A 71,421-nucleotide genomic window follows, 5' to 3' on the forward strand; every position below is an offset into this window, starting at 1 on the left:
TGACAGAATGTCACAGAGGATTGCTACGTGCAGAAGCACTGCTCTCTACTCCTTACACAGCAACCAGCCCCCCCCGCCCCGTCCCACACTGAGAAGGACATGAATACCCTCCCGGTGTACCAGGCTGGAGGCACAGGCACAGACGGCTCCTCCCTTGTGGGACAGAGGCATCTAGTGGCTGAGCGCTGAAAGATCGGGTAAAGCCACCACACGCCAATCAAGGAGGCTTGTGTTTGTAGTTTAAGTGGGATGCTGCTGCTGCCATGAAGACAGGTTGCTACAAAGCTTTTCGGCTGTTAACTGCTCTGCCCAGGTTCACATGCCATAAAGCAAAATACAAACACATGGCACCAGGCATAGCAGCCCAGAGAAAACCCTCCCAGAGCCCAGGCTGTGCCAGATGCTCAGGCAGTGTGCTAGAGAACACATACACCAGCAGCCCCCAGCACAGCCACCAAACTCCCAGAAGTGGGCGGCTCAGCACCTCCCGTGCACAGGCCTAGCTGTGTCTTTTGTACTTGACAACCTGACCACAGCTTAACTCCATGAAATCTCCTTCACCTCTGAAAGCTGCTGCAGTTGATGTCCACTAGCTTTGAAAGCCAGTGGGTCACCCTCCCCTGGTCATACTCGTAACACTGTTCAAGACTTTACAGATATCCACTACAGCCCTTTTCAGATACCTCTTTTCCAGCCTGAATAGCCATGGCCTAGTTAATTAGTCCTTGCACGTAAGTCATTCCATACAGCTGATGATCTCTTTTTTGGCCTTATTAGTCCTATGACTTGTACCTCCTGCTTCTAGTTCTGCTATCCTGTTTGAAATAATATCAGGACTTAACACAGAATGTGAGATGCAGGTGAGCCAGACACATATAACAGCATTCTTACTTTTGTGCTCTTTCCCCTTCCCACTTTAATTTTTTTTTCTTTTACCTTGTGAGCAGTGTTTCCACAGAAATACCTACTGCACCTCTGAGATCTGAGTGGGAACCACTAGCTCAAAGCCCTCTACTGTGTTTGTGCATGGAGTCAGAATTCTCTGTACTGAATGCTTGGCTTAATACCTAGCCGCAATAAATACAGGCAGGATACAGGTGAGATCTGCTCCCCAGAAACACCATCAATACAATCAACTAGACCAGGTCAAAATCTGTGACCAATACTTAGCCTTTGATCTCTTCATACAAGCTGCTAAAAGAAAAACAATCAATGCCATCTGTAAATTGGAAAAAAAATACAGTAACATAAGAGGCTTTTCCCTTCTCCTGGATATCTTTCTAAAATGAAAAAAATTCCACTCATAATGCTGAGATATAACACTTGCCTCACCTTCCAAAGCCAAGCTACTCAGCTTCAGAATAGCATTAAGATCTTCAATTTCTTGATGTAGGTTTGTGTTTTTACTGAGATCAAATATGGGGAGCTGTGGCTCTAATATTAAAGAATGCCAAAGTTTCTAGAATTATCTTTAGTTTAGAAAGAGCACCATGGCAGAAACAACATCTGATATTCAAAACTGCAATTTAAAATGAAGAAAAGGGCATCTTTGATTTTGATCTTTTATGTGTCCTAGGACACTTTGGACATCAATCTTAAATATCTAGTATCTTTAGCTATAATAAAGCTGCTGAATAAATAATGTGTAAGAGAGGCTAATGAATACAGCTGGGAAGCTTCTTGCTTTTACTCCGTGCTGTCTGAAACTGGAACACAAAGAAGCCAACACCAAAAAGAAACAAACCAAAGCAGAGATGGGGAGATAAATGCTGCAACTTGAATTACATCTCTTAAATGTCCACAAAAATCTTGTATTGCAGTAGTTTTGTGATGTAGTAGTTCTGACAAGACATCCCTTGGGCAATTCTTCAGCAGATGAAACCCCTCCCACTGCCCAAGTGCATTGCCAGTACATTTTTCCAGGACATTCTCACACACCTTGAGGATAACCATGCTCTGTGGAGCACTTCCACACAGCCTCTCAAATTCCTTTTTCTAGCTGACAAGGTTATGAAAGACACTTTACCTTTGCTCACTGCACTCCCTCACATATAGCACACAACTGCAAAGGAGAACAAGCAACCCTCACATCTACTATTATGGGGTTACCATGCCAAGTCCATCTGCTCCACAGCATGGAGCCTGCTGTGTGAGGTTGCTCCAACCCTGAGAGGAGGCTGTGGAGGGGGAGCAGATGCTAAACTACCATTTTGGAAAGGCCGCTTCCAAGTCCACATCTACACTGCCCACACTGGGTACCTGCAGCATGGAGATTCGTTGCAGGTGAGAGTACAGAACTGATGGATGCCTACAGCCAATGAAGGATGGTCTCCAGCAGGAGACAGCTCTTCTCAGGAAGGAGATGTTTCAGTATGCCCTCAGGCAGGATGCCAAGTAGCATGCAAGCAGCTGTAACATTTGTCAGAGATTTTGGTCTCACATCCTCACTGGAATGAGGAGGGAGCAGACACCTGGGCATCCTGAGGTTTTCTTCAGGGAGGACTGTGAAACATCCATTTAATTCATGTAATCCACAGAAATGCTACCAGTCCAGTTGGGACCACCAACAGCCAGGATTCTTATGTTGCTAAAATTTAGTAAGGATTTGTCTTTTAGACAATGCTGTGGAGCAAAAAATATTACACCCTTTTACCTGTTTTCTCACAGGTAGGAAGATTTGGGGACATCTATTCAACCACTGATTGCGAGTCCCTTCAGATACAGATTTTTGTGGGGCTAACTGTGACCAGACTGCCAGGAAGGCTACTGGAGATTGCTTTTTCATCATTTTCTCTGTGTGCTCTCACAGGTGCATCCACACAAAATTTCTCTCTAGATGTGCTCTGAACAGACCTGCTTTAATAGCTCTTAAAATTTTTTTTCAGAGAATGCAGCATGACCCTTTTCAGACCAAGTAAACAAACAGGCCCACCATCCCCAAACAGCCCAAACTGACTGGGATTGCAAGGAGAACACATGAGCAGCTTTCCTCTCAAGCTCACTTCCTTCTTTCATTCCCCATTCTGCATGGGCAGGTTACTAAGGATGAATCATGAGTCACTTACTTGGGCTCTGAGTGACAGCTGCAGCCTGGATTTCAGGGTTCATCCTGGGCAGCAGGAGGTGTATCAAAGCCAAAGTGACCACAACCAATTAGAAAATAATGTACTGAAACATAACTCCTTGGCAGGGTGGTGAAGAGAACAGGCAGGATAATTTGGGAGAACCATCTTGTCTTTAAGTGATGAGGAAAAAAAAAAACTAATGTAAGGAATCAAAGAAAGACGCTGAAGCTGAAATGGTGTGCTTTATGCTGGAAGTTAATACTGAACTGTGTCTGAGGGAAGGAGGGCAGTGAATACTGCTTTGACCTGCAGATGGAAGGGAAGACCATAATATAGGGCTGTGAATCTGGTGTTAAGCAGAAGACATTATTTTTGCTGATGCTAGAGCTGCTTCCCTGAATACTAAAACTGCAGTCCATCTCCCTGCCTTGAATGTAAGGCAATGTTGACATGATTGAAATTTACTAAACAAGGAATAGCTGAGCTAAAAAAGAACTGAAAGCAAACATAACTGCAATTCCCTCTTTTTTGCTTGTTTCTCACCATATCATGAAATAATTTACTTTTATTTCTTTGAGATCTGATTTTATTGATTGTAATAAAGAATGGGCATATGGACAGAAAACCAGAATCCCTTATATAATACAACTGTCACAGGCATAAATGCAGCAGCCTAATATATTCTCAGGGTGTTCACAATCACCAATACGTAAACTCTTAGAGCAGCTGTTTCCCCTAAACTCACCCAGAGGGATTCAGCTCCTACAAGGGGCAGTGCCACTGCCCTTAGACCTTTACAAGCCACCAAGAGCTTCAAGCTCAGCCACACTCCTTTGCGCTTCCCCGACACATACATGCAAGCCTGCAGTGCTAGAAGTGCTGGAGAGCCCCAAAGCTGCACCTGTGAAACACTTCAGCAAGCCAGACCCCAAGCAGGGACATTTCAAGTCATCTCAGGTTCATAGGGTCAGGAGAGAGGGAGCTGGGCAGTGTGTTACACCAAGCAGCAAGGCCTGGATTGAGGAATACAGCACACAAGGACATGTTAGCCCAATGAATGCTAGCTGGCAGCGCAAAGTACATTGTACATGGGTGGCTGCGAGGGTGCACACTGCCCCAGGACATCAGCAAAGAGACCCCCAGCAGCAGGGCGGCATGGTTATGTTGCACTTGGGAGGAAAAGCACTGCTCAGGCCCATGAGTCATGGGGACCTAACCTCTTCACGAGGAAGATGTGGCTCAGCCAGCACAGGTGAGATGCAGCAGCTCAGCAAAGTACAGCAAGGAAGAGGCCCTGCCCCCATCCAGGTTGGGTCCCACCCCAAGTGAGGAAATACTGCTGGGGGGGGAGCAGGACTCAGCATGTTCCCCTTGGGCTGAACCTCTGTCAGTACCTGCACCAGCTAACGCCAAATCCACATAGTGCCCGCCCCTCAAGGCTGGTGCAAGGGGCCCCATATCTTACAGGGCCTCCAAGTTTCATGCAGCCAACTGAACCAAACCCCACGGTGACCCCTACATGGGACTCCTAAACACCACAAGGCCACCTGTAAGGGGCCCAAAATCTCACAGGGCTCCCTAAGCCAGACAGAGACAGTTACTCGTAGCCCCAGTGTCCCTAAGCCCCACAAGACCAGCTGCGAGGGACCTTAATTCCACAGGGCTCTCTAAAGCAGACAGAACCTGCTGCACCACGCCCTGACCCCATAGGGCCGGCTGGACACAGCCCCACGCCCCTCAGCGCCGGCTGCAGTAACCGCGGGCCCCGCGCCCGCCCCTGGCGCGGGAAGAGGCGAGCGGCGGCACCGGCACCTTCCGGGGCGGAGCCGGGGCGGGCCGCGGCCGAGCGGAGCCGAGCGGGACTATGATGGCGCAGCGGGCGCTCCCCAACCCGTACGCGGACTACGACAAGTCCTTGGCCACCGGCTACTTCGACGCGGCCGGGCGGGTGAGCGGGGCTGGGGTGAGGCGGCTGTGGGGAGCTGCCCCGGGCGTGTAGAGCAGAGACCGGTCTGGTTACAAACGCTGTGCCCCTGCCGGGTGTGCCCGGTGTGCCCGGTGTACCGATGCCCACCCACCTGCTGGCGTTGCCTTCACGTTTGGTGGGTTTTCTCTCCACAGCTGACCCCCGAATTCACGCAGCGGCTGAATAACAAAATCAGGGAGCTGCTGCAGCAGATGGAGAGGGGCCTCAAGTCCGCTGACCCGCATGACTGCACCGCGTACACGGGCTGGACAGGTAGGGTCGGATCCCAGGAAGCAGGAGCTCCCTGGAGCAGACTTCGAGATCAGGCCGTGGCAGACCATGGGGGGTTGGCCATTGGAATTGTCACAGTAGATCCACGTCAAGAATGACACTTCTTCTGCATGTTTTAGTTCATTAGAACAAGGGGATGTCTTTTTCAGGACTCTCCATTTTTGAAGCAGGTTTCAAGCTGCAGAGGGAAGACCACAGTGTTCTAGGGCAGGATTGTGTCTACTCTTGGTTAATAGTGCTGAACTTATGCAACGGAGAAAGCCATCACTTGCTTGAGAGTAGACATGGGAGCCTTCAAAGGGTCAGGCTCCAAATCCAGCCACGGTGGGGATGATGACAACAAAACCAGTGCTCCATCCAGTGCTCCATGAAGTAGGAAGGTGTACGTGGTAGGTCATTTACCTGCAAGGAGTCCTTGTATCTGGCAGCAGTGACCTAATGGCCTGAGATGATGTCCATCTTTTCTGTTTGGGCTGAATTTTATCTGATGACCTTGTCTGATTGGCAGATTGCTCCATTCCTGTTCCCCAAGTAGTGCCACTCCACTTAGTGAGCACTAGTTCTGCTCCAGTGCCTGTCGAAAGGAGCAGAAATGCTAATGTGAGTATAACAAAGTGTGGAAGCCTTCCTCACACTAACTTGAGTGCAAAGCTTGCAGGAGCTTGTCTTTCTCCTATTCTGCATTTTCAGCCTGGTTTTCCTTCCTTGGGAATGTGCCCTACCTTTGCCTCCCTGTTTCTACACACTGGTGCCAGGGAGGACACACCTTTCTCTGTGCCCCATCTTTAGCTGCTGCTGTGTGCTTTGTCAGCTCTCCTGCCTTCTGCGCTGTGCCAGGCCCTATGGAGAGACCCTAGGATAGTTGAAATTAACTTCATGCTTGCAAGATTTTTTTGTTGCTGCTTCTTTTCTCTTGGCAGTACACTGCAAGCTTAAATGGCAGCTTTCTACAGTACAGTCTGGGTGTGGCTGGCTTGTGTGTGGGTGCTGTGGAACTTAATGCCAACAGTTTGCTTGAGAGAGTGGTGTTCACTAACGTTGCAGCTTGATGACAGCACTGCTAGGAAGGTCTGCTTCAAAATGTTAGTAAGGCAGACAGGCACTGAGAGCACTCAAGAGCAGTTCATAAGAAATGCTAGGATGCCAGTATTAAATTCCAGCGTGGGAGATCACTGATTTCATCAGCTGTTGTCTTGGCAGCACTTTGCTCCTGCTGCCGGTGAATTTATACATTTCTGCTGAGTGCTGGCTGATTTCACCTTGGGAGACATGTTCTGTTTTCCAGTCTGTGTGACCCTGTGTTGAGGTCCCCTCTGATGAAAAGCACTGCATGGATAAAGGTGGTCTTCAGTCACAATTGCAGAGTCTGCCCCTGGCCAGAAAATTCAGGAGACAAAGCAGGAGGATAGTTGATGTTAGGAGTACTCTCAAAGTCTTTGGGGAGAAGGAAGACACCTTTCACCAGAGGCCATGCTCCCCTTCTTAAGCTGGTCCTGAGGTACTTCACATTGGAAGAACACTGATAGGATTTCAGCTTGTTTTCATTTGGAAGGGAGTTTCTCTAGAGGGATTCTTCTATTTTCCTTCCAGATTCTTCTCTTTTCCTCAGTGGGCACACAGCCTTCTTGCCTTGGCTAACAGGAAAAAATCCATGGACAGATTTCCTGGAGGTCACAACCAGCATGGTGAAGTTTGCAGATGTTAGACTATAACTTTGTCACCCTACCTTCTTTTCCAATCCTAGCTATATTAATTTATTCAGAGCTGGTTTCCAGAGACAAAATTAATGGGGCCAAAACAGCAGCTTTTTCCTGTGATTGCTTGTGTAGGAAAGGCTTGTTGAGGATCTCCTCATGTAAATCATTGCCCAGCAGTCTGAAACCAACCCTCACTATCGTGGCCGCTAACAAGAGAGATTTGAAATATGGCTCTCTTGGCACAAACTCTGCATGAAATGTAACATACTTGAGTGTACTACATTACACTCAGTAATATGCAGCATATGCTGGTGTTTTACTTTGGGGCTCGTTTCTTTCCCAACACACTTGAGAGAGCCCTGTTCCCCCAGTGTGTGTTTGTGCCAAGGAAGCCACGGCTTTTTGGCACATGAAGTTGGAGCAGAGGGAGGGAAGGAGTTAGATTTTCAGCTCAGAGGCAGTGAAAACACACTTTGGATCAAGATTATCCAGCATATGGCTGAGTGCCCTCAAAACATATTTGCATCAGCTTGTTACGTTCTCATTTAGTTCCCCACAGAGATCAGGGCCCCATAGGCAGTACCTGGTACGTGCCTGGGTACCAACCAGCCTCAGCTGTTGTGTTCCTCTGGCTTTTCATCAGTTTAGCAAGACGGCTGGAAGAGGTTTTTTCCTAATCTGTTTCACTGGTTTCACACTGTTGACTGAGGGAAGCTAAACTGCTCTAAGCTAATTCTGAGTCAGAAGCAGTTCAGATCCTGGTAGAAGCTCAGCGACCTCATCCATTTTCAAACAGATTAGCATGAGGATGCTGAGGAGTACGTACAGTACGTGCCTGTTGGTGTTTGTGGTAATGCAAAAGGCCTTGCTCTGAAGACTGTCCTGTCTGGGAGCGTAGATGATGGAAAGGGAATAATGGAAGGAAATTTACTCCTGTCACCAGCTGACTGCAGAAGCTAGGATGCTCCTGAGTCCAGTGCCTACTGGACTGTTGCATCATTCCAAGGTGATGAGGTGTATAAGAGAGATTCACTTTCCTCCACACTGTGGTAGTGCATTTGGAATTTGTTTTCCGTGCAAGCATTCCCTTCTCTGGCAATGTCTTAGTCGTGGCTTTCAGCACTGGAGGGCCTCTGAAACAGCCCAGTGAGTCCAGCTGGCCTGCCCCATCCACAGCTTTTGCCTGGCCCATTAGCAAGTAGGGACAAGGAGCGGGGCTCAGTTTTCCTTTGAAAGGAAAGCCATGTAAGAATGGAATTATGACTGAACCAGTTCAGGAAAACCTCTGGAAAAGCACTTTCCATTCACTTCAGTGCAATATGTTCGTTTTAACCTCAGAACCCAGAGAACTTGCATCCCTTTTAGTCTTGTTCAGAGAAATTGAAATCCTCAGCTAATCCCTACAGAACAAGAGAGAGTGAGGCTGCATTTGCTGAGAGATAATAGAGTACCTTGTGTCACTCACATAAACCCCATTCCTGCCAAATGCTTGGCGGGTAGTTTTTGTGAAATTTCTGTTCTTGGTAATTGTGTTTGACTGGATGAGGCCCAGAGCAATGGCATGTAAATTTGAGGTTAACCTTCCTTTCAGAAGTTGGAGCAGATCACCACTGATCCCTGCTAACGTAACCTGTTGTTGGATTTAGTGATGGGGTAAAAAGTTTTACAGAAGAAGCTTTGTTACCCAGGTTTTAAGGCAGGATAAATGCTTAGGCACCATGAATAACGTCCAGTGTCCCACAATGCACTAGGAAGATAAGCTGCAAACTGGCTCCCCAACCAGTTCTGAACATGGACTTCCAGAGATGTCTCAGTTGCATGCAGTATGGCTTTGGCATGCATTTAGGAGTGCAAGGTAACATCCCGTGTGTCTGCACCAGGAAAGATGCTAATTGTCCTTTGAGCTGGGCAATAAAGCTGGGCCATCCGTGCTCTTTTACCCCATTCCTGACTTAATAAAATTACATCAGCTGTCTCACTAGAAACCATCAGGCTTCATCACTGCAGAGATAGGTTTCTGCTTCTTCCCTCTGTGTTTGACATCCTGCTTTGAGGCTGCTGGCTGACTTACTGCTGTGGGTCAATGCAAGATCTCTGGGATCTTTATGACCCTAGATGGTCAGTTTGGAACAAAATACCCTCTTGCAGCAACCTCCTGCCCTTGATAGAAGAAGCACAGCTCAGCTCCTGAGGCAAGGAGGCATGTTCAGAACAGTCTAATGGCGTAACTTGCTTGCAAAGAGAACTGCTGGGAATCCAACGAAGGAGTAAGTCTAAACTTGCAGAGAAGTTGAGGCACAGCTTCTCTTCGATCAACACAATGGTTATATGGATGAGATACTCTTTCTGCCTACTGCAGAGCTTTAGGTCACAAGCAAGACCTTTCCTGGTATTTCCGTGGTGCCTGCTCTGTTGAAAGCAATGGTTGCTGAAGTCAGGGTGTCAGCACAAGCCAATTGGTGCAAACAATTCCATTTCTACTATGTACAGCACGTACTCCTCTGCCCCACTCAAAAGAAATCTCTAATGCAAAGTAGCCCTCTGCACCTACCGTACAGGAAGGTGAGAGGAGAGAGGTGCTGTTTACTGTCTTTCTGAAGGTGTTGACTAAGCAGGCTTTGTGAGACATGGCAGAATTGACTTTTGCCTCCTGATTCCCTGCAGTGAGCAAGCATCTTGGGCATTGACACTCAACCCCAGTGTATTGACTTCCTGCATGCTGGAGGTAGCCATTTCAGTCATCAGAGCCCTGTTGGTCTGTCAATAGCACATATTCAATGCAGCCCTGCACCATCAAGGACTCTCTGAGGCATTCCCCATCTCATTTGGCTCTGCAGCAGGGGCAAGAAGCAAAAAATGTGGACATCTAAGAAACTACAGAGAAGAAGGTCCAGTAGTAAACAAATCAACAAAACAAAGCCCAGACATCTTTGGGAGTAGCGGGCCACAGGCAGCCACTGTATGGCAGTTCTGCTGGAAACAGAGGTCACAAAAATAGGTCACATTTCCAACTGGGACACTGAACACAGATATCCAGGGCACACAGAAATGGAGCAGATCCACAGCCTACCTAGCTCCATGTGTCTGGAGATGCTGTGTTTGTATACTGCTTAAAGCATGCCAAACAAACAGCCAGCCAGTCAGCAAATCCTACCTGGTCAGTTGGGGTGAGGAGGATATTGGAGAGGGAGAGCTGTGGAAGAGCTTCTGCAGAGCAACACTACCTTAACTGAACCAAGGTCGCCACGTGGATACTCTTGTCTCTAACCTGCACTGCCTCCGAAATACTCTGCCTGTATCTTGGCACACAGGTTAATGCAGGATATCCCCACCCAGGTGACTGTGTTTTGTATCCCTCTACATACACCTGTCAACATTGCCTCTTCATGCTTGTGCCTGCCCTCCTCGGTTGCCTTCCCTGCTCTGGGGCTCACAGGTGGCAACAGAGTGAGCAGCAAACTGAAGGCAGCACTGCTTGCACCCTTCTGATCAGTTTGGGAGTAGGAATTCCTTGAGGAATAAATTAAGAAAACTGGCCTTTAGATGCAGTTTATAAGACCTTTGGGTTTTAAATAAAAAGGAAAAATTAATTGTTTGGGAAAGCAACTTCATCCTTTAGTACAGGTCAGTGGTGTTTTGGGGTCTTTCCAAAGATACTTGGGCCTGGGAGGAACGGGGGTGAGAAATGTTTTAAAAGAGGAGAGGCAAAGAAATCAGAGGAAAACAATGCTGATATTTACTTTCTAAGAATTCAATCCTAGCAGTGGTCTTGGCAGCATAGTTATGTGCATAATTAGGGTGGTGTGATGGCAGTGGGAATAGAAACTACTTACAGAGCTAAAAGTTGTATATTAAAGCAGATACGAGTGCAAGTTGTGCTCAGACAGCTATCAGGCTAATAAGTCTAGAAGATGTGCTAGGTGCTAAATAAATCAAGGAGAGTCACTTGACATTTTCTAGCTGGAAAAGGAAGGTTCCCCTTTAAAGAAGGGCTTCATTTCCAGATCCATATAGACCTGAGTGATGGCATTGTACAGCTGAGCTGTCTCTAGAACTGCTAGCACTGAATTGCTTAGAGAGAGGGCAAGGTTATTAGCTGCAGCAGGAAATGGGAATTTTATACATAATATACATGTGGAATTGAATTGTCTGTAGCATGAAGCTTTGGCAATTACCCATGCAAAAAGAGAAAATTGTCTAAGTTTGAAATTATCCTCAGTACCTTGGAAGGTAATTTTGCAGCACGCTTTTCCCCTTGACCTTAACACATCAGAATCTGCAGAGGCTGGCTCTATTAATTTAGGCTTAATGCAGGACCTGAGTCTTCTTAGAAATGATTATTGGTAAGGGGAGAAATAAGCTCTTCTCAAAGTGATGTAGGCCAGTAGCTTTCTTAGTGCAGGTTTGAGGATGGCTCCCAGATCAGAAGGATGGTTCAAGTGTGGCAGACCTCTCAGGCACAGACTTATTGAGGACTCCTCAGTTACCTACTAAAAGCTTCAAGATCTGAGTGAAGACAAGGCAGACAGAGGCAAAGGACAGCAATTGATGTGACTGCTTAGTAGCAGAATTGTTCTTGTAGCTGTCCAGTCCATTGGAAACCTCTAGTGAGGAGCATGCAGCCTTTTCTAGTATTCCAGGCAGCTGTTTGTGTTTCAGACAAGGGCTGATCTCATGAGTTATGTGCTGCAGAGGAGAATTGGGCAGTCCCTTTTTTCGTTTTTCTAGGATGCACCAGTCCTTGCTATAGGGCTTGGGACTTGCTCAACAGCAGGAGATGATGTCCAGGGAACTGTAACAACCTTGCCAGTGCTTCCCAGTGGAAAGGAATTTAAAAAAAATAATAGGAGGAAACAAAAAAGAGTCAAGTAGGATGTCTGGATGTCTTAAGGGTGCTATTTCTCAGTGCTGATGGTGCGTGACTTTTTTTTTAACAATCCAATCCAAGCTAAGTGACCCAACCCCTTTCCCCCTAAGCGTGGGGAAAAAATAGAGATGGTGACAACTCAGTTCTGCTCTGTCACAAGTACCATCTGCCCAAAGATGATTTTTTTTTCCCCTTCACTGTTGAGCAAAAGTCACAGGTGCAGCGTATGGATTTAGGTGGATTTGTCTAGGTCTCATCTTTTGCTCCTTGCTACTAAAATTGTATGTAATTGTATATAAAATTTTATGCAATTCTGTGCTGTTCTCCAGGCCTTCGTGGGTCAGACCCTGCTGTTGTCTTGACGTGCCATCCACTCACAAGCAGCATCAAGTACAAGGAGATGACAAAGCAGGAAAGGACGCTGTGGATGTGTCCTGGATGTGCCTGAGAAGTCTGTCTGTAAGGCTTATGCCCTGGATGAGGGCCAGGCCAGACTTCTAGGTTCATTGAAGTAACAGAGCAAATCTTTCTAGTGCAACCCTTATGTTCCTTCTGTAGGCATTGCTTTGCTGTATTTGCACCTGTATGATGTGTATGGAGACCCGGCCTACCTTCAGGTGGCTCATGAATACGTGAAGAAGAGCCTGAGATGCATGACCAGGCGATCCATCACTTTCCTGTGTGGTGATGCTGGGCCCCTGGCAGTGGCTGCTGTCATCTACCACAAGCTGCAGAACCAGAAGCAGGCAGAAGACTACATCATCCGGTAAAATACTTGGTTATGTCTTTGACCTGGCCTTCCTCTTGCTCATAGAGCTGGTCTGGGCTTGTATGAGGCACTCTCTGACAGAAGTGAATACATTTTATTGCAGTCTTGTGTGAGAAGTAATCCAGTAACTTAGCAAGACAGCAAAAACTTTTCCTGCCCTGGTAAAAGAGGTGGTTTAAGGACAATCACATTTGCATGGCAGCCTGCAGGCTGGGGAGCAAGGATATTGTTCAGCTGGTATTGCAATCTTAAAAATAATTCTGATAAACACAGGAAGAAAAGAGTGCCAAAATTAAAAACAAAACAAAAGAACCCAGAAGGTGGGGTTTGGTGTTTTTTGAGAACATTTTAATTTAGCTTTATAGTCATTTTGATGAAAAAGAAAAATGTGGTGAGATTATTAGATTTAATTTTGGCACTTGCTTCCACTTGCTCTTTATTAGTTGTCTTTGACTTAAACCTAAGATTGACAGCATCCCTTTCAACTGCAGAATGCAGCTGGTTATGATTCATTTATTTCTATTTCCTGCCTTTCCTCGACTGTTTTCACATGCATTTTTGTTGGGTACTTAAGACAAGAAAAAGACAAACAAGCAGTCCTACATCAGCATGTGGCAGAGGAAGGAAAACAGTTAAGGAGATGCAGTTGCAAGCTTTTCTCAATTAAGTGAGATGGGTTTTAAGAAGGTGAGAAAGAGCCCTGTAGAGAGTTTCCATTCATACGTGATCAGCACAAAGAAAGACAAAACCCCTGGTGCTTCAAAACACTGACTGCCCATAAACAGCCATGGACAAGTGATACATAATAGCAATTAGAAAAAGCCACAGGTGGGAATCAGAGGTGTCTGTATGGTTTGGACACCAACTTCCCACTCCCTTAACTAAACGTAGCTTCTGGTTTATGTGGATACAATCAGTCTAAGGACAGAACTCTCTTCTTTATTCTGGTAATAATCTGTGGGTTAGGTTTTGCTTTGATCAAGTGGCAAATCTCACTATGATTAAAATATTCGCTAACAAGAAGGGAACTAATCTGTCAAACGGTACTGGCAAACAGACTTATGCACTGAGTTGTGCTCAATGCATAAGCCCCAGGTTGTAAAAACAATCCCTAATTCATGTTTTCTTGCTGAGGTCTCCCCTCCCCATATCCCTCTTGTTCTGCCTATGGTTTGGTGGCAGAATGGAATCTTGTGATTAATTTTGCACTGCCATCTAATGGTATAATAAAGGCAGAACGTTGGAACTTGGTTTCTTCATACATCTGCGAGGAGGAAAACAGAAAAATGTGGCTTTCTCAAATGAACAGTTACACTGTCCTTACTCTGCCACCAATTCCCAGAGCAGTTAGCCTCACTGTGCTCCTTTAAAATAGAGTATTTCTTTGAGAAGTAGTTCCCTTAATCAAAACTCTTAAATGGTTTCTGAGTATGCTGTTTAGTTACAGAACAGTTGCTAAGCTGTGCAGTGCAAGTGCATAGAAAGAGGGCTTCTGTCAGTGCTGTGGAGAAGAAGGACCTCTGCATTTTGTCCTGTGTCTTTTAAAGCACCTCATCTTTACAGAGCCAGTGGAGAGAACCCATCAGACAGGTTTTACCTGCAGTGGTAGAGACAGAAGCTTGCTTTTTCCTAAGTGAGTTCATGACCAAAAAATGTGCTTTTATGCTCTAGAGAGACTAATATTTCAGGGCAGCCTATTTTCCAAGAGCCTGTGAAAATCTGAGCCATGTTCTAGGAGCCCTCTTTTTCCTGTCACCTCCCACCAATTCAGAAGGTCAAAGCTTTGCTTTCAGAGCCAATGACGTACAAAAATCCCATTTTTCTCTACAGCTGCCTTGATTTCCCCCTGTCCAGAAACTGCCAGTTGTTGACAGTTGAGGTAGTAGGCTGAATAGGAGTGGCTCGTCCTTTCAGAGACCTTGATTTACCCCACACACCTGAGAAATGCATTCTGTATGCAATCAGTCTAGCAGCATCCCAGGCATCTCTTTTTGAATGCATGACCACATTTCAAAAACAGCAAAAACTACTGGCAGGCTTCCTCCCCTGATGATTCTGCTTGAAAAGCAGTTAGAGGTAAAGCAGTAATGCACAAAGAACAAGAACAGTAGCTCCAGTTGTTCCAGATTTCCCCACGAAAAGAAGATATCACATCCAGAGCTGAGAAAATCCCTACCACTGGTATTACAATTCATGCATTCATCCATTCCTTCTATTTCACCTGACATTCTCAGAGCTGAACAACATCACTAGCCAGCTTCTCTTCTGGCCAGCCTGCTGCTGGACAGAGTCTATGTGTCCAGGCACCTCCTTGGAAACCCTCTTCATCTGCCTTTCTTGGCCTTGGAGGCAGGCACCATGAGGAGGCAGCAGGCCTTTCCTTTCAGCTCCCTCAGATGAGAGAAGAACCCATGCCTTGGGTGTAAAGTCTGTCTCTTGGGTTTAGTCTGTGAAAAAGAAACCTCTCCCATGGAGCAGTCCACTTGTCAAGTGGTACAAGAGCCAATCCACCCTGAGTCACTGCTCCCTCCTTTCTCCTTCAATATCCCTACTCACTTTGAGTCCAGTTCCAAGGCAAAGTTTCCTGCCATGAGAAGTCACAGCCCAGCATCCTCTCTACTTGAGACATTGGGTTGCTTCTTTACTTTGCAACGCATTGTTACAAAGTCCCAGGAGTCCAGGGAGCAAAGGCTGCCAAGGCACCTTTTCTGTTCTTCATGCTGCTGTTAGAAGGAAGCCCAGCACACACACAGCTTTTCCTGGCTGGTTTCACAGCAGGAAGCAGTCAGGGAACAGTCTTAAAGCCACTTATGCTGGTATTTTAAAAGTGATGGCACTTTTCAGATTGCTGTTTTAGAGGTGAACAGAAAAATAAAGCCAAATCCAGTCACACTGCTACCTGCTGCCCTGATAGGGAAGGACATCCAGTCTTTTTGGAAGTGTGATGAGAGGTAAAACAAAGGAAAAATTGCATCAAGAGTGAATTGGGCTACAAAGCACCAGTGTGAAGCGCTGACAGTCTCTGTTAGCATTACAGGAATATCACCAGCTTTACAATATCACGATAGAAAACTGGCAAAGAAAATACTTGACTGCAGCAGACCTCACTCTGCACCTGGCATGGTGCCAGCCAAGTTGTCCTCAGGCAGCCACAGCACTCCCACTTTGCTAAGCTGTCCTCACTGCTGCTCAGTTCTCCCTAGAGAGCATTCCTTCCATGTGCCATGGCAGCTTGCTGTTAAACAACATGTGTAGCTCCACCTCTTACTTAGATTTTTAGCTCATGGAGACACCTCTTTCTCACCTGACAGCATAACCCAGGCTATTTGCAGGCATGGAGAGGAAGGGGCTTTTTTATCAGGACTTATGAGCATAAGGGGTGAGATTGTTCCACATACCATTAGTACTAGTTTGACTTTCTACTATTCCTTAAGCAGCTAAATTAGAAGGCTAGCCATTTAAATTGAAAGTAGTGATTTTTGGCAGAGTATCTGCCTTGCCAGCTACATCACAAGGAGATGATGGTGGGCAGCCTTTCCTGAGCAGTCAACAGCTTTATGCTGACCATTTCTTTCAGTCCAGGTTTCCCCTCAAGTAGCTTTCCAAGCTGGTGCTCTAAAACCCAAGCACGTAGTATGAGTGCACTGTGAACAGCTGAGCAGACTGAAGCAATCAGCCAAACAAAAGGCAGAGAGGAAGGGGCAATTCTGCACCCTGTGTAGCTGGAAGGCTGAGAGCCAGAGCCCAGCCTGACAACTCCCAGGGCACAGACAGCATGAAGGAATGAACCATGGTTTTGAGCTCCAGTCTTAGTGCTTGTTTAGATGACTTTGAGTGTCATCTCATCTTCCCCATGTGAATTTTTCATCGTAGTTTGCTCCACCTACACAAAGCTGACCCACGAGTGCCAGATGAACTGCTCTACGGGCGCATGGGCTATCTCTCTGCACTGATATTTGTGAACAAGCACTTCGGAGAGGAAAAGATCCCTCAAAGTCACATTCAGCAGGTACTGTGCCTTTTGCTGATTTGTTATCTGCCTCTTCCCATGCAACTCACCTTTGGGCAGGTAAAAATCAATGCTAGATGTAAGGAACTCTGGCAATAAGGGAGAAATCATGGTATACCTGCTCTTCTTCCAAAGGGACAAAGCACCACATGTCCCCCACTTACCATGTAAATCCATAGGCAGTACTGGACTGGAATACATTTCATTCTACCCTCTGCTTGGGCAGAAAAACAAATCTCGTTCTGTGTCCCAATACTCACTGTGCTGTGTCCAAGAGAGCAACATTTCCTTCACCCACATTTGTTCCCATCAACAGGTCTGCGAAGCAGTTGTAGCATCAGGAGAGAGCTTAGCCAAAAAGAGGAACTTCACAGCAAAGAGCCCACTCATGTATGAGTGGTACCAGGAGTACTATGTAGGAGCAGCCCATGGTTTGGCTGGGATTTACTACTATCTCATGCAGGTAAGAGGCATGAGGGGAGAGGCCCTTAGCAGCTGTTTCACATTTCTTTGAACAAGAAACAGCATTTGAATTGGCTCTTGGTAATGCCAAACTGGGAAAGATACCTTGTTTGATGGGCTTACTCATGTGTTTATCATGCATTTCCAATTGTAAGGGTTTTCTTCAAACCTAAGATTGAATCTCTGACCTTGGAGATCTGTGGAGAAATGTGACCTGCATTAACCAGCAGTGTCATGTACTGGAGGCCTGTGGCTCAGCTGGGTCTGAGTTTCTTAAAGTATTCACATTTGTTAGTATCTGCTGGCTGACTCCCTGCATTTTCTGAGATGGTTACTTGGAGTAGTGTTAGATCATTAGAGTGATTTTTTTCTCTGACAGAAAAGCAAGGTGAAAGAAATTGAGCTCTTAGTAGGAAAGTGGGAAATGCCTTTGTATCCAAAGCAGAACCTGTTTCTAAATGTGAAAGAGGTGGGAGTTTGATAAAGGAACTGAGTTTTGCAGTGCCTGAAGCAGGCAGAGCAAGATAAGAGGCTGGGAGATGCAGTACCCCTTTGCTTTGATGATTTCTCACTATTTTGCACAACTCACTGGAGCTCTGTCAATATTCCCTTTTCTGGCTCTGAAAAAAATGAGGATGATAATTCCCCTATGTGGGTCCCTTTGTGCATATATTTACAGTGCTTAAGCACTTAGAAAAATAACAGCAATAAATAACATTGAATTTTTTAAAGAATCAAGAGCACCCATGAGCAATGCAAATTATTTTGGTCTAGAAATAGTCTATAATCTTTTATTAGACATAACTCTCAGAGCAGGTGGAAAAGGAAGCCACCAGGTTTTGAGTATTTGAGCTTTCCTTCAGGACTGTCAAAGTTAAAGCCCATATACAGGATCAGTAGAAGTCCTGTGAATATGACTCTCTTCTGTGGCTCAGAGAGAAAGGGGTGGTTGGTGGTTTTTAAGTAGAAGATTTGGCAAGAGGAGGATGCAAGGTGGTTATTGCCCAGGAGCACAGAATAGCTAGCTAGGAGCAGGGGAGACAGCGATGTGCTGTGAGCCCAAATTTGTACCAAGTCCCTGAGCTTGTTCCCAAATGGCTGTTTTAAGTAATTTTAAGTGTAAGTCTCCCATATAATACTTGCATGGGCTTTATGCTTCTCTGCTGTATGAAGTACAAGGAGCCTGGATCAGCCAAGCATGATGCACAAAAAGCCTTGGGAGAAGCAAGGGAAATATGGAGAGGAGAATATCTTTTATCTCTAATGGTTTTACAGCACAAGTATTGATTTTTAATTTTCCACTTACCAGTCTGGGAACAATGTGATCCTTAGATGAGAGTTCTCATTGCAGTCTGCCATGGGAAATTAGAACTGCACAGATTTCATGTGGGTCAGTGTCATTGCTCCACATGAAGAGAACACTGAAGCCACTCCCTTGCTTCTATCTGAGTCCAGCAGTGAAGTCAGCCTCTTGAAATTACCCAGCACCATCTGTGAAGATACAGAATTGCAGCCTGCCAGCTGGGCTGAGATGCTCTAGGTGCTAGGAATCATCCTTAATACTGATTTTAGACAGTTATCTCTTTACTTCAGGTCTGGGTACTTGAAGCTGTTCCTGCTCATCTTTAGGAAAAGCAGCAGCAAGCTCTCTTGCTTAGAGGACTGGGTGACATGCTAGGAACAGTCTTTGTTTCTGGGATGCAAGGGCAGGACTGGAAATAAGTCCCTGCCAAAAGGCAGAGCAGCTAGGGGCTGAGTGGGTAATGTGAAGTGTGAAAGCCTGAATCAAAGCAATTACTTCATTTACAAGGAGCAAGAGGGAATGTAGCCATAGTTGACTTTGTTTCCACCTTTCGGGCAGACCTTGGGTCTCTTAAGGACAGACAGAATGGTAATTCTCCCTGATTTAAATATTTTCTCTCTCTTAGCCTGGCTTTGGAGTGAGCCAAGTAAAGCTCCACAACACAGTCAAGCCCAGTGTGGACTATGTCTGCCAGCTCAAGTTTCCATCTGGGAATTACCCTCCATGTATCGGTGACACCAGAGACCTACTCGTCCACTGGTGCCATGGAGCACCAGGTGTAATCTACATGCTTGTCCAGGCATACAAGGTACCAGAAACCCTACAAAGACCCTTTAGAGACCCCTAAATGTGAACCTTCCTCTGGAGAAGATGCTGGGAGACCCCCCCCCTTGCCTGGAAGTAGGATGGCTTGTTACGGTGAAATCACCCCACAGGAACCACCGACTGATACAGAAATTAGTCTTTAAAAAAAATGTTTCTGAAAATATCCATCAGTTTTGTGGGCTGCCCCGTTGCAGGTGATGGACGGTGACAACTAGTTATGTGTGAAGTAATGGTCTTACATCCCCACCCATGATATCAAAAATATCCTCCTTGAAAGTAAACAGCGAAGTCACTTCAGCAGGAGACCCAAGCCTCTGCATCCCACAGGGATGCTCTTTGTTTGGAGGACATTGCCTCAGCAAGGACGACTGTTTCTTGTCTCTGCAGGTCTTTGGGGAGCAGCAGTACCTGAATGACGCCCTTCAGTGTGCAGAAGTGATCTGGCAGCACGGGTTACTGAAGAAAGGCTACGGGCTATGCCATGGGACAGCTGGCAATGCTTATGCCTTCCTGGCACTGTACAACCTCACTCAGAACATGAAATACCTCTACAGGGCCTGCAAGGTAAGAGCTTGTGTGGGGCAGTAGAACGGCTTATTCACTTCTGCCTTCTACATCACTGCCTTGGCCTTTGAAACACAATTTCTAGTGGGGCAAACATGCAGCTAGATCTGACCATCTGCACCAGAGTAGTCCTTCAGCAGTGCAGTCACTGTCTGACAGCCTGTACAGAAGGGATTTCCCTTAGAAGCCTTGCTCTGCGAGGGGTAACATGAGGACGAGGGATAGTATTTTCTTTTCAAGATTTGCCTTTAACCAAATTTGAACATTTTTTGTACCTCTTTTCTCAGTTTGCAGAGTGGTGTTTAAGCTATGGCCAACATGGGTGCCGGACTCCAGACACGCCATTCTCTCTCTTTGAAGGTAATCTCAGTCTCTAGCCTTGTGTTTTGCTCCTGGGTCTAAGCTGGTCCAGCACCAAGAAAAACCGAATACACATTTCACTGGAGTCTTTGCAAAACTCAGTGTAGAGGATGGAAAGGAAACTGTATTCCCTGGGGTTTTTTTACCCTTTCCTAGAAGCAGTCTCCCTGTAGCACAGGCTGTCTTAGCTAGAGCATCTTGTCCCCTTAGGCTTCCCACACAGATTTTGCATACAGATCTCAAGGGGAATTCTTTCATGGCTACAGGCCTCCTTTTGGTTATTTGTAGCCTGGCTTCTCAGACAGTCTCTCTTCTGTACATTTTTAAGGATTGAAATCCTTCATGAGTGTTCCAGTTTGATTCTAAAGGTGAGGAACAAATGGGCCTGCTTTTATGGACTTATTGGCTCCTATGGTACTTTGTGCCTCCTGCTAATGGCTCCCCCCAAATCCACCATCAGCAGGTATGGCTGAAGGAGCTAACCTAAATTTCCCCAAGCTGTTGCAGGCCAAGGGACAACAGCAGTTTCATCAGTGATGACCTTGGGCAGCAGTGTCACAAGGACCAGAGTTTGACAAAGCAGCCCAATGTTGAACTTGTGGATTGGTAAAGCAGAAGGGAGGGAGCTGGAGTGGGGAAAAGACCCATCGTGTTTTCCCACGTGCTTTTCAACATTTGATTAACTTCAAATGCTTTTCCCCACTGAAGTACCAAAGTTGCTCGGGAAACGTGGGCTCAGACCTCGAAAATTATTTAGGACCTTATCTTCTGTCTTCATAATTCATTCACCCCCTGGAAAAACTGAGAAAAATGGTGCCCAAAGGGAATTTCTCTGAAACACAGTGTTTTTTTCATCCTCAGGAATGGCTGGAACGATTTACTTTCTTGCTGACCTGCTGGTGCCTACCAAAGCCAAGTTCCCTGCGTTTGAACTCTGAATCCTGCTTGGCAGTTTGCTGCCTGTATCCTTCTGCACTTGGAAACGCAGTTCAAGGCTGCTTTCTCCTTTTTCCAGACTCATCGTTGTTCACCTAACTGAACGTAAATCCATCCTCCTGAGGGCATGCTGAGTTCTCTAACATTTCTAGTTGTCTCATTACATTGTTTCAATTTAAAAGACAGAATGCAGATTTTGCTGGTGTCCCTTAAAAATGCAGGGCTGCAAATGGGAGCAAGCAGGGAGAACTGTACAGAATTTTGTTAGCTACAGAGTTTTGCTATTTCCTGTATCCCATTTCTTGGGAGGAAGTTTTCTGTTGAATGTAACCTGGGCTATTTAACTTCTTTTTGTGCTAACAAACAGTTGCGGAAATTTAGCTGCCTTTTGAAAACAACAGATGGAAAGCTGAGACTGTTGCCCTGGAAGTTGTTTTCAAGTGTTTTCCTTCTGAACACCCAGAGAGCAGATGGTTCAGTATCTGGGCTGTGCCACATGAAGCAAATGTGATGGACTGTGGAGTCTTATATATATTTTTAATATCTTATTGCAACTGGCAGAGCTGGAACTGACATGCCAAAGGCTTGTCCTGAGTTTGCACCTATCTGCTCTAAAGGCAAAGGCTATGTATAGCTCTTCTGTGTATTTGTTCCAGTGACAGGCAAGTAATCCACTGCCATCTTACATTAAATCTTGCTAGTCTGTTGGTCATCCAATGGCAAACTCCAGTCCAAAAGTGAGCTAAGCATGCTTGACTTTTGTGGTCTCTTCTGGTTAGCTTTGAGAGCTTGTTTTGCAGTCTTTATTTAAATTTGTGTATTAGGTGGTGCCAGGTGCCCACCAGGAGCAACAAGGGAAATGTATGGCACTGAGTTCTGTTAGTGTTTAACCTATTAGCTGTATACATGTTATTTACATGTTTTCTTTTATAAGCTTTCCCAAACCTGGATAATTTGAATCACTTGTTTGTCATGCTAGAGCTTGTTGTAGTTTGATTTGCAACCACACATCTACACAACTGGAAAATCTGCACTAGGTTAACTGGCTTTGATGTGTCAGGCAGATCAGGTACTTGCAGGGGGTAAATCTGCTTTTCCATTGTTAGCTGATGCTGCACCAATTTGCAGACATTTGGGACATGTAAACCACTGTAAACCACTTTCTTAGCACTAAAGAAACACATGAGCTAAACAATGAGCTCAGGGAAGTTTACAGATGCAGCCACACAGCTTTGTGCTGTTTGAGGGTAGCTCCTCAGCCTGCACCCAATGTGGCCATGGGTTTTGATCTTTCAAGGGCTGAGCTGCTGAGTGCCTCAGACCCCATAAGAGCAGGGGAGAAGTAGCAGGGCAGCACAGCCACATTTGTGGACCAGCAGTGGCGAAGCAGGACCACCAAACGTGGCACGGTTACACTCACACGTGTACACAGAGCAGCCGATCCCCAGTGGCATAGGCAGCCCCTCGAGAACCTCCTGGATAGGCAGAGAGTAGAAACCAGCCCTGGAAGGCTGGCTTGTTTCCTCAAAGCCCATGCTTCTGCTGCCCTCACAGGTTTCAGAAAGTCCATCAAAAGACAGCCTGAGTTGCAGAAAAGCTCATCTCCTTGAGTCTGGGCATCCCTGTCAGAAGCCTTAGGCTCATGTGGAATCAGCAGCAGGCATCCCCTATCATTCACAGGACCTAAGCAGCACAGGGGAAGCAGAGAGGAGTTGCCTAATCAAACAGTACTTGAAGTTACCTCCCAGCTTGGCTGGTGTGATGGCAGTGCAGGGACACTGCTCTGAGCCTGGGTTTCTCCTGGGCACCACTTCTGTAAAAGAAGATGGTTTGTGCTGCCTGGGTCATGGTGGCGTGAGAGCATAATGTCCCAGGGTTTGTACATTGATCAGAGGAGCATCAGGGCCATGTGTACAACTGCTACGTGGAGCACTTTCTAATAAAAATGCTGAAACAACCAAACTTTGGGTTATTTTTACCGCTTGCTTTATAACCAGGATTCATGTCTGAAGAGATCAACATACGCCACAGCAGCTGTGCTGGCAGCTCCTGGAGGCTCAGTGGCCTTCCAGCCACCCTGAGTGTTAAGAGTATTTCATAGTTTTCCCTCATCTCCAGTCCATCAAGGCCAGTCCTGGGCTTTCCCTTGCAGGCTGTGCTTTCATCCCAGGACATCATTTTGCACTGCTGTCTCCATCCAAGGCTGCATCCTCCCTGTGTGGCTTCCAGTGGAGACCACAGTTACTTTTAATTGCACCAAAATACACCTGTGCGCAGTGCTGGCCACCAAAAGGAAGAGGTGGATCCTCCCAGGAAAGTACCCTCCTGCTTAATGAAAGGAGGAACAGGGCACCTGGGGGAGGCTGTGGCTGTCCAGCAGCAGAGGCTTGAAGACCAAGCTCTCAGGAGTGGTATGGATAAAGGTGATCCTGCCCTCCAGCACAAGCATATATTAAGTTGCTTGAGGTCCTACACAACCTGGTTTTCCACAGTTTCTATTAAGGTTTGTGGTAAAGGTCTTGAGGAAGGGGGTCCAGCAACGAGGATGGATGCCAGCATAGTGCAGTTTCAATGCTTACCCTTTCTTTCTCATACAGGGGTTCTGTGTGGTGCTGCCCCCTTCCTCCCACCTTTGTGCCAAGGGGAGGGAGCAGGACCAAAGCAGGCTTTGAAAACACAACTGCACCTGTTTCAACAAGTTGCCTGAGAGGGACTTTATCACAAGTGTAGATATTTGACACTTTGTGATGGTTGTGTTTGTCCATGGTCGTGGTTTGTTTAAAAAACAAAAAGATATATCCTATATTCCCAAGAAACAAGTAAAAAACACATTTTGAATGCTTTACCATCTGGCTCAGTTTGTGTTCACCTCTTGTGTATACTAGTGTGATCAGCAAGATGAAAAACATCCCAAATACTGTTAACCAAATGCCATCTGTAGGTGTGCATGTCCCCTGAGAGCCTGACGTGATTTCAGCTCTCAAGAGCTGACAGCAGCCTCAGCTATCAAAGAGGTGACGTAGAGATAGTGCAGGAGAACAGATAGTGCTATCTCTGCCTAAATTACTTCATTTCTCATTCCTACATACTAACTTTTCAAATGCCCACTAACAGTGATTAACATTGACACTAAATCCATGGCTAACATTATTTAAAGTTTTTGCCAAAAAATCTTGCCATGAGCTGTCCTCACCCCTGTAGCCTTCGCAGTCAGACACACTGAGCTGATGAATCCATTCATGAACTACCACTGCAGTGATTTGATGCACACTGGTTTCCCTTTGAAACCACTTTGGAGTAGGCTGCTGGCTTGTGGCATGGCAGATGCTCTCCTAGAGTCAATAGGGGAAAAGCACAGCAGAAGAGATCTCAGCCTCCACAAACCCTAGCTCATCCCCCTGCCCCAGAACATACACTGTTTCCATCTGGCAGGCTTGGAGCTGAGCCAGGAAGAGAATAAGGGTGGCACATCCCACATGTAGTATCTGGGAGAAGCACCCAGTGGGGCCCCAAAGCTGCTGGCTTACAAAAGCTATCCAGCCAGACCTCACTGCACCACTGTCTCACCTTTCCATCTTCCCCTATTTTATTTTGTCCATGTTTTTGCACCCAACTGTAATAGCTTGGCCAAATCTGAGTGGGGTTTTCTGAGGACAGCACCCAAGGAAACGTGGCTGGGTTCAAGACCACAAGTCCTGCTCCAAGCCAGTTCCCAGCATATACAGTTAATTCATAGCAAGAGTTTTTTTCATTTTTTTTTAGTTACGTATTATATTTTTTTTTCCTTGGTAAGAACAACACAGGTTCCTCACGTGTTCCTGCCCAGAATGTCTGAGTCCCTTGGCCAAGTGTCCCCTGCATTCGTTTAGCTGCACCCAGGAAAGAAACCTGAAGGCCAATACCCAGACCAGGAAATTTAAACCCCCGGAGTTACAACTTGCATGTTATTAGTGCCTGAAGACAAACTCCAGCAAAGCAGGAGGCAGCAGATCAGCTCAAAATAAGCACCCGAGGAAACAGGCTGGACCCCAGCAGGGTTGCTGGCTTGGGGACCCCTCACAGAAGGGTGTTGGTGGCCCCAGCAGGTGGCAGTGCAGCCCGTCAGCAGCAGCTACCCTGTCACTTCAAGCACACACCCGCACTCTTCAGCTGCTAAATCCTGCCTCGGGAGAGCTCGGGTTCAGCTCCTGGGAAAGTCACTCAAACCAAAAAAGCCCACACGAGTGAGGTTGTATTTGTGTACTGTGTGGGATGACAGATGTGAGAATCATAGAAGCCCTTCCAAAATGCATGGCCTCTGAGTCATATACACCCCTGGGAAAAAAAAAAAAAAATATATATATATATAAATATATGAATAAATAAAATCTTTCCCAGTCCTGCCTGAAGCCACCCAAGCTCCCCATAGGGGAGGACAACTCATGCTCCTTAGGCAGATTATCAAGGAAATGCTCCACATACTGGGTGAAAATACTTTATCTACCCACGTCAGCTTTACAGACATTGCTCAAGCCCTGCCACCAACCACTCCCAACATGCAGTAAATACAGAGTCAAATACTCCCTTTTCCACAGGTTTCCCTTGGCTCTTTGAAGTCTCCTGCACCAAACATACCTCCCCCTAGAATGCCATAGGGATTGGGTACATCCCAAAATGGCAAGAGTATCAAGAAAATCCAACTGGGCACATGTGTAAGGGTACCAAGGCTCATCACTGAGGTATTTGTCAAGGGAAAAACCCAGCCTCGTAGAGCTGAAATGGTTCCTGTAGATGGGCTTGCAGTGCTATCTATCTCCCCAACAGGGCTAGAGTAACCTTCGTCTCCCTCACCTGCTCATTGCCTTTGGGAAGCAACCCCCTGCTTTGACCATGCATGAGGACAGAGAAGGACAGGGACAAACTGGGCCTCAAGGAGTGAGGGGGTCTCAGCCATGTGCTGTTTCAGGTTTTCAGGGGGATCTCTGTCCACAGCGGGGGTGCAGTGTTACCATGCAAACTCACTCTTAATGCAGCAGGAAGCAGATAAGCCCAGGCCAACATAGACTTAAACCCCCAAATTCAGTGTCACAGCTGGTGTAAATGGATACTGCAGCATCTCCATAGCTGTGCCTCTCAACTTACCAAGCACGGTTCAATGACCTTGGCAAAAGGTATTTTTTACCTTTATGTGGGCCAGTTCCTGGAGCTGCATGGACTTAAACTGATTGAGGGCAGCTTAGGATCCAGCCCCTCTGCAACAGCTGAACGTAGGAGTCAGGGGGAATTACTTAACTTTGAACAGTTTGTAAAATTTGAAGTGTAGCTAATAAGCTTGTTTGTACCTGACCTTAAGACCAAGTCTTGGTTGGATCCCAGCAATATCTGACAGGCAGATTTTTGTTGTTTCATTTTCATTTTTTATTTGTTTGGGTTGGAGTTGTTTGTTTGTTTGTTTGTTTGGGTTTTTTTGAAAGAACAAGCAAACTCTTCCAAGACTGAGGATGCCACTCATCAAACATCCCCTTACCATGAACTGGAAACAGATACACCACCACTCTCACTTTAGGACAAATGTATTTACATTCCTCCTACACTCCCTGTCTTTGTAAAAGATTACAAAATATCACAACATACCAGCTGGGCTTCAGAGAGCTCCTTCCCAGCTCTGGAGCAAGGATCAGGGGTGTTGCTACTGCAGAAGTGATGTTGCTTGGCTTGGGTGGTGCTCTGCAAGCCTATAAAGGCTGCTGGCACTACTGCAAACATGGTATCTGGAGTCTGGGGATGAGCATTGCCCTTCACCCTTGTGCCACCCCACTGGCACAATTAACCTTTCAAAGCAGAGGATGAGCATGAAGATCTCTGCCTCCTGGGCAGGTGCAATGCACAGCTGCTCTGAGACCCAGAAAGGACCAGTATATCTCTGAATCCTGCAGGATTTTTCCTGTGTCAGCATCAAACCTACTCCCTCAAAAGTTGTTGGGGAAAAGCAGAACAAAACTATTCTCAATATAAATGCTGATTCAAGACAGTCTGCTATTGCCTCACCCACAAAGTTTTGTATTCTCAAGTGTTCTCCAAGCCAGCTTTCACCCTTAGCATGGTGGTCCCTGCCTCTTCACTCTGCAGCAGCCACTTCTGTTTTACCTCTCTCCCTACCTCAGTCACCCACTTGTTTCTGTCTCCATGCTGCCACTTTTGGGGTAGAAGTGTGGTAGCTTTTACTTTGGATCATTTCACAAATCCAGTTTACAGCAGCACAGCAAGGAGAAGGCAAAATGCCGTGATAGGGGGAAGGCAAAACCAGCTTATCACAAGGAAACCTGAACCCTCCTTCAGCTCTCAGGGCTTCCAGGAGGAAGTTCAGGAACTCCCATGAACACCCCTATTCCCAGTATTTGGACATTCTGGATACTAAGAGTGCCAGCAGAAAGGAAAGGAGAAAATTAAGTCCTTTTTCATGTATCCCTCAACTTCAGAGGCACAAAAGCCATTTGTTTTTGCCACCCTCTTTTCTGGACAGGACAACTTGCAGCCACCCTTCACTCTCAGATGCCCTGCAACGCCTTCACTTACCCCAGAGGGTGAAAGACAACAAGTTTGGCCAAAAAAGTACAATAGATCCTCTAATGACTGGCCACCCTTGAAGCCTGCATCAAGGAAGACAGGCAGAAATGGAGAAGGCACAGAGGCAGCACTAAAACCAACTCATAAACCTTAGGAAGGGAAAAAAGAGCAGGACTGTGAGGAGCCATTTAACTCCATCTACTCATGGCCGGGGAATTTCTTGCTAGCAGGACACGTGTCAGGTAGCCCTTGTGAAAAGCTCATTTTGCAGCAGTTGCAGTTTCCTGCAGCATTTGCAGTGTTTGCAGGCGGTAATCTAATCCACTGGAAGTATTTTGCTTTCCATAAATCCCATTGGAGCCAGGCCCATAAATAGTTACACTGTAGTATAGAGCTGCATACAAGGGAAGAGCAAATGTTCCACATAACGGCTGCTGGCCTTTATGAGACTGAGGAGTCGATCATATTTCCACCATTTTGCCAACTTTTATTCTAGATCCCCCTCTTTAAGGATACCCCTAAGTGGTGAGGGGGAGACCACAGTGCTGCCAAACAGCTTCCTCACAGGGGACAACACAAAGCACCCCTTAATTGCAGGGGTTTCCCCTATTCCCAGAAGACTTTTGGAACAGTTTTCTCTGTAAATGAGGTGTTCTGCCTCCATCCTGACACTCCCAGTAGGGGACGGGAAGGGATTGATCAGATTTTTATGAGTGGCTGAAAAAATAGAGAGAGACATACCTCCAGAAATAAACTTTAGGACACTCCAAGAAAATCACCATAACATACAAATTTGATGGAAATATATCCCACATCCAGGGATACCCTTGCTGAGAATTCATAGCTCATTTATCACCATGGGAAAGAGGACAAACCCCACCTGAGTGACAGCTACAGCAGGTGGCAGTTAGGTGACAGCCACATCCAGATACAGCCCAGCAGTTCCCAGAATCATGCTCTCCATCCTATTAGACTGCAGTGCTTCATGTTTGCAAGCCTGAAAAATTCATCTGCAAGAAGCTGGGCTCCAGACCAGAAGTGGTAAGTTGCCATTGGAAGCATTTGGGAACCCCTGGTGGTTCATCATCACAGGGGAAAAACTCCAAACTTCCCAAGGCTGGGAAATATCTCATTCCAGCAGGGCTGACCCCATGCTCTACAAGCATATGGAGAAGACAGTCTGATGTAGGGATCCCAAATGAGTACACATGAGTCTGGGGTTTGGGAGCACACAGACCCTTTTTAAAATAGAACAATCATCTTTCATCATCTTCCCTTCTCTTTTATTATATTCACAATGCCAGTAGGCCCAATTCCCTGGTTTTCAGCAGCAGTAATCTCATTGGCTTATTCCAAAAATCACTTAGCCTTCCACTGAACAGTCTATGCATTCAAGTGTGCACTTACTGCCTTGTAAACCACAGGAGAATTATATTAGCACTTACTCCCTATACCCCAAGTTTGGGACAGGTGGTGTCAGCAAGGGGGAAATAGACTTTCTCTGTAATAACAGAAATATGGTCTGACATCCTTTCCTTGATTTTCCTGCTTTAAATATGATAGGTATTTTACTGCAAGAGGGCTTGATTTGGGACTCTTTCCAGCTGCAATTTTCACAAAACCTACAAGGAAGGCAATCACCTTCCTACAAATTTCCCTCCTTCTTTCTAATTTTGCTGGAATTAGAGTAAAAAAAAAAAAAAAAGATAAAAGATATCACTGAGAGAATGCAGAAATATAAACAAGCAAGGCAAATACTAGAACACTAGAGCCTCACCCTCTTAGGAAACCAGGCTGAGAAGAGTGAATCACATTACTCAGAATATGGAGGTTGCAGTCAAACTATGCAGTTAGAAAATGGATTAGATATACCTGAACAAAACTCTTTAATGATCCACATGCAGCTTGGATCTTCCTTAGGTAAATGACAGATAAATTCCCCAATGAACTGCACCATTTGGAAAAAAGAAAACCCTACTACATTACTAGCCTCAACACATTTTCAACTGTAAACAGTTCATGCTCTGTCCATGCAGAGCTGTGTCCTTTAATAAGTTCAGCTGATGGAAGTTTCACATGCCATCCTGCCACCACTTCTGGTCTGAGAGGAAGGTCACCAAATCCCAGGATGGTTTGGGTTGGAAGGGACCTTAAAGCTTATATTGTTCCAACCTCCTGCCATGGGCAGGGACACCTTCCACTAGACCAGGTTGCTCAAAAGCCCCATCCAGACACATCATTTCCAGATGTGCTCCCACTGTTTCCTCTGTCCAGTCAGCTCAGGACAGTACCCCCACAACCCTTTTGAAGGCAGCTTTGAGAACTCCACTAGGAATTAGGAGAAAGCTTCCATCCACTAAGAGTGGCTGGAGGTCTAACCCACTAAAAGTTACACTCAAGCTTATAACACCTCTACATAACACAGACAATTCTCAAAACAGCATCATTTTATCAAAAGAGAACAGGTCTGGAGGTGGTTTGAAAGGTTCCCAGATGAGACAGTGTTGCCTTGGACTCAGCAGACAAGTCTCCTTCCTCGGTCTGCAAATGAGCAGAAAAGCCAAGCTGAAGCTGTTCCAACGAGTCATTTGGCTGCTCTCTGCTATGGTTTTCTCTCACTTCTTTTGCTCATTTTCCAGCATCTCTGATGCAGAGTTTCTCATTATTTCTTGGCATGGCACATCACAGAGGGACCCCAGTTAGAGCTTGAAATCTGCCAATGCTTCTTCTGCATTTGTCACACTGATGCCTTTTCCTGGTCTTAAAATCAAGAGTCATACACGGTTAGAAGGGGAAAAGGGATTTTACCTTGGTATTTATTATAAGGATCTTTAGGTGCACATGTCCAGGTCATATGCATTGAAATGCACCCCGCCAAATGCCCTCCCCCAAAAAATCTGGTATAACATTATAGGTATTATTATATAACATATAATAATGTTATATAACATTATTAGGTTACTAATTAGTATATCTATCAAAGATTCCCCAATGAGAGGCTCAAGTGAGACCCCCTCCCCAAGGAGCCTTCCCCTGGATGGTTCTATCTTAGTTTACAGAATGTGTTCTGGAGAGGACCCTGGGGTCTGGGGCACACTGATCCCTAGCTACAAAGCTTCTAAAATGTTTAGTCTCTTAGCTTGACAAACAAGTCCAAGAATGTAGGCAAAAAGCACTAAGAATACAGAAGTTGTAAAAACTGTATAACGAGTATTAAAGAAAAGGCAAAAAATCTTCATGGCATCATTTCCCCCCTTTTAGAGACTAACAAAACTCTGCCTTGTCTAGTCTCTATTCTTTACCCGCAGAACCGGTTTACACAACCGGCTGCTCCACACGCTGTTTCACAGATAATAACTACAATTACAGCTATTACGAATATTTCTTTTAGCCAGGCCCAGTTTGGTAACCATGAGGTGAGGGTATCAAAAATAAGATCAAAATTTAAGATGTTATTTCTAGAAGCTACTTCATGTAGAATTTGAGTTCCCTTCCAAATTTCATCCAAATCTTTCTTAATTCTCCCACTTTGGTCCACATAAGAACCTTGGACACATTTTAGATCACAGTCTTATGCAAATCATGGGGTGAACCCTGAACCATGGTTACCAGTTGGGCAAACAGCAAACACGTAAAAAACAGTTTAAACTGCATCTTTCTGATCTGTATCTCTGTCTTCTTGGTGATTTCAGGAGCAGAAGCTTTCTTCACCCTGGAGTAGTGAATCCGGGGTCCCTTGCCAGCAACCTTGACCGCAGTAAAAGTGGTCAGCAAAACTTGGAACGGTCCCTTCCACTTGGCTTGCAAGGGGTCGCTGTCCCACCACTTGATGTAGACCCAGTCTCCAGGCTGGAACAGATGAGCAGGTGTGTCCAATCCTATTGGTTTGGATAACACAACGAACCTCTGGAGCTTCTGCAAAGGGGAACTCAGAGCCATTAAATATTTCTGCAAATCATTTTTACCTCTCATATGAATTTCCCCCGGGATATGTGGAACCTGGTATGGCTTGCCATATAATATTTCACAGGGACTTGTGTTGTCCCTTCTCCTTGGCTGTATGTGGACTCTCAGCAAGGCTATAGGCAGGGCTCGAACCCATGTCATGGATGTCTCTTGACAAATCTTGCAAATCTGGGTTTTGAGGGTCCCGTTCATGTGTTCAACTTTGCCACTTGCCTGGGGCCTGTATGGTGTGTGCAGGTCCCAGGTAAGTCCCAAAATCCTGCTAACTTCCCCAACCACTTTGTTGCAACAAAATGTGGTCCCCTATCTGATGACATTCCCAAAGGAACCCCAAATCTTGGTATTACATGATTGAGCAAAGCTCTCACTACTTCTTTTGCTGTGTTGGTGCGACAGGGGAAAGCCTCAGGCCATCCACTGAAGGTGTCAACCAGTACCAGTATATAGCTGCATCCCTCTTTGCGTGGCATCTCAGCAAAATCTATTTGCCAATAATCTCCCAGGAGATCTCCTGTTTTTGTCATTCCTAACACAACTCTCTTGCTTGTGTCAGGGTTGTTTTTACAGCAGGTTTCACACTTGCTTGTTACAGATTGTACAGTATCAGTCATCCCTCTCCCTATCACTACTTTCCTCAAATGTTTTAAAAGATTTTCTGTTCCCCAATGGGTACTTTCATGCTCTCGTTGGGCTATTTCCCAAAGGATCAGGGGTGGAACTATGACTTGTCCTACTGGGGTAACAGCCCACCCACCTTCTTTGATTTCAGCCTTAAGGAACTTTATTAATTTGTGATCTCTCTGGTCGTATTTTGGGGTAAATGATGACAAATCTATCTCTTTCTGTGGTACCACTGCAAAAATGCCTTTTTCTGCAATCCCCCTTGCTGTTTAGTCAGCAAAATGATTTCCCAGTTCAGGAGCTGTTTTCCCTTTTTGATGACCCTTGCAATGCATGATAGCCACTTTCGTAGGCTTCCAAATGCTCTGTAAAAGTGCAAGAATTTGTTTAGCATGCTTAACCTCATTACCTTGAGCAGTCAGCAGGCCATGTTCCTTCCAAATAGCTCTGTGGGCATGCACAACACTGAAGGCATATCTGGAATCCGTCCATATGTTCACCTTCTTCCCCTCGCTCAGTTGTAGAGCTCTTGTTAGTGCAATGAGTTCAGCTTTCTGTGATGATACATCTGGAGGCAAGGCTTTTGCCTCAATGATTTTATCTGAGGAGGTTACGGCGTAACCGTTCATCCTCCTAGTGTTTCTCATGAAGCTGCTCCCATCAGTGTACAATTCCCAGTCTGGATCTTTTAAAGGAACATCTTTCAGATCTGGTCTGCTGGAATAAGTTTCCTCTATTGTCTGCAAACAATCATGCTCAGGCACACTGTCAAGTAACGTGAATGATAAAAACATCACAGGGTTTACCACAGAAGTTGTCTTTAGAGTAACATCATCCTCTTCTAATAACACAGATTGGTATTTGAGCATTCTGCTAGGGGAGAGCCAGTGTCCCCCCTTTTGCTCCAGCACGTTTATCACTGCATGGGGTACATACACGCCAATGTGCTGCCCAAGGGTGAATTTATGGGCCTCCTGTATCAGAAGGACTGTTGCTGCCACAGCTTTAAAGCATCCTGGCCAACCCTGGGCTACATTGTCTAGTTGTTTTGAAAAACAGGCCACAGCTCTTCGCTGATCTCCAAGGTGCTGTGCCAGTACCCCCAGAGCAACATTCAGTCGCTCAAGTGTAAAGAGTTCAAAAGGTTTAGTCAAGTGTGGCAGCCCCAGAGCTGGGGCTGACATCAAGGAATGTTTTAGCTGTTTAAATGCAGCCCTGGCATTCTCTGTCCACATGATTGTCCTTTTTTCAGCTGCTTTAAGGACCTCATATAAAGGTCTTACCAATATACCATAGTTTGATATCCATAGGCGACACCAACCTACCATCCCCAGGAAGGCCTGCATCTCTCTTATGGTATGGGGCTCTGGAAGTTGACAGATGGCTTCCTTCCGTTCTCTGCTGAGTTGGCGATGTCCACGGAAAATTTCCAGGCCCAGGTATACTACTGTTTCCCTGGCAACCTGTGCCTTCTCTTTTGAGACTTGATACCCACTTTGGCCTAAAAAGTGCAACAGACTTACAGTGAGCTCTATGCAGTCATCTCATGTCTTGGCCACTATCAAGATGTCATCAATATACTGGAGAACCACTCCCCCTGGTTCTTGTTTCCTCCAGTCCTCAAGCTCCTTTGCCAGCTGGTTTCTGAATATGGTCGCGCTGGTTTTGAATCCTTGTGGTAAAACTGTCCAGGTGAGCTGGGTCTTTCTCCCTGTTTCAGGATTCTCCCACTCAAAAGCAAAGAGTTCTTGGCTATTCTTATGCACAGGAATGCAGAAAAAGGCATCCTTGAGATCTAAAACAGTGAAGCACCCTAATTCATTTGTTAGTGTTGTCAAAAGTGGGTAAGGATTCGCTACCACTGGGTGTATGTCCTCTGTTATCTTGTTGATTTCCCTCAAATCCTGTACCAACCTGTAGCTTTTACCATCAGCTTTCTTTACTGGCAAGATTGGTGTGTTGTACCTGGATTCACATTCCACTAACAACCCAAATTTGAGAAACTTTTCAATCACAGGTACTAATCCCTTGCGAGCTTCTAATTTCACAGGATACTGTCTTTGTCTTACTGGTGTAGCCCCTGCTTTGAGTGTGATACTCACAGGTTCAGCTTTTTTGGATCTCCCAGGAGAATCATTGCCCACACTATTTGAATGACAGCCTCTTCAACTTCTTTGGGAATTTTTCCATGGCATTCCTGTACAAGTATAGCAGCTGCTTCAATAATTTTAGATTCTGGGATTATAACTTTCACTCCCCCCTTCTTGGAAAACTTAATTTCTGCTTCCAGTTTTTCCAGTAAATCTCTGCCCAATAATGGCATTGGGGAATTTGGCATATACAGGAATTGGTGAGTGACCCAGTGTTTTCCCAATTTAAATTTTAAAGGTTGGAGAAAAGGCCTTGTTTCACTTACCCCTGTAGCTCCGATCACATCCACAGTGTCTTGACTCAGTTCACCTTTTCAAGTATTTAACACAGAATATGCTATTAACTCAACAACCACCCATTTTTGGTATCGCTTCAGCTTTTCCATCTGTTCTGGGACATTGGGATCCCAGCCAGGGTTTGCTAGGGGATAGATATCATTAACTGACCCTTGGAAACTCCCAGTTGCAATTTGAGTTTCTATAGCAGATATAGCAGCTTTGTTGACCATTTCTCTCTCTGTTTTATCCAATAATTCATCTAGCATAACATTTCGATCACCCCAATCTGGGTTTTGGGATTTTATGGCCATTTCTACACGCATAGCTACTCTCTCCGGGTTGTCCCTGTACTTCCCAATTGAGGTTTTTTTTGCTGTAATTCTCTGAGGGAAAACAGTGTCTTTATATAAATCACTCCTTGATTTCCCACAGCCTTCTCAGAGGTGCTTCTAATGCAAGTTCTTCCTCCCCCCCTTTATCTGTTTTGGACCTTGTGTATTCAGCGACGGGACTGACTGCTTTCATAGCTTCTCGGGCTATCCTGCCCCTTCTTCTACCACCTTCCCCGTGAGAACCATCTGTATCAGAATCAGCCCATTCGCTTTTGATTGAAATTGCATCATTGGTTTTAAAGATTGTTCCAGCCGAATGTTGATCAGGAACTGTCTCGCTTTTTGCAGCAGTGGAGGGGTAGGGAGGCAGGGGCTGCAAGCAGCTTCTCCCGTCCCTAGCTCTGTAAGAGCCGCCTGGGTCGGGGCCATCCCATCTGCCCTCAGCTTTAACGTTGGCTGCGCTGCAGGGTGGGGAGAGCGAGCGGCTCCTCCTGTCTCTGGCTTGGAAACTTGAGGTTCTCCGTACCGGGGAATGCCGCCGCAATTGCCCGTGTCCATTTCTACCTTCACTTCTGTGTTCAGGGTATTCGGGGAAAGGTGGCCAGCCTACTTCCCCATCTCTGCCTCTGGAAAAGTAAGGGGGCGGTGGCCAGTCTGAACTTTCTCCGCCTCTAGGCTGGTCAGGGGGCGGTGGCATACCTGCCCATTCTCTGCCTCTGGGGCTGTCAGGGGGTGGTGGCATACCTGCATCTCTCCCACCTCTGTGCCTGCCCTCCACCCCTGACAAAGCTGGGGCAGGGGAGGCTCCACGCCACTCCTCTGGCTTGGAGCTGGCCGCTCGCTCCCTCCCCTGCCCCCGCTCGGACAGTGGCGGAGACAGTGGAGGCAATGGCGGCGACGGCGGAGCCACTGTCCCTCCACCTCTCGCCCCCACCTGTGCGGGCTGCCCTGGTGGTTGAACAGGGTGGGGAGACCCCTCCCCATCACGCAAAGCTGGGGCCACGATATCTAGATCTGTCATATTGATTTCTCTGTCCGTATTATTATACAAGGTAGCTTGTTGCAGCTTTTTCTTTCCCTTTCTCCTCCTCAAAGTCATTTCCATATTACTTTTGTCTACTACATACGCTTCTTCCCTGTTCAGATACATAGTAAAAAGTTCTGCATATCTTAGCTCATCAAACCTACATAATGATCTCAGTTCTGCCATCAGGTCAGTAATGACGTTACTTTCCAAACTCCCATAGCAAGGCCAATTTCCTTGACTTAATTTTAAAGTTGGCCAAACCCGTGTGGACAGTCTGGTCAATTCTCAGCAATCCAAAGTAGTTTTTCACCCTGTCTGCCATCTCCAGTGTTTTATTATCAACTCTAATGGGCTATTAGGAGGGATTTTTTTCATTTTCATTTTCATTTTCATCTGAAAAAACACCACCCATGTTTGCTCACAGAGAGAAAAACGCTGCCAGAGGGAAGCTTTTAACTCCAGAATTCAGCCTGCAATCCAGCCTTGGAATTCTGACTTCCCAGGCAGTTTATCTAGCTTACTACACAAACACTTAAAAACAGCACTTTAAAATACTAAAAAGGAACTAGTTTTAGCAAACAGTAAATGTGCGTGCGCGAAAATCTGGTCTCAACAGGATTCAAACCCACAGTTTCCCAACATCCCAACCAACCAACCCACCAAGCTCTGAGCCACTCCTGCAGCTGCATAGGGTGCAGCCTCTGGGCTCTTGTGGACTCCACGAAGTCCCCTCCTTTCCACACTTTGCAGGAAAAAGTTTAAGCTTTCCCCTTTTGTGGGCTTCTCTGCCCCCAACCTTTCCAACCCCCTTGAAGATCGCCTTCCCTAGTGCTAGCACAATCTCGGTAATATCAATCCCCTTTTAACCCACCTCTCTTTCCGTGCTTCTGCCTTTCCATGCCGGGTTCTAAAGTCCTGGTCACAGTCTTGGACTCTGGCTCCGGCACCTCTTTAATTTGCTGGCAAAGAGAGGGGCAAAGCAAGATATGTTCCAACCCAAGACTGCGAGTTTCAAGGTCTTTATGGTCCCTTCGTGATCGCTAGCAACTGATGCCTTTTCCTGGTCTTAAAATCAAGAGTCATACACGGTTAGAAGGGGAAAAGGGATTTTACCTTGGTATTCATTTTAAGGATCCTTAGGTGCACATGTCCAGGTCATACGCATCGAAATGCACTCCACAAAAAATGCCCACCCAAAAAATCTGGTATAACATTATAGGTCTTACTAATTAGCATATCTATCAAAGATTCCCCAATGAGAGGCTCAAGTGAGACCCCCTCCCTAAGGAGCCTTCCCCTGGATGGTTCTATCTTAGTTTACAGAATGTGTTCTGGAGAGGACCCTGGGGTCTGGGGCACACTGATCCCTAGCTACAAAGCTTCTGAAATGTTTAGTCTCTTAGCTTGACAAACAAGTCCAAGAATGTAGGCAAAAAGCACTAAGAATACAGAAGTTGTAAAAAAGGTATAACAGGGCTATAAAAGAAAAGGCAAAAAATCTTCATGGCATCAACACTACAAAGAGTAACATTTTTACTGCACTTAGAAAATGCTCAAAAGATACTGAGGAAGAAATCAGTACTTAAAACTCCAAATGCACAAATATAGAACAAAGCAATGCAAAATTAATACTACGGCTACAATATTATGCCCTTCTGAGTCTTGTGAAAGAGAGTCTGGGAAATGAAAAGTCTTCACAGAAGCACTTCATTTCCCAGATGAAGAAACATGTGAATAATTTCTCATCTGATTAACCCATTATCATCATGCTCTGCCATTGATTATTGCCTATATTTCAGAGTTGGGAAAGTATTGCCATGGCAAGAAAATGAGCTCTGGCTGGATTCACAGTGATCAGGAAGAAGGTAGCATCCCACGTCTCAGATAGCTGCCAGCCCTTTAGCCTTTGCAGAATTCTCATCTTGCCTCTGGCCAGACCTGTCAGTTCAGCCAGAGGGGGAAAGGTAGGCAGAAAACCTCACTGCTCCCAGCCAGCAATGCCCAGCTCTGGAAGCTTGCAGGAGATGTGCTGTGGGAAGGTAGGTCACAAAGAACTAGGCTGAGTATTTGTTTGGATGTCCTTTGCACACATGCAAGGCCATGCCGTATGAACCCAAGGAGTGCACAGCCCACCAGCACAGAAACTGTCACTAGCTCCTTAAAAGGACCATGAAAGTTTGAGATGCTTTACTTAACTGCTGCAAAGGTCATTTGCCTTTGTGAAAACTGAGTTACAATTAAGGGTACCACAAAGACTGGCCAAGACTCTCAGAGAGCTGTTAAAAACAGTAAGGATCTCTTGGCCATCTGTTCTACAGCAGGTCAGGCACCCCAAGAGCCCGATAGCTGTTGGGCACATTTTCTTCAGCTCCAGCTAAATCACTGGACATAACCTTTAGATATGACACGGGCTAGAAGGCTTTCATGGGCACAAATTTAGGGCTGGAAGAAAAGACGACACACAAATCCAACTGGCAGTTTGCAATGGCCATAGAAAGGTGAAAAGCACCATCCTTCACCTGGGACTAAATGAATTAAGAGAAAAAACAGGCATACTAGAAGACTTTTCAAACCCTGGAACAGGGAACTGGAAAACAAACTGAACTGTGAGCTTCTTAAAGTGAACTGGAAGTAATGAAATTCCCCATATCTTTGCTTTCCAGAGGGGTCGAGCATCTTCTTTTGTCTCATGGGATGGGGATTCAAGACCCATGATCTGGCCACTGTGCAGACTCAAATTGCCCCCAAAACTCAGAATAGAAAATGTTGCTCCAGACCTTTGTTTAACTGTTCCCATCAATTCAACATCCCAGCATTTGCAGATTATACCATTTCAAGGTACAAGGTACCAAAATTCTGTGCTTACACATTTTCCAAGCTCTTCCTATGCCTTGAACCCACTTACCAGACTGCCTGCCTGTATTTGTGTCTGCTTGTGTCTTCCTCTTACCACCGTTTCCCATTAGGATCTTTTCCTCTTTAGTTTAAATCCTAATCATGCAACACACAATGTACACCATAATACATGTTTTTGTGGTTCCAGAGACATTATTAGAAACAGACTTAGCCATCACTTGCTCTTTAGTAATCCATCTGTAGTAACTGATTTCCAAAATGAAGTGAGTTGAGACACTTTGATTTGGAGGACGTTCATCTTAAAAATCCGTGACAGGAGGCCACAGGGTGGTTTGGTTTTTTTTAAGAGGAGAGTGTGCATCACTTTCTGAAAACCCAAGACTAAGTCTCTCAAAATCACTTGTGACTGCTGAAATCCTTGTCCAATAAATAACAATTACCATCCTCATTACTGAGCAAAGGCTGACAGGAAAAGCAGGTTTGTGCCAGAGGGAAAAGAAATCCTCAGTGCCTGAAGCTGCCAACAACACATTCCTCCTGGCAGATGTCGTCTTCTCCCAGGAGCTGCCACTGCCACTTTCTACTGGACTATTTTCTTCAGCTGTTTAATCCCTCTGCAGCAAACACACTGCTCCTCTCCTCCCAGCAGCAGACCACAAGAGCGAGGGTTCACAACTGTGCTGTGTCTTCAGGTTTCTCCTTCCTTTTGAAAGTACAGGACTGTGGGACTTGTCAAGTTAATTAGGAATTGAGGAATGTCAGTTTTGAACTCTACTGTGAAGCAAGCAGATCTGCTAAATGACATGCAGTGGGGCAAGGTGCTTTTTAGCATTCACTACCCTCAGACAGAGAAGCAAACATGCTACCCAGGATTATCAGCATACTTGTATTAAGTGTTAAAACCCATAGCAGACAGAGTTGATTATGTTTTTTTAACTACTGCTAAAATTATAAAAACACTAGACAAAATCTTTGTAGAAATTGCACCTTTGAAAAGGGTAGATAAAAATTCTGCTTCCATAATGGCAACAAAATGGGAACTGCAAGAAGGTTAAAAAACAGAAAAGAAAAAAAGGAAAAGAAAAAGAAAAAAGAGATGCAAAGAGAAAATGGCAGAGATTACAGTGATGCTCTGAAGAAACATAAGCTCCATCTAATTTTACAAGAGACTGAGAGTCTCAATTCCTTTCAGATCATAAAAACCACAAATGGGAGACAGGTATCTCCAACAGCAGCAGGCACAAATGTGATACTCCAACCTCACATCTCTCAGGCTGGTTATTATGACATTATTAAATGTAGAACAGCCCCCCACTCCAAGGTACCCTTATAAAGGCTGTGTTAAACTGACATTCAACTCAGGAAGAAGGAGAAGAGAGGCACTGGCAGGAGGCTATTAACACTATGTTACTTCCCATCCTTTGGAAGACACATCCAACAAGGGAAAGGTTAGATAGCCACAGCCACATTCCCAGATGCCTTGATTCTCACATCCCCCAATTATCTCAAGATGATTTTACTGTAATAAGAAACCTGCACACTCATTGCAGGGAACAGCATTGAAACTAGGAGATGATATCTTTTTAAAACTGCTATACAAATACTAAGTCTCTAAAAGCTTGCAATTGAAATCTAAGCAATTTCCTTTGTCCCTGCCAACTCACTTAAACACAATAAGAATTAATAAAAGAACTTAATCAGTCGTTACCTGTATGTAACATTCACAAGGACAAATCAAAAATGAACACGCATGAAACAATTTCACAACAGATTCTGAAGGGGGTGCACTGACTTGTGTTCACTGCAGTACAACTAATTTAAAGAAGTCATGACATTGGGTTTTGTGTTAGACAACTCTTTCATGCAGCATAACCTGTCAGGACCCAATCTCCCTCCTATTTTACAACCCCCAGAACTACAGAAGTGAAGCTGCCTTCCATTGTACTTCCTTCCCACTGTGACTTGAATTGTCTTTGCTATAAACAATCGCCCAAATCAGCTTTGGCACTTAGGGTCCAGCTGCATTTACTGTTCCTACTTCTAGGATCCAATATTTCTCAAGCAAAAAGGTAGAAATAACCTTCTAAGCAAAGTGTTAAAAAACCTGCACATACACTCAAAGCAATCCACAGCCAGCTGTTGCAGTTCTATCAGCTTAATGGAGTTGCTTGGGATGATGAGTTTGGGAAAAGTATTCGATAACAGTAACAGGCATTTTTGAACTACCTTTGGGAGTAACAGTCTTCTAAAATATGTCATCAGCCTCTTTCTGGCATCTGTGAAGCATCTCATATAGCAAACATCTGACTGACAAAAGTTTAACAAGCAGAAGAAAGGCTCTCAGGGCTAGCTATTCAAACAGAAGGGGCTGAAATATAAGCCTTGTTTATATTGCACTCTAAGAGACCGCTAAACACCTGATTACAAGTGTCTTATATGAAATTGCAGCTTCAGAGATAATAATTGCAAGGGCTTCAGGCAGAGGCATAGGCATCTTGCACTGGCTGCCAAACTCCAGGCACAAACAAAGCTTTTGTAGGGTGTTCAAGGTGTTCACTCACTCCCTATAGCCAGAGACCTTCCCAGAGGGTCCTTCATCCCTTGTGTTTTGACATCTTGCCCAATCCCACAGGATTACCACCTCCTGTATCCAGCAGCACCTTCTGCAAGAGTAACTGTGTATCTCCTAACAACCTCTGATCTCATAGGTCACACAAGAAGCAAAGTGACATTCTTGAGCATCACCATGTCACTTGCCTCCCTACAGCTAAATTAGGAGTGCAGCAGCAGCAGTCTATTTAGAGTCAGCATAGCTTCTTGACAGACCCTGAAGGAGAGACATTTTTTACATCTACATCACTGCTCCCCAAAAAACAGACTTGCACTGAGGAGCAGCTTCAATGGGAAGATTTTGCAGTCCTTCAACAAGTTTGTTTTCACACACAGAACAAACATATAAACATTAAGAGCAGAGCACAGGTGGCCAAGCTCCATCCCATCTAGTTTTAAACAGCTTGGCCAGGTTTATCCATTGTATTGCTGGCTGCAGTGACCTTCCTGTCTCCTTGAAAAAAGGAAGTTCACTGTGTCCTCTCTCACCTTGGACTGCAGCACGACTGGTTGCTGAGTCTCCCCTCTTCCACTAAAAGCATTAAGAGACACACATTGTCATCTTGTGACATTTCTAAAAGGAGGCTCTTTGCCCCTGACTGGTTGGAGAAGTACAAGAAAACCCTGCCAGGCCCTGCCTGCAGCCTCCTTTGCCTGCTGGGTGGAAGACACCTCTCCAGCCATGGGCTCAGCACCGGGAATGAACATCCTGCTAGGATAAAAGGATACAGTGCCACCAGAAAGCACCTGTTAATGGTACAGAAGAATATAAGTTCAGAGAGACCATTGAGTTGGGATGGCTGGGAGGCTGGACAAAAGGTACAGCATCACTTATAGAGGGATGCCACAACTGGGAGTGCCAGAGGGAACACTGCCACCAGACACAATAACCTCAAACTCCCAAACATCCCAAACTGTCAGCTCCATATTTCCATGTCAGTTTTCTGCATACAGACACTTACACAGGATGCTTAGAAACATCATCATAGTGATTCATGAGAAAAGAGGAGCTCATCAAATGCTTTATGTTCATTTGTGTCCTCTCAGACAACTGTGGCACAGATAAATTCTAGATATTTGTGGGGACTCTATCAGGGCTTAATAAGCTTTGACAATGCTTACATTCTTAAAACAGCTTTCTGAGATATGTATAATTCAATTGATTATATGATAATGTAGTTATGGCCACCTCTCCCCAAGACAATCATCTTCATGGATGTGATTCAAAAAGTATTATCTGAAACCTACACAGGTTTCATAAATCCAAAGTACTTACTGCTAAACATGGAAATAGCTGAAAAATTTCGGTTTCTACGTCTTCATTCTTGCTGGGCTGTCTCAAGGTTTGCATACAACTGAGCTACATACCACTTAAATTCTAACACAACAGCAAGAATCATGCAGGTAATTCGAAAACAGGGTGGTCCAGTGTATTAAACACATTTTGGAATGTCTGGGCTTTTAGCAGTATTTAAGCAAATGCAGACTGTGTGCTTGGCAAAGACAGGATTCCAGTGACAAGGAGAGAGAATATAGGATTTCAGAGAATGATGCTCGTATCTCCAAGCTCCAGGTCTTGAAAGCTATCCATACTTCATTGAGAAGTCTTACTAATGACTGAAGAGAAAAAGAGGTCTAGATTGTGATAGCACCAGATTTCCTAAAAACAGATAAGGCCTTTGAGTTCTGTTAGATTTCAAGCCTGGTTGATCCCTAACAGAAATCAGCAAAACTTAAACTACATCACATTAAGCCAGTTAGTCCTTTGGTTCCTGGTCTGACTCAAGACCTGGAGCACTTTGTGTAAAAAGTGAGAGGGAGAAGAAAAAAGTGAAAGAGGCTGATGCCCCATAAGTCATAATGAAACCTTCCAGGCAATGCAGGTATGTGGGGAGTCGGGCCAGATACTGAGCTGTCTTTCAATGCCCTTTCCAAGCCTGAAGTCACTCCATCTCCTAGTAGATTAAAATGGGACCCAAGAAAGACAGATCATGCTAAATGGCAGTAATTTAAATCCTCTGCTGCATGCTCCTGGGAAAAGAGAGGAAGGAAAAGGCAAGGGAATCTCTGCAGCTCACACACAGGCTGTGAAGCTCTGAAGACACAGGAATCTCAATTGCCCAAAGCAGCACCAAGGGGATTTTATCTTGCACAGTGTGAGAGAGCATGCAGAATTTAACATCTGATCCAGTGCCTAATGGTTATGTTTCAAACCACATAGTACCCCTCCAGGCCTGCCAGCTAGTGCTGTCCTTGGTAGAGAGTCCTGCCTGGTGGGATTTGATGCACACATTCTGCCTCCATCGCCCTCTGTTCATGCATACTGTTGTTATGTTTAGCCAGGCACTTTCATTTCAGAGCCTGGTTGCTCAGTGATCTATAAACTGGTGCTCATGACGAGGAAACCAAGGTGCCAAAAAAATAACTGGAAGCTTTACAGGACAGTGGAAAGCAAACTGCAAAGAGCACTTGGGTGACACTTTCTTCCACAGGGAATAATGGCATGAGGAAGGTGAGCTGCCCAAAGGTGAGGTTGAAGGGAGCCCCCAAGTCATCCAGGCAAGGCTGAGAAGCAGACACACCTTCAGGAAGCTGCTCCCCCCTCAGGCAGCCCTCCTGGAGCAAGGCGGGGGCTGACTGAGACACTCCCCGGCTCTCCAGGGAATGCCTTGTATGTGCTGCTGCCAGTTGCTGAGGGACGCTGACATCGTCTGGGACAGAATTAGAAAACCTTGAGCAGAAGGACAACATGGCACAAGTGCTAAGTCAGCCGTGTGCTATATGTGGCACACCAGTTGGTGCCTTCTTTCCCCTTCTTTAGATGCTCATTCCTTTGCCTGCTCCTTCAGCAAGGTTTGACTTCAGCCTACACTGCCCTGTGACTGCTATGTGCCCCTGGCTGCATTCAGGCTAGCAACACCTTATGCAGCACTTAAAGGAGTCAAGAGACAAATCTTCTCTCCAGCCAACAGAGCCCTTCATTTGTCCATGTAATCCAGTCTTTGTGCCATTATATAAAGCTGTGTCCAGTGTTCACCCATTACTGCCCTATTTTCCACCACCTGCAAATCCCATGGGGCCGCTCCTGACTGCTGGTGACCCCCCTGCAGTCAGCTCCAGATCTCCTCCCATGCTGTACCTGCTCCCTGACCACCTTCCTGACAGGGTCCTAAGGCCAAGGTCCATAAAACATGCTGACCAGGAAATTTTTCGGGCTTGACTCTCTTCTACACAAGTGTCTACAGCGCATCAGGATGTTCTGCAGCTCTGAGCACCTTGGATAGCAAAAGGCTTTGCTATTTTGTTGAAAGTTGTCTTTCATGCTGTGAGCACTGAAAAGCCAAATCATTAGCAGATTAATTAGGCACTCTGTGGCACACAGCCAGCATTGCAGCTAAAGCTGAGACCTTAAAGTTTGCTGGAAGTGGATTCCTGGCTTAATACTTAGACCTTTGATGAAAAAGGCAAGAATCAAACCAGACAAGCTGTCCCTCTCAAACATGGCAAAAATTACACATTGAAGAGAGCACAAGGAACTCAGCAGCATCTTGGTGTGGAAAAATGCACCCAGTCTCCATCAGTTCAAGAACTGCTCAAGCACAGTAAAATGGACTATATATTCTTTCCAAATCTGTTGTGGATTATGGTAAGTCATATATTCCTGATAACTGCCTAAACACTGAGTTCCTTCCTGGATCTTATTAGGTTCTTGGCTTCAAAAAATCTTCCAAGGTGTACAATTAAACTGGTGTTGGAAAAAAACACCATTTGCATGTATTAGTTTGAAATTTCACTGAACCTCCCTTGTTTGTGGTCAGCAGGCTCCTCCTTGAGTATCCCTGTATTTACATTAGAAAATGTGACCACTTCTCACTTATGGGCTGAATAAAATTTGTGTTTGTACCAGGGGACAGATCCAGACCACAGCAATCTTTCTCAGAGATTGCTGCTTGCCAGGTGGTGCATGTACACTTGTAATTTTTCCTGCTGACATTGCAGCCACCCAGCCTTCAGAAGAGGAACACAGCAAATATTTAACAGCAACAGGTGTCAGATAGGAGTTGATCATAGGAAGGAGAAAACACAATAGCTGAAATTGTAGCAAGTAAGTGTGCATGGGACAGAAGAAAGTCTCCAGGAAAAGAGTGGAATATGCTGACTGTACTTAGGTATTTGTAAACAGGCTATATTCTCATACCTCGCCTGAAAGCAAACTCCCATCAGAGCCGTCTGAGCAACCAACATTTCCCCTGGTACTTGATCTGGTATCCTGCTATGAACTCATCAACAATTCCACTAAACAAATAGGAAGTTAATTGCATTTTCAGGGATTTTAGACAGCAAAAGGCAAAAGTCTCAAAGGGAGTTCATTATGAAACAGCACAGAAGCAGCAGCACTCACCTTTTCTTCCAACAACTCCAGGGCTTGCTGAAATACAGGGGATCTTGTCTTCTACTTCATAGTATGGATTTAAGCCATTAGCTCCCTCCTCCTGAAGAAGGGCCTGACTCCCTGGGCTACAGGAAGCCCAAAACAGAGCTCTCCTTTTAGAACTGAACAGAAAGACAGAAGTCTCAGAGTAAACACACAGGGAGTGCAGCCCAATACAGGTGTTCCCATTTCCATTCTGGTGCTGCAATTGATACCACCTCCCTGTGACTTTAGCCTAACACAAGGAACATATTCCACTTCAGAAGTTTCAGAATGAATCACTTCAATGATCTGGACATAAAACACACTTCCCTTATGTTAGTTCAACTAAATCCAGCCCAAATGCATAAAAGTTTTGCATTGGCCAGAACCACATCCTCATCAATTAAACCAATAAAAACCAGGCAAGCCCCAAGCAAGCTGCCCCTTTTGTCAGTGAGTAGCAGGGCAAACAGGACGTGGCTTCCAACCAACACCTTTCTCACTACTGAATTTTCTGGGCCCTTGAGAAACCTGAAGCTTCATCACTGTTCTTTCCCCTCAACATGAATCCTTTTGCAGGAGAGAAGCATCCATGCACTGCCCAGGAGCTGTGCACCCAACAAGGCAGGTGCCTATGAATTCTCATTCCCTGCTGCTGCCTTCCCTTGAACATGGATCTCAGCAAGTTCTAGCAAGCACAAGGGAGAGCCTGGATTTTCCTCTGGCAATCCTGCTTGCAAAAAGTGGCTGCTAAAAGTGAAAGAGGAGCCTTCCTGCTGCAACCCCTGGAACCCACAGCCTAGGCTGAGATAGCATAGCACTACCAGAGAACTGCAAACCTCCCATGCAAGATCACAGAATCACAGAATATCCTGAGTTGAAAGGGACCCACAAGGATCATTGAGTCCAACTGCTGGCCCTGCTCAGGACAGCCCCAAGGATCACACCCTGTGCCTGACAGCACTGACCAAACATTTCTGGAGCTCTGTCAGGCTTGGTGCTGTGACCACTACCCTGGGGAGCCTGTTCCAGTGCTTGACCACCCTCTGAATGAAAATCATTTTCCTGATATCTAACCCAGTCCTCTCCTGACACAGCTTCATGCCACAGGTACACATCTCTGCATCACCTGGAATGATTTTGCTCCCCAAGGACATACCTGACGTGTTCCCAGAGATGTCTTGGGACACATCCAAGATTGCCAGGCAGATAAACCTGTGGTGTCCTATCCCAGCACCAGAGAACTGACTTGATCCAAATCCTTAACCCAGCAATTGAAATAAGGACTTGCTATCATCCTCCTCCATACCTGTTTTATCTTCTCATCCAATCAATATACAATTATTTTGGGTCAGCACCTCACAAAACCACCTTTACTGGCAGAATGAAGCAGATCTAGACACATCTGCATTCTTACACAGGCCACGATTGTGAAAAAACAACACTAAGTTTGTTCTTCATTCCTGAAATCCTTTCTTCCTTGAAAAAATTATATTTGGTGGTGGCTTTCAGGCTTATTTTATTGCAAATCACAGGTGATCATAGAAATTATTAGATCCTTACCAATTCTTTCTTGCAATGATATTTCTCACAGGTGTAGGGATTCATAAAAATTGGTTTACACTATTTCCATTCAAGTTACTCCTCCAGAATTTATTCTACTGATGGATTCACTGAAGTTTGGTTTGTGCAATGTAAAACATCAGAATCACTGGAGATGCCCCCATCAGGCCCCTTGGGGATGACAGTCCACAGGCTCCTGCTAATCAGCAGCAGTGCAGAGAATCCATGCTATCACCTTCCCAGACAGTCTAGCAGAGCAGGAATCCCTCCATAAAGCACCTTGGAGGCAGCCAGCAGAGCTCATATATCACAGGGTTTAGACTAAAGGCAGAGAAATAGGAAATAAAGTCTTTCCTGATCTGTGTTCCCTAAAGCAGAGACTGAGCCAATGCTTCAAATTATATCCATCAGTATAGGTCTACTGATTCAAAAGTGATGACTCAACTTCCAACAAGTGCCTTGCTCAAGGTCATGGGCTGTAGCAAAGAAGACATGTGAGCATGATCCTACATAAAAGTACACCTTTAGCCACTCTCCATCCCTCTTCTTGGTGTGCATATTTTTGGTAAGTTTACCTTCCTTAAAACACAATAATCTAAAATGCAAGTGCTTGGATATCCTGCCAAATTTTGGATGTCTGGGCCTTCAAGCTTTTAACTTCCGAGTATAGAACACTCTACAGTACAGTTCATGAGACAGAAACATGGGCCCTATCAAAAGCCCTGCACTTACTAGCACAAAACTTCAGGAATCTTCAGAGTAAATACAAGAGGGGTTTCTAGACAAGGGAGGAACAATCAACACTCCTGGATTCTTCTGTGGAAAATCTCAATCATATGGACTCAGGGAAACCATCAAGTCTGAAAGAGTTAGAAGCTGTTTTGCTATCATGGAAAAAGTCTAGTGAAAACACAAAAGCCATCTTCTGAAAGCTGCGTCTCTTGGAGAGCATGGAGAGCAGGGACATCCATCAGGAGACTGAGGGGTAGAAACATAAACAAGGGTCACAGGATGGCAGGCAAACAAGGTGAAAACAGAAGTGCCTCCATTGCCTGATGGCTAGTTTGCAATAATAAATACATTACAAACAATACATACCTTTCAGTATGGGAAGACAACACCCAGCTGATCTCCATTCTATTAGGGCACAGCTTATCCCTAGGAGAGGAAAAAGAAGATCAAAGAAGAAGATTAAAGGAAGCAATTTTCAATTTTAAACACAGTCTTAATGTGATGGAAAGGAATAGTAAGAACAGATGAGAGACACCCGAGGTCAGGTCAGGGAGAGATGCCTTGGCTGAAGGTTCTGTGGTGTTTTCCGTATTTGTCTGCTTTATTTTTAAACATCCAGAGCCTTTGCTTGAGCAACACTTCCTTGAACAAAAAGGAAGCAGAGGAGGAGAGAGGGGTTGTAGAGAGAGAGGCAAATGGGGTTGCAAAATTATGATCTCCCCAGCCACGAAAGTCAAAATTACTATTTGAAACTGAATCCTCCCGGAGTACTACACAGGCATGGGGGGAAAGGGGCCAGGAGGGAAGGAAAGAAAGAAGATTTATTACTTAAGCAGAACTAAAATTCTGATGAGAAAAAGGACCATTCAATCCATGCCCAAATTTCAGATCAACAGCAGATATGAAACTGGGCTTGTTATATTTCCCTCTCCTTTGCATGCTTAAAAAAGACAGGCGAGGTGGATTGGGTTTTAAAGGGGAAAAAAGTCCCTTGATCTCATAAAGCCCTGAACTCTTATATTCCATTTATAGCTCTAGCTAGAATGACATCCCCCTTGATTATCAGGCTGTCCAATCCAGCTGCATGTGTCAGGGCTGTATGAGGCACTAAGTGAAATATATATATGCCCTTACAGAGTTTAGCACATCGGATCCTCCTCCAGGGCACAGGCTGTGGCTCATTCTGACCATTGCTCCTCTCCCAGGAATCACTTGTTAAGCGATTTTTGTTTGTTTGTTTGTTTGTTTGTTTTAAACTTTTTGGGGGGGGGCACTTTTACTTTCCAGTTTAAGCAACACAAAATGGCACCAAAGAAGGACGTAAAGAAACCAGCAGCTGCTGCAGCACCAGCGCCTGCGCCAGCACCAGCACCTGCGCCAGCCAAGCCCAAAGAACCCGCCATCGACCTCAAGAGCATCAAGGTAAATGAGTGTGTGCTGATCATAGGCCCACAGGGGAAAGGCAGTAGAGTCCTGGGTAAGAGTTGCAGTGAAGTGTTGTGTGTGTTTGGTTCTGGTTTGGAGACTGCAAGGAAATGAATGAGTAACCTCAGCTGATAGATTTGCTGACCTGCCTGAGATTTTAACTGTTTTAGTAGCTTTAGGGTGTAAGGCATGGTGCATGATTTAACACAGGAGTGGAGCCTGGGGATGTCAAAAGTATGTTGGAGTGTGGACCTCAGACTTTTTACCCAACTGGTACCAGTCTCACTTGTTTGGTAAAGATAAATTTAAAAAAAAAATGACACAAAAACAACAACAACAAACAAAACAAAACAAAAAAAATGAAAAAAAAACACCTAAAGTAGGTACATGTGGACAGGAAAGGGGTTACAGAAACTTGAAATACAATGTTTTCCCATAGTGCTGTACTAAAACCAATCTTTTATAGTTTAAAATTATTTTCCAAATTTTTGAACCACCTGATGATGCTTTGGTCATGTGCTTTGAGATCAATATGACTTATGTTTAAAAGAAACAAAACAAAACAGTTTAAAACAGAGAGATTTGGCAGTTTTGCCTATTTTTTTTTCATTTGCACTGTACAACAAACACTGGTGAGACCATGAGCAAGAAAGCCACGGATGGAAACATTTCAAGTGGTTTCTTCTCACCCTTACATGTTTGATCACAATTTGTAATTTGCTGCAAATGGAAAGCAACAAAGAGAAAGAGTCTTTTGGAGGTTTCCCTCGGACTGCACTGTCATTTGTTCTCATAATGTCTTTAGATTTTGCATGTCAACCAATATCATTCACTGTTGCCCTGACCCTTCAAAGAAAACTCCTCCATTTCGGGAGATTCTTTACTTAGGAAAGAGGAGAGGGAGGCTAAGCAGTTAAGAGATGAAGAGACAGACTAGTTTCTCTGAGTAGCACTATAAATAGTTATTCTGCACCTACCTGACAAGCTGATTGGTCCCAGGACCAATTTGCTGAATTCTACATAAAGAATCATGCCTATTATGGGTAAAAGAAGAACAAAAACTACTAATAGGACCTATACATGATGAATTGTATTTCAGATACCTTAATATATATAGTATCAAGATGTTAAGCCATTTAGTGAAACTTCTCCAAGTTCACTTTAATTTTACCAATCAGTAGTCAGTATTTTTCTAAAAGAGTATGTATCTTCTCATAAGACTGAAGCTGAAGCCATTGAAAAGAGGGGGAAAAAAAGACATTTTGAAATACTTAGAATTTTGAAGAGTACATGAAAAACCCACTAGTTTTGAGCATACTGTCTGAAAATTAGATTAGGCCTCACATTGCACTAGATGATAGGGAACCAAGCTAGATTTCCTGCTAAATAACTTAATAGGTTTTGATAGCTTTCTATGTCCAGTTAACCAGGAGAAAATAGAATTTTGAACTCCATTGAACCTAGCTAATCTATCTTCATATAAATAATAATATATTACCAGCTAAAAAATGTCAGATTGCACCCTGAGGCATCTTTGCAGTTCACTCCTTTACCCAAATGAAATAGCAGCAAGAAATATACACTGGTAGAACAGAGAAAACTCTCCAGGTTTTGTCATATTCAGACTGGTAGAAGAACATGGAATTTAGGGAGACTTTCTTTTGAAAGATATAAGGCAAAATATTTTCTTCTGAGTCCCAACCAGCCCCCATGGGTTGTTACCCCTTTTCACATTTTGAGAGTTCAGGCAGTGAAGGGAAACAGTTTCATGTTATAAGTAATTTGCCTAGGATATGTGGCAGAGTCAGGAATCAAAGTTTTTGGAGTCTTAGCCAAGTCCCTCAATTATTTCTCAGTCCTTCCATTCAGCCACCAAAGTCTCAGCATAATAAAAGGTACAGCACCATTTCCAGCAAAACTTTGGAGCCAGGGAGTACTTAAAACTAAGCTTTTGACTGGGACTCAATGAACAATCCTGACCTGGGGCTCTTTGCAATGATTTACCAGACATGGAGACAAGACCCACATCACTTTAAACAAGGGGATCAATTGGGCTATGCTTCACTCCTCAGGGAATTAGCAGCCATGCCAGAGCTTGCTACTCAGGAGAGGTGGCTGGGAATGTCAGGCTACAGTGCCAGGATGATTTGGAGAGCCACACAGCAGGTAAACACAGAGAGGATTTGTTAGCTTTTATAAAGACCCATCCAAGCCCCTTGTTACAGCTGGGCTGGGTAAGGGTAGAGTTGCCTAACCAGAGCCTACAGCTTACATTTGGCTGTGCATTTCATTCTCAGTTGGCATCAGAAGTCATAATAGTCTCCAAAACAAACATGGTGGTTTACAAACACGGGTAGTGATTCTCTTGGTGGTACCTCCCCACTCAGATGCCCTTCTTGGCCTATCTTCAGGTAATCTGGTTTTCTGAACTTTTTGGGATACACGTTTTGCAACTTTGGCACTTTTTTTTCTCCTTTCTTAGGAGGACTCAAGCTGGGTTTATCTATCACCATCAGAAGCTGTGATTAAGTTGCAACAGGCCATTCATTCTTTTCTGTTCTTTATCCATCTCTTGAAATTAAGCCAATTAGAGCAAATATTTGGTGATTTGGTAGTGTCAACAGCATCTTATATAAGATGTTGTATTTTTGAGCAACATCTAATGACTATAAAACTGAGTGACAGGAACCCAACTGGTAGACTCAAATCTCTAAACTCAGCCCTTTTACGGCTCACTTTGGGTCACAGCATAACAACCATAGGAAGAGAGTCAAGGCAGAGACAAAGAACTTGGTTTTAAATGGAAATTTGAAGGCCTATTTCCCTCTACTCAGGGAACAGCATAAAAACTCAAGCTTTGCACAAGCCTTTCCAGACCAAATGCATATTTCCAATTTTCTTTATTACTAACATGTCTTGGATTTGCATGAGCACAAAAGTTAAAGATTAAATAATGAATGAGAAGAGAACAGGGCAATGGATGCAGCTGAGAGCTACCAATGGGAACCAACCATGACTAAAATCAAAATGACCATAGAGATAATTTTCTTAAGAGACCCCCAAGAATTCTGCAGTTAAAACTGTGGCCCAGTACACCCCTAAAAAGACAGCTTATCTGTTTTATCAACCTTCTTCTCCCATACAAGCCTGAGTGAGAAGGAATGTTTAACTGATGAAAAACACCACTGTGGGTCTATGTCTGCAACAACTGGAATGAAACATGAATGATGCAGATGTCCCACGCTTGGTTTTGCAACTGAGGCAGTGGGAAATGGATAAACTTCCCATTGCACAAATCTGTATAACTTAGTCCCTATTACCAACAAGAAAATATGTGGGAAATGGATAAACTTCCCATTGCACAAATCTGTATAACTTAGTCCCTATTACCAATAAGAAAAGTATGTTGGTTTCCTAGTGGAAATCTAAGTCCTTCCCACCACATGTAACCAGCCCTTGCACAGAGCCCAGGCTCATAAAATCAACTAGGATGCAAATGCTGAAGATGCTGAGTGCAGTGCTTCACAGGCTTCTGCTCTGCAGATGGTGATCTGAATGTGTAGCGCCCTGATCTGGTGTCACGTTAGGTCCTTTGCTTCAAGGATACAGCTGACTATCCTTGCTTGAGTAGAGACAAAGATTATACAAGTGTCCACAGTGGAAGTGAGGTTCAGGGGTACACAAGGCTTCCTATGCCAGTGTTTTTAAGACTGAAATCCCAGGACATCAATTATGCCATGCCCAACTGCAGATAAGCCACCCAAATGTTTAGGAGAAAAATAATTAAAAGCTACCAACTAGTAAAGGCTTGCTAAAATCTTGTGTAACTGTGTGATGCATGATGATGATGCCTGTTGCATGGAAGCAAGCCTGTGATTGCTTTTCACTGAAGAGCTCTAAAGGCAGTAAAAAGTATTTCTCCAAGTGTCGTTATTTCTTGTTACATTCCCTACTTGAGTAGGTCATCTCTGAACAGACATTGTTTTGGATATAACCAGAGAGAGATAAACTCACTAAAATGCACTGACAGAAAACTCCTGGGCTGGAGGGCAAGCAGCACTGCAAATGTCAGCTGAAGCACTCGGAGAGCTGTTGTGCTGCAGACAAACTCCCCATGAAGCTGTGGAGTGAGAGCAGGAATGTCAACAGTAGCTTTGCTCAGAAGCGCTATGGGCTTTTTTAGGAAACAGCAGGTTTTTACTTGAAACTTTTGGATCAGGTCTTCAAATTATGCCTGATCTAGCTCCAGCTGTGACTCCAGAAGGATTCCCTAGGACTGGTGATCTGTTGGACAAGGTCACCAGTCCCAAGTGTCCGTACAGGTAGGAAGGGGACAAGCGTCAGTATAAATTCAGTCTTAAGAAATGTAGAAGTGCCTCTCTGATGCCATCCAGACCAGCTTCCTGCTACTGCTTTGACCCATGACACAACACCACCCAGGATCCAGCCTGGAACAGCCACAGCCCTCACCTCTCTGAACCTCGCCACTGACATGTCACAACCCATGTTGCTGACAAACACAGGACAAAGCAAGGCGTGGCATAAAAGTGTCCCAGGATAGGCAACTTGGACAACAGACTGCTGCACACCAAGACATCCTCTTGGGACACTGTTGGAAACAACACACAAAAAACCACAGCTTAGTTTTGTTTACAAAGTTTTCAGAAGAACTTTGCCTCCTTTTCTTCCTAAACTGCTGCTAAGCAAGGAGTCCCTCAAAAGTAGAGACTAGCCACACATATTAGTAGAAATTTTTCCTTAATGTTGCTATCCAGAAAATTTTTTTGAAAAATAATGATTTTTTTCTTTAAACAAGATCCATCCTTAGTAATTCACAGCTTTAGCAGCATTTAAAAAAGAATACCTATAGCCTTTAGAGGCTCTGGTGAATGGCAAACCTTGGTAGAAACAGTGGAATTTAAAGCAAATTACACAAAATATAACATTTTAAGAGTGCACAGGATAACTCCAAGTGTTAACAGGAGTTACGTGGCAGAGCTTTACTCCCATCAAACAACCCCACAATATTTCTAAAATACTGTTTTAAGCCCCCTCAGAGCACAGAGACATTGTAAAACATAGTAACAAGATATTTGAGTTAATCTTACATAAAGCAAGAAGGTGACAAATTTAGCCAATGACAAGCAGAGAAAGAAGTTGTGTGTAAGGAGATATGAAACAAGCAACCTGGAAATTTGCCCTTGTTTCACTAAGGCTTTATTACATCTTATACCCACTGCCAAGAAGCACTTTCAACTGACTGGTTTACCACAGAGCACTTAAATGTCAAGTAGCAAGGGTTTAAATTACGTTAACGCTCTATCAGTGCCGCTGGGAGGCATGTTAAAACAAGAAGTCCCTGCAAAAGCAGGGCTCCAGAGCCTCGTATCTTGTGTATCCCCTTGATTATACACATTCAAGCACAAAAGCAATTAGAAAAGGAACATGTTTACAAATGAGTACTGCTGAAGGCACTTTCCCCCCGAAGCTAATGAAATGTGTTTAAAAGGATATGATCAACAGTGCAGCTAGAGTGCATATCACACCCAGATATTTCAGAAGGGCACATTAATTAAACGTCAAGGCTCATCCAAAAGTTTTTGCACAGCTGCAAAGCAACTGTGAAGTTACAAGTTTTAAAAATCTGTAAACTGGAAAGTTACACAAAATGCTTAGGAAAAAAGTCAAATTAATCTGCAGTCAAGTCATTTAATCTCAGAGATATTTTTTAACTATTCTTTCAAACCTCATAGTATCACACATGCAATTTTCTCTCCCGTATTAATGGTGGTTGTTTTTATTCTTTCTACAATTGTATTTCTAGGCAGCTCTGTTCTCAAAACAGACCTCAGTTTCTCAAGAGCTCTTCTGCTAGTGTTTCTCTGCCTCACATGGCAGGAATCTAAATCCATCAGGCTGTTAATTCTCACTTAAATGAGAAGCAGCCTCTCTAAAACCTATGGCATTGATTGCACAAGTTACATAACTGAGGCAAGGGATGGGAAAAGGGCAACCTGCTTCTCAGAGGGGTTTGGAAGCTGTATAATCCTGCACTCAGTGATGTCTACTAGAAAAGATGTGCAGCTGTATTGATCAAGGAGCAGACATTAACGGTGAGCAGGTATCATACTGTAGGCACAATCCTAGCTTAACTTCATTAAAAAAAAAAAAAAAAGAAAAAAATTCCTCTAGTCCTCATAGAAGGCTAAATATACAAGAGTATTGTAGGAGACTCAAATTTTCTCCTCTCTGATTTTCCAAGATATCTGATTTGGTTTAACCTCTTTTAAAGACAGTGCCTTGAAATATCTGATGACTCTTTAATAAACTCCTCAGGTGACTCCTTGTCATTCATCCAAAAGGTAAAAAGCAGATGGAGCAGCTTAATGCTGTAACTCCCAGCATCACCCTTTCCCAGGGCTTTTCATCCTGTCCAGACCTTTCCTGAGTTACAGTGAGCACAAGGCAGCTTCCCCTCAGCACAGCTGTACTTACTCCCAGTACCCACAAGCCTAAAGAGGTGAGCACAGCATCATACTGCAAAGCTTGGGGCCCTAAGGCACATAAACCAGTGATTTTTGGGAAATCAGGAACTTTGTTAATAATTTGGAAATAAGGATTTGTGTGGATTGGGTCTCTGTTTAGCTGGTGATAAAGACTTACATACAACCCCATCCACCCCACCCAATACTGGGACCTGGTCAAAATGCCTCTAGCAACAGAATTACTAGAAGGTGGACACAGATAATGCAAGGAACAAAACAAAAAAAACCACCAAACTCAAAACACACCACCTTTTTCTTCAGCACAGATAGCCTTCTGGATAATAACTCTGCCCATAAATAAGGGCTATATGAAGTTAGAAAAATCCAAGGCGTTCTGGTCTTTCCCATGTGTTTCAGTCGCTTCAACCTTTCATTCTTTTTGCTAGGGGTCGGGCATTCAATTTTTGTTAAACTGGACTCCCTGAAATATCAAAATCATCCCTAAAGCCTCAAGACTCACAGTGTCCTCTGACAATGCAGAGAACATTGCCAGGATCAGAACAAAGACCAGATCACTGCAAAATATTTCTTTGTCCCTTTTGAATTTTCTGAAAGTTCCTTGTAGAATCAGAAATCTCACCTTTAATTTCTTTCAAGGAGTATTTGACATATTTTTCATCTAGGCCATTTTGTAGAGGCCCTTACTGAAAGCCTTAACCCCCCAACAGACCTATTGTCTTAGAGCAGGGCTGTTCTTAACTTAAGTGAATGCAACATGTCCATGCTAGAGTATTCCTCCCCAGTAAAACTCTGTCTAGTGAGATTTTATTCAAGGATCAGTACTAAAATGAAGGGCTGATATGGTGCACTTGTTTTTTCTCATTTGAAATCTGAGACAAAGTCTTATATGGTCAAAAGATAATTATCTTATGTGTAGACCCCTCTCAATTGATAGATATTTGATAGCCCATTTAATCCAGATGAGTAATCCAGGTACCTGTTTTCTATGCCCAAGACAAATGCACTCCAATTATTTTTTGCTTGGCATCTTTTGGGATGAGCTTTGTTGTAGCCAAACATAAAACTTATCTGTTCAAGAAAATGAGTCTAAGTTTTCCCTAAAACAAAAAACAAACAAACAAAAAATTCAGCTCTGTTTTCAGGGGAACACTTCCCAGTTGCCAGCACTGCAGAGCAAGACGCTGAGGGCAGAAGGAAAATTCCACAAAAAGCAGCATTCTACATTGACCCAGACACCATTTCAGCTCTGCCGAAGTCTTCAAAAGCTCCTCTATTAATTCATGGAGAGTGATGGCCAAGATTTCGATGACCTTTCTCACTTGCCCAATTTCCAGCCCCAGCTGGTGTAAATCAGGAGCTCTGCACTGTGCTATGTCAGCAAACCCAGGGCAAAAACACCAGTCCCTTTTCTATGCAACTGCACCTGATTGTGGCTACACCATCAGGAACACATCTCTGTTCCCACAGGCTAATAGATTACAAATAGCAAAAGAAACACCAAAACCCAACAACAAACCAACCAACCAAAAGCAAAGGATTATCAGTGAAGCTTTTTTTCATACTCAGTATATTTCCAGGTATTTCTAAAAAAATGCAAATAATTTGTTTGAATAGAGCTTTTCCCAGCTAAAATGGCAAGCTCAGAAAAATCTTTGCAGTTGCATCTTTATTTTTTTTAAATAGGAGGTAGGAGGTTAGTATCTCAAATACATTTAATTTGACTGTTCAGTTTAGAAACACCAGTAAAATTAAGTCAGCTTGAATTTGATCCTTTCATTCAGAGTCCTCAATATAATGAAAAGACACGATCACAAAGGTTATGCTTCTCTTCAGGGTAACGAAGTAAGCTACAGGAGAAAGTTTTTCTCACTAATCACATCTCATCATTAGAAAACCAAGAGCAGTGATTGCTTAATAGAGGCAAGCAATAGAAGTTAAAAGGGGGGATTTGAGTTCAGAACTGAGAGTCTGTTGTTGTCACACAACTATTCCCACCCTGGCTTCATGACACTCTTGATCTGGTTGAGGCAACAGGGAAAGGAAGAAGCTTGGAGCAAATTTTGCTAATCCTTTTACATGTCATAACATCCGTTCAGATATTTGACCTGGTCTTGGGGGATGCTACATGGCGGGCCTAGGTCTTTTCTAGTAAAAAAGCTGCAGCCTCTACCTCCTGCTCCCTATCTGTTGGCTCACCATGACCACCCTAAAACCCAAAAAATAAGTACCCCTTTCCCCACCATAAACAGTCATCCTTCCAGTTCACAAAGACTTTTGGGGTCCTTAGCTTCTATCACAGTTTCTCCTTTGCCTCAACCTCACAAACACCTGAGCAGCACCACTTCTGCACACACCTGTGAGCTCTAAACCCAGCACCCTGGTGCCCTGCCTAACCCCAGCCTCAGAGGAAGAGTATCCTAGAGATCACAGGCTACCATGAGTATAGATTTTCCACTGCCCTGCAGGGTACATCTACACATTAGCCACTAACTTAATATAATTTGTTCCAAAATACACAGATAATTATTCCCTTTAAAATGTTAAAAATTTGGAAAACGTGATCAGTGCAGAGGAAGAGCTTCACAGCAGGATACCACCTCTGTTGACAGATAACTTTTCTGCTCAGTGTCAACAACTTGATCCCCCTGAGCAGACAGGCAGCAGAACTACTCATCTAATGTTGGGCACTGTATTATCCATGTAAGGGGTTGAGCAAAGCCCCGCAAAGATATGAGGACCATTCAGCTGCATCTCATACATCCTGCAAGCCATGTGTATAACCAGCCAGCTGGGCAAACATGTGGCACTCCTCACCCTCAATGCTCCTTGCTCACTGATTCTACAGCTTATCAGAGAAATAGAATCCTTCCCTATAAGGAAGTCTTTGTAGATCTGGACAAGGAATATCTCCTCCTGATGGTATGGACCCAGAAAGTGCTGACGTGAATCAAACTTACTGCTTGTCACTCCCTGCCCCTCTACAGCCTCCTAAAAATAGCCATCATAAGATGTCTATCAAGACATGGAGCCTCCTGTCACTTTGCCCTAAGAAAGCTAAAGAACTCGCCAAGGGGAGGGACCTCTTCCTTCTGACACCTAATCCAGGCAATGCCGTCATCACTACCAGATAAATAAGGGGAAGAAAGGCAAGGAAAGCAGGACCACTCTCAAGACCTCTCAGCTAATCCTTTCTGCCTTTCTGCTGCTCTGCATTTCCAACTCAATCATGGTGGGTGCACTGGAAAGCTAATGGTTAGCAGCCAGCCAGTGTATTTTACATAAGTAAATTGGGCTTCTTGCCCACGTTAGGTCTTGGGGGGTGGGGGAAGGACAGTCCAGAAGACAGTTTAGGTTTGCTTGGTTTTCCTGTCTAAACTTAAAGGACTATGCAAGGTTTTCCAGCTAGCCTCCAGTTCCGAACTAGGCAACAGTAGTGGTGCAGCTTCCACAGCTTCCAACAGAAGGGTTACAATTTCCTAACCTTTTTTTAATCAAATGCAACCAGCTAAAGTGGTGAGGACAAATTGTATTTTTATATAAGCAAATATCATAGATTAGTACTTTATGAAACAACATACCATCAAAAACTAATTTGAGACATAAAGGGATTGATTTAATTTCTGTGTTAATGAAAAGAACCCTGCTTGTTTAAAAATATTACTTCAAACTGTAGAACTAAAATGGATCTATGCTGGAACAGTAAATGGACCTGATGGTAATTAATGACTTCTTTGTTAGCTAAGAGACTTTCAATTTTTGTCGCTTCTTGCCATAGCTCTGGCTTTCCTTGGGATGTAGATTTTATTGAAAACTTTAAGAATAGACTTGCTGATGTGTTTTTACACAGGAAGTTGCTAGATTATGTTGCTATGGCCTAACTACATTAGGTGAGACAGACGTGAAAGCACACAGGTACTTCGTGCTATTTACTTTCTCTCAGTGCATTTTCAGCAGTACTACTTCTTTTTTCTCTCTCTTTTCTCCCCAACTGCAGTCCTTCTCTGCTGATGAAATCAATGGTAAGTGACATCAAAGTTAAACTTTAACAGGGGGCAGGAGGGGGAACACAATGGCTACCAAATGCTAAATATTCACTAGCCTTAACAGCTCTTTCGCTATCTGCATTACTTCTGCACATTTGACAGGCCAAATTTTTGCTCTTTTGGAAGATGACTCATGGACTGAGCTGGATGCTTTAGAAAACACACAGGTTGTCCCCCAGCCCCCCCTTCCTAAGCTATTTTTTGTGATTAATTTCCTTCCAACAGATCGAGTTCTCCAAGGAGCAACAGGATGGTAAGTTACAAGAGAGCTGATGTGTTTTACATGTATGTGGATTCAGAAAAGAGCTACAGGCTCAGAAATTAACTTTTATGAAACAATGAGCTAAGACTTCATCTGGTATGAATCACCACACTCTTGACTTCAGAGCAGTGCTGATGACTTAAGCTGAAGAAGAAGGTGACCATAGATCTACGTGTAATTTATCTGGATGTTTGTTTACATGCTATCTGAACTGAGAAGTTTATACCATGGTACAAAGAGGAAATACACTGTCTCTACCTACTGAATATTTTTCAGTTGTGCTCCTGTTCTGGCTCTTCACAAGGGTGCTGAATACAAGTCTTAAACTTGACCATCCCGGGGGAAATAGGCAGAAGGAGGACAAGACAAGGAGGAAGTGGGTTGAAAATTTGACTTAGCTGCAGTAACTTTGCAATCTCATGTGAACAGAAGAAGCAGGAGTTCTATGTGTCAACTTCTACCAGGAGGTATTGTGGAAGGGAAGGAACAAATGCTGTTTTACTGTAAAAATATTCTTTAAGCATGGAAATAGCCAGCAAATAAGTGACCTGTGTAAACTGCTGCTTACACAATGGTCTGGATATGCTGCAATTCTTGAGCATCTCACTGTATTTTTTGTTTCACAAGCAACTTGCAGCTTCCAAACTTTTTATTTCAAGCTTCTAGAAAAATTCTGACATGAACGATAATTCTAACTGAAGCTCTGAAAATCTAATTTTAAGTGTTTCAAATAGCCTAAGAGATGCATTTGGGCTATATTAAGTAACATCTAAAAATGTCAAAAAATCAGTAGCACATATATTAGACTGAAGAAAGTGTTTAGAAAAGAAGATACAAGGATTTCCTAGAAATTCAGAGGGAGTGGAATAGCTAGAAACAGGTCTTGATAGAGTCCTAAACTTTGTGAACATGAGCCTGTTCTCAGTTACATCATCAAAGCAATAAGGAGAGGTATAGTGCAGCAAGTGAGACCAGTAACAATTCTCTTCTTGCAGCTCAAACTCTCTTGGTCACAAAAAAAAGTCATTTGGACTCTTCCTTACTTTTTAATTCTGAAAATTTTACAAAAGGATTGGGAGGGTTCATGGAAAAATGTCCTCAATTCAAAGCTGCTGGCATGTATAATGAAGCAAAATATTTCTTACAGCTTCCCTACGTACTTCAGATCATTCAGCTGCTGTAACATTACAATGACTGAACCTAGCAGCAGAGAAATGGAAACTACTTGAGAGAGGGAGAATTTCCCAGGAGCAGAGATGGCTCACCCTCAGTAACTATTTCCATCACACAGGTTGATGCACCAGCAGCTGGGTAGTACCATCCTCAGAAAGATTTTAAACATGCTTGCTCCAGCAGAGGTATAAATTAGGACTGGCTATTAAAAAAAAAAAAATTAAAAATAAAAACCCCACAGCAAAGATATAGTGCAGTGAAATGCATGCCTGAGAGACAAAAATAAATCAGTTCTTTTCTCCAAGCTGGGGAGCTGTGTTCAGAACCCAGTGAACATAAAACTTCATGGGGTTTACAAAATGCAGAAACTCTCCTGATGGCTTTGCTATTAGCACACTGGCATTGTTTTATACCTCGCTGCAGCTAAAGGTCATTGATTTAGCAGATGAAAGATTAGATCATATGGTATAAATCACTACAGCTCCACTGATCTCAGCTGGGGGAGCTGATACCAGGAAGCTCTATACAAGTCTCAAAGGCCATAATTTCATACCCTGCAATAAAAGCTGTAAAGAAAGAGAGTTAGCAGCAAAGGGTTATAGGTGTCTCACATCAGACAGTAAGAGGATTAGTTTCAGATGTATTAGATTACAGCCAAGCAGGCTGACACTCTGTATCAGCACTTTTACTGGGTGCCAGCAACAACTCCACCAGGCTGGTACAAGGAAGACTAAAGCATAAACAGAAATACTTCTGCATCACATGTTCCCAGCACAAGATGAATGAAGACATGATCTGAAATGTGGCTTCTTACTCCTAAACCTGCCCCAAAGCAGAATGAACATTCCACAGGCTGCGAAACACAAAGCCTGTCTGGCTGCTGGATGTGCATCACGGCCAAGGAAAAGACACTTTACTTGGTTTACTTGGAGCTAAACCACAGCATCATCAGACACTGCAGTGCAGAAGAGATCAACAGCACAGTCCAAGATGCTTGTGGCATATGAAGTTCAAACATAGCTTTTTAGCCACACAGTTGACTTTTGTCCCATCCTCTTTTTTTAAAGACACAGTTTTTTATTCAAATACTCTAAAAAAGCCAAAAAATATAGTAATATGATTGACACGGAACTTCACAACAGAAGATGAAGGCTGGCAATGCAATGAAGGCAACTATCTGTGCTGATTTTTGTAGGAGAAATGCCTGTACCCAAAGGTCTTGTCCAACAAGGGGAAATAAGTGAACACTGATCACTCGGCAGCACTGAAGGAAGTGAAGTCTCAAAGTGAACACACTGGAAATGCACAGGAAAAAGCACCACGAGTACTTCCACTGGAAAAGCAGAATATGCATTCATCTGTAAGAAGCAGGGACAGACTACAAAGCACAGAAAAAAAGAGGGAACAAACATGTTTAGAAATCCCATTGTAAGGCAATTCTAAGGGAAAACAACAGTAAAAGCATTTGAAATCCACCTTCTAGTTTCCTATTAGCACTGTGTAGTTGAGATGCTGAGATTGCAGGCAGAACCCGCTGAAGCAGGCAGAGGGTTTGCACTGCTAGGCACTTGACAGTCCCAGTTCTCTGGAGAGATAAGGTGGAGTGGATAACAACATTTTTACCATCTGCTGCTACATCATGTGAAGAAACCTGCTCTTGAATGACAATGTTGGTAGAGAACTTATCTTCCCCTGTCCTTGAAATAGCTACAGGGTCAATCATAAAGCTATTGATGGCTATTAGAACCAGGAAAGATATGAAAGGTAGATATAAAAGTTTAAAAATAGTGAAACAGAAATGTCAGAGGGGAGGAGTTTTTCTTGGGACTGTGGGCCAAAGATTCCCCTGGCTGACTCCCCTGGAGTCAGTGGAACAGTGCCAGGAGACAACAGGCTCACATTTTTGTCAATAGGGAGCTGCCTGGCTCAATGTCGATCTTCTCTTGCAGACTTCAAGGAGGCCTTCCTCCTCTTTGACAGGACTGGTGATGCCAAGATCACCCTCAGCCAGGTTGGCGATATCATCCGGGCACTGGGGCAGAACCCTACAAATGCAGAAATCAACAAAATCCTGGGAAACCCAAGCAAAGAGGGTAAGTGCCCTACAGTCTTTTGGGCCCTTCTTGAGACTGAGGAACAGAAATGAGGCAACACCAATAGTCACAGCAGGAGAGAGGGGAGCTCTTACTCTGATGGGGAGTGAGGGGGACTATGCAACAATACATGGTATTGCACTAATTTCTTTGGAAGAAAATGATGCTGATGGGGAATAGAGGAAAACCTTCCCCTTAGGACATAGGGAGTTCTCTGTAGGGACCATTTTGGTGTCAACTCAGTGTAGGCATAACACACACTCATTGTTGCTCACAGTCCATTAGTGCCCCAGCTTTTCCTTGGGGAGCTGTGAGTCCATTTCTAACAACTGATACTCAGCTCTTCAGGTCCTTCCAGTGCAAGAATTTCTGCATAAGCCAAGACATGTCCCAGGACTGGAAACCCATCTGTATATTTCAGCTGACTGGAATGGTCTTTCTAAAGCTCCTACAATCCTGGGCACACTGAGGCATATATTGGCCATTTATTATTGCAGCCATTTTTTATTTCCTTTTCCTCCCTTTTAGAGATAAAAAGAAAGGATAAATAATGTAGTCCCCTCCTTTTATGAGGACCTAGAAGCAGGTGATCCCTGATTTCAGTCATGCAGAACCATATTAAAATAAGCTAAATTATTTTCACATCCTCTGGCCTGGTAAAGACAGCTCTGAGCAACAACTTAGAAAGCTTTGGCAGAAGCAGGAAGCATTGAGGACAAACATGGAGGTGAGATCATACCAGGACTTGAAGTGGTTCCAGCAATAACTGACAGTAAATTCGATATAAGCTACATAGCAAAATAGGTTTTGTAACAACTACATAATGAAAAATATCTGTCATATTTCCATCTATTATATTTTGCTGCTGCCCAGATGAAGGCTGGCAATGGAAAGATCCAGGAAGAAGGAAGAAAGAATAGAAAGGTTATTTTATTTGACAGCCTTGATCAAAAAAAAAACAAAAACAAACCCCAAAACAAAGCAAAACGAGCAATAACTTTTGGTTCACGAGAGGAAAGGGGTTAGATGGACTAAGCTCAGGAGGTCTTAAACCTCCATTGTGAACATGCCCAAATTTACTATTGGTAATCCACCACACTGTACTTTCCTAGTTTTAATTCGTTTATTTTTTTGCTAGTAAGCTCTGCCACCACATCAAAGAGACTCTGAAGAGGTCAGTAATGTGAGAAACCTCAGGGGCTTGTCTAAGTCACCACATCCCACTCTGGTTACCTTTTCCCCATTGCTGGGGCTCAAGATTTTTGTTTGACTGTATTCTGCAGTTCCCTCACTCTCCAAATCCTTTCACAGATTAACTCATAGAGCAAATTACATTTCTGAAAGAAAAATATAGCATGCACACAAGCATACAAAGCTATGTGAGAAAGATCCTGGAGCAAGGATGTGAAAAATCAGATGTATGTGAAAACTAACTCACAGGATAAGAGAATCCAGATTCTGCAAAGGAACTGTCAACTTTTGAGGCAAAGACTAGAGTAAAGGCTAGAAAAAGCTGTGAAAATGAGGTAGGGGAGGCTCTCCCACATTTGAAGGCAAATATGTCTAAGGAATACACATACAAATGTCTAGCATGTAGCAACTGGTGTTTTTCTCCCAGAGATGAATGCCAAGAAGATTACTTTTGAAGAGTTCCTGCCCATGCTGCAAGCAGCTGCCAACAACAAGGAACAGGGCACCTTTGAAGACTTCGTTGAAGGTCTGCGTGTCTTTGACAAGGAGGGCAACGGCACAGTCATGGGTGCTGAGCTCCGTCATGTGCTGGCTACCCTGGGTAAGGGATCATCCTCTCTGCAAGCTCCTCAAACACTGCTGCTGCTTGAAGGCATGAGAGAGGGTGGGAAGGTAGTCCAAACAGTTCGAAGAAGCAGGAGGCTACCAAGTCAGACAAGACTCTGGGCTTCCTAACTGTGAATCCACAAAGAAAGCAAGCAGAGCTTTGGGGTTTCTACTAAAGACCAAAGGAAAAGGCTAGGCTTATGACACCTAAATTCAGGCAAGATATTATGAGTGAGTGTTATTTGATGAATAGAGAGAAAAGTGTGTACATCTCAATGATGTAACACAAATGGACAAAAGTAGAGGATTTGCTGCATAGTTTCTTTAGTCTGTGGGAATAACTAGAATCTCTATGCATATACGTCTCTGTCTTCTAAAGAAAGTTGAAATTAATTAAGCTCATGTCATATATAGGTGTTTTTTCACTATCTCAGAAAATAAGGAAAGCCTTTGGAAAAGCTGTAGGTTTCAGCCTCAGTTCTGTGTGGAAGAATGAAACAAGTTCTGTCCACTCTCAGGTGAGAAGATGACAGAAGAGGAAGTAGACGAACTCATGAAAGGTCAGGAAGACTCAAATGGCTGCATCAACTACGAGGGTAGGTGCAAGAGTTCAACATCCATTCTACATTTCTCCTCTCTTACACTTTCATTACAGTGGGCTTTTAGCCTCTCAGGCATATCATGCAAAGCTCCAGCTGTGTTAGGTCAAAAGACTTACATGTGAAAACGACCGTGGCAATATGCGTATCCTGCAGTCACACCATGCAAAAGACTCAATTCAGCCACAGCAGAGGAGGCTGTTTTGGTCAACACCAAATCTCTAGACTCTGACTTTATGTAGAGCAGTTGCAGTGATTGTATCCAATAGCTACTGTCTTATCACACTTCAGCAAGAAGAGAGCTTGATTTGTACAACATTAAACACTTAAAACCCTATCAGATCAAATCTGACCAGGTACACATTTTTAATGCCATCAGCTCATGAACAGCTGTTATTTTTAGTTATTTCCCAAGGTAACATTTGCTGCTCCTTCTAACTAGCGTATCTGTATTTTTCCACAGCATTTGTAAAGCACATCCTGTCTGTCTAAGAGGAATTCTCCAGGTACCAAATGCTATGTTGTTCTCATTTGCACACTTAACTTCATCTGCTTGCTGTGCTTAAAGGCTTCTACATGGCCAACAGAGGCTACAAAACCATGACACCAACATTTCCCCAACAATATGAAAATAATAAAATGAGAAAAGCAAAGATAGCAGGAGTGAAGGTTCCTGGCTGTTGTTCACAGCCCTGTAACTCATCGTTGTTTAGTAGGTTTTTCAAACACAACGCAAATTGACAGCCTGAGACATTTATCCTACAAGCACAATTGAGATTTTTTTTTTTTTTAACTGAAATCAAAGCAACACCTTCTAATAATTTGTAGATTTCTGTTAAGACAGAGTGGCCTGAATACTCATGTGAGCTACTGAGAACAGGTCTTCAAACAAAATAATCATCTGAAGAAGTATATTGTCACAGTCATGATCAATAGCCAAAAGAAGGCTTCAAAAGTATCCAATTATTTAGCAAATAGGGGAAAATAAAAACAACAACCCCCTGCCCCCCACCCCCAACCTTTATATGCTACTATTTTTCCCAGAGAAAGAAAAAAAAGAAAAACAAAAAAACAAACCCCGAAGTAGCAGCTGTCTTTAAAATGCAAACAAACTATTGTGGGCTTATGTTAATCATCAGCTATTCTATCCAAGGAAATAAAAATTCCCAACTGTAGGAAACAAACACCTCAAAACAGAAATCAAGGGCTCAGTTTGTCATTTTGCAAGTGTTTCTTCAGCCAACATCGACTTCAAATACAACTCTCCCATTCCTTCCCAGAACAAGCCAAACTCAGAAAGACCAGAGGGCACTCAAGATTTGCCTGAAATTCTTCCTCAGTCTGTCACCATCAACATGGAAACTGCATAGAACTGGATGATATGACTCCAACCCCACCACTTCTTACCAGTACATCCATGTATCACCTTTGGGCCACTACACTTTCATTTAAAAAACCTGAGCTTTTATCAAAGCAAACCTCATGGAATAAACTCTTACCATCCAGGGTCCATCCATCCCAGCCATCTCTTTCCATGTTATTTGCATTGAAAATATGTAATTTCTCGGAAAAATAAAGCATCCATATATCCTTGTGGTCACTTTGTGGCTATAAAGTCTTTTTTTCCCCATCTGTTCAAACCCGCTCAAAGCAGTATTCAGCAGTTAATTCATTTTCCATTGTGTGGTATATTGCATACCACAAAATAAATTTTTATAAAAGAAATACAAATATAGACATTTCCAGTAGGTCACTCTACTTGATCTGAATGAAAAATTCTTTGTTTGGGGTCTGGGAGGAGGAGTAATTAATTAGGGCACTACCACCAATATCAGCATTTACAACATTTTTGGGAGAAGAAGACCTGGTATCTGTTCTCAGAACAGCTCCAAAGGTGGCAAGACCCAAAACCAGGCAGGGTGGCCCTGCTGCAGGGCACCTTGCAGAGCCACTTTTCCCAGCAAAATCTCCTCTGTACTGCTGCAGTAGCAGCTAAACAGCATTGTTAGGAAAGAATCCTACCTGCTGTCTTTATTTACAGCTTTATGGACAACTAGAAAGAGCAATCAGAAGTTACAGCCACCCTGAAATGCTCTGTAACTGGGAATAGACCCAGCCCCAGGCAAGAAGGGGCCAACTACCCCTTCTGCAGCAACAGTGGGAACAGTCATCACTCAGGGAAGTATTGTTACATTCCTGCCCTTAAATGTAGCTCCTCTCTCTTCCTTAAGTGTTCACGAAACTGCCTTAATCCCCATCTGGGTATCAGCCTGTTCTATTAAAATTCTACCTTGCCTTATTGAGTTGCTATGCACAAAGTGACCATAATTCAAGTGCCAACAGGTGCAGAGCGGTGGCTGGCACCAGAATAAACCACAGCCATTCATACAACAGCTGCCTTTTTTCTGAGGCTTCCCAAAAAATCTCCCATTTAAATCCTCACCATGCTGGTACACAGGGCCAAATGAACCTGTGAACTATACCCTGCCCAGAGGCTTATGCCAGCAGATAGTTTACAAAGGGTTGCAGTTGCTACACTCAAAATGCAAAGAACCCTGGGTAGAAGAAAGAAGAAAAAAGGAGTTATTAACCTTCATCCTAAAAGGGCAATTAAAAAGAAGTGCAGGCTACACAAGCAGACTCAAAGCACTGCTACACACCCTACTGCTCCTCAACATCCTGCCTATACAACCATGCTCCAGGCAGTTTCTCTTTCCAAGAAACTGTGGATCTCAGTTGTTGGGAAAGCAAAAAACTGAAAACCAAACCAACATTACATTTTTATATATATATATATATATATATATATATATATACACATATACATATATACATACATATACATATGTATATGCTGTCAGCCTCTTTTTCACACTGCCTTGTCAACGCTGCACTGATGTGTGGTCACAGAACTTGCCTAGTCCAAGGCTGGACACAGCCTAAAGGAAAGGTTGAATTTTCCATCACCTTTTATTAATTTCTAAAATATTTGGGACTCAAGCCTGGACAACTAACAAATCTCATCACTGTAGCAGACAGATTTTTAAGCTGGTTAGTTTTTAAAAACTCACATTCACATTTTTGTTTAAGACAAAATGACAGATTATGAGACATTACTAGGCTGAGGTCAAGCCTCAGAGTATTTCATAGAGCTGTGCAGGGAATGGATTTTTATGCTATCCAAAGGTTTTAGTAATTTTTAAAAATTTGCACCCTAAATTGAGACAAATACCTGAAAAAATGTTCACATTCTTATAAGATCTTAAATAACTCAGTCATTTATAAAGAATAGCAAATACTTTATATACTACAAGCCTCTTTCACCTAGTGACAGCTTCAACACAGGTTTTTATTTAACCATTTTGAAAATGAAGAAACAAGATGATTTGGAAACCTAATGATAAGGGGGTTTTGGGGCTTTTTTGAGAAACACACAAAACTGTCTTAAAATCAGCTTTAATTTCATCAATAAATCCCACTGAAACGATACCCAATCTGAAAGCACAGTTTGGAAATGCATAAACAGCTTTGGTGCCTCTTCTGTAGGAGAACAGAGAAAACTCTTATTTTGCCTCAAAACCATTTAAAGGTTGAACTTTTTCAACCTACTGCCTCCATACTAGTAAAACAAGCATCACTCAGGGCTCTGATTTTGGGGAATGCTCCTCACTAAAGGCTGCTTTCTCTTATATTTTGTGTTCATCTAAGGAAAGAAATACTCTGCACAACCAACTCCTCCAAGAGTGATGGAAGACCCCAGCAGCTGGGGAAGGAAAGCCAGCCTGCATCTGTTCAGGCTCTGAATAGAAAAAGTAATTCTCAGTCCCTGTCATCTGACACCTCTTGCCATCACTACATTTGCTTTGTATTTTAAATAGAACATGGTTAATGAGCATACTTTCCACTACTCCACCCAAATGACAGTTTAACTCCTTAGGACCAAGGCTAAATTCCCAGAAGAAGGTCAAGATGTGACTCATCAGTCCTTGGTATGCAGCACTAGATCCAGCAACTGGCACGGGGAGCAGGCAGCCTACAAAACTGAGGTGGAAGCGTCAGAAGGATTGAGGAGAGATGGTCATTGGCTCCGAGGATGTAATTCTGCTCTTGGCAGAGGTTGTATTCATTGAGTTAGCCACTATCACACATCTCCACAGCTGCTTCTGCCAGGCTAGGGATAGCCAAGAAACCTCTCGAAGAACAGGATTCATGCGCACAGAGCAGAATGGATTTCGGACAGCAGGGAACTGCAAGAGGAGAAATGTCTCTCAATCTAGCACTGCTCAAGGGTCCAGGTCCCTGTCTAGGAAAAGGCAGAAGCTGTTTTCTACTACTCACAGTGCTTTTCTCAGAAGGTGTCCTAGACCCAAAAGTGTCAACCATGTTATCAACAGAAAGATCTCTTACATGCAGGAGCTGAATATGAGAAACACAGATGCTATGCTTAATAGGAACAACTGTTTCTGCACTCTATCAGCATTCTCCCTAGTCTTGGGCTGTATTTTAATTTATTTTAGAAGAATGGTTTCCAGACAGTGGGTGGTGCAGCTCTGTGCAGAAACAGACACCATATGGACAGAAAGGGGCATTTATCCAGGACAACAAAGCACAGCAGGTCAGGCATGCCTGATGCGTCAAGAGTTGTTTACTGGTCTTACAGCACCAGAGTGTTGAGCAGAGTGAGCTCCACCCACTGCCCCAAACTTATTTGGGCAAAGGTTGTTCAGACATGTCTCCTCAAAACCCTCTCTATATGGCTCTCTTTTCTCATTTCCAGGAGCTGCTAGACACTGGTCATTTCTCCCTCCCACCTACAGACCAAAAAACTAAGGAAGTACAACAGCCTATTAACATGACCTCGGTCCTTCACACAGATCTGCTAGACCTGACCCTTACAGTACAAAGGCAAACCCAGGAAAGACATCCTCTTGCTGGCAGGCAAACACGACTGTTCACATCACTAAGACCTCTCTCTTCACATCACTAAGCCTTCATACCTGTCTTCTTTACATTAGTACTGAGGTATTTTTAAAAAGCCACAGTACACACAACACTCCTGTCTGGACAAACTCCACAAATGTAACCCTCCCAGTGAAGTAAACTTGCTTCTTACAGCAAAGCATTTTCCTGTTTCACATAGCTCCCCTTTTATGGCACTGCACACCATTCTTACAAGAACATTTGTTCCACTTCTGCATGTTTTCAACCAAATCTCAGACTTTAAACCCAACACATTTAAGCACCCTTCTTCCAAGTTGTCCCAGTTTTGCTTGCAGGTATCTAGAAGTGGGTGGAGCTTGGAGCCAAGTGGGA

The 71,421-nt window shown here is 44.0% G+C and overlaps 2 protein-coding genes across 3 annotated transcripts; both read left to right on the plus strand.

Moving 5' to 3' along the window:
- The first annotated feature begins 3,674 nt into the window (after positions 1-3,674).
- Positions 3,675-23,076, plus strand: LANCL1 (LanC like glutathione S-transferase 1). The gene is made up of 9 exons (XM_069021794.1): positions 3,675-5,013; positions 5,187-5,304; positions 12,445-12,652; positions 16,529-16,664; positions 16,981-17,127; positions 19,055-19,237; positions 19,642-19,818; positions 20,106-20,178; positions 21,040-23,076. Exons 1-9 carry the CDS (start codon positions 4,930-4,932, stop codon positions 21,114-21,116), a joined length of 1,203 nt encoding a protein of 400 aa, XP_068877895.1. The 5' UTR covers positions 3,675-4,929; the 3' UTR covers positions 21,117-23,076.
- A 26,297-nt stretch (positions 23,077-49,373) lies between these two features.
- Positions 49,374-67,712, plus strand: MYL1 (myosin light chain 1). Of its 2 annotated transcripts, none has more exons than XM_069021459.1 (7): positions 49,374-49,632; positions 60,410-60,437; positions 63,569-63,712; positions 65,331-65,504; positions 66,028-66,105; positions 66,572-66,614; positions 67,389-67,712. In XM_069021459.1, the coding sequence occupies exons 1-6, from the start codon at positions 49,513-49,515 to the stop codon at positions 66,598-66,600; spliced, it is 573 nt and encodes a 190-aa protein (XP_068877560.1). In that variant the 5' UTR covers positions 49,374-49,512; the 3' UTR covers positions 66,601-66,614; positions 67,389-67,712. The 2 variants fall into 2 exon arrangements, with proteins under 2 accessions (XP_068877560.1, XP_068877561.1); XM_069021460.1 differs by lacking the exons at positions 49,374-49,632; positions 60,410-60,437 and adding exons at positions 59,302-59,370; positions 60,136-60,160.
- Positions 67,713-71,421: the final 3,709 nt, after the last annotated feature.

This window comes from Aphelocoma coerulescens, chromosome 7 (assembly GCF_041296385.1).
Source record: "Aphelocoma coerulescens isolate FSJ_1873_10779 chromosome 7, UR_Acoe_1.0, whole genome shotgun sequence".
Classification (NCBI taxonomy): Eukaryota; Metazoa; Chordata; class Aves; order Passeriformes; family Corvidae; genus Aphelocoma; species Aphelocoma coerulescens.

What these genes read in the sequence shown, in the direction of transcription:
- LANCL1 (XM_069021794.1), top strand. Translation starts at nt 4,930, where the DNA reads ATGATGGCGCAGCGGGCGCTCCCCAACCCGTACGCGGACTACGACAAG. An exon ending in CGCGTACACGGGCTGGACAG is followed by an intron (nt 5,305 to 12,444) that starts GTAGGGTCGGAT and finishes TTCCTTCTGTAG; the next exon opens with GCATTGCTTTGCTGTATTTG. An exon ending in ACCTCTACAGGGCCTGCAAG is followed by an intron (nt 19,819 to 20,105) that starts GTAAGAGCTTGT and finishes CTCTTTTCTCAG; the next exon opens with TTTGCAGAGTGGTGTTTAAG.
- MYL1 (XM_069021459.1), top strand. Translation starts at nt 49,513, where the DNA reads ATGGCACCAAAGAAGGACGTAAAGAAACCAGCAGCTGCTGCAGCACCA. An exon ending in TCATGTGCTGGCTACCCTGG is followed by an intron (nt 65,505 to 66,027) that starts GTAAGGGATCAT and finishes GTCCACTCTCAG; the next exon opens with GTGAGAAGATGACAGAAGAG. An exon ending in TGGCTGCATCAACTACGAGG is followed by an intron (nt 66,106 to 66,571) that starts GTAGGTGCAAGA and finishes ATTTTTCCACAG; the next exon opens with CATTTGTAAAGCACATCCTG.